We start from the raw sequence: 72,089 nt of genomic DNA, 5'->3' as shown, positions 1-72,089 counted from the left end.
CTAAAAAGGAAAATATCAAATACTGTTGCTGGGGAGGGTAATGCCTCCCATCTTCTTTTTCCCAAGAATTGCTTTAGCTATTTGTGGGTGTTTGTTGTTCCATATGAATCTCAGGAGTGTTTGATCCATTTCTTTGAAGAATTTCATGTGTATCTTTATAGGGATCGCATTGAATCTGTATAATGCTTTGGGGAGTATTGCCATTTTGACAATGTTAATTCTCCCAATCCATGAGCAGGGGATATGTTTCCAAGTCCTTGATAAAGACCAGGAGGATTGCTCCATGGCTTGGAAGCCAGCCTCACATGCTGGGGGAAAAGACAGCTCAGATAGTGAAGGGACCACCAAGTAAAGGGTGCTAGGAGGGCCCACTCGGGATGGGAGATGCGCACTGAAAGTAGACTGTAGACCGAACATGAGAGCCACTTAATACCTCTATTACAAACCACAACACTCAAAAGGAGAGAGAGAGAGAGCAAAAGGGAATGCCTTGACAAGGGTGGGGTGGAGGGGATGGGGTAGGGGTGGTGGGAGGGATGCTGGGAACATTGGTGGTGGACAACGGGCATTGGTGGAGGGATGGGTACTTGATCATTGTATGACTGAATCATAAGCACGAAAGTTTGTAACTGTACCTCATGGTGATTCATTTAAAAAATTTAAATATTAAAAAATAAATAATTTTTAATTAAAGAAAATATAATACACATACTCTATTGGTTAAGGAAAAAAAGAAAATATCAGATACTGTTTCTAGGGGGAGTTATCTCCACTTTACAAATTAACTGAAAGCAGATTGTATGAGATTGGGCCATAGAAATGGTTTAGTAATCTAGAGTTTATGCTATACACTCAGAAGGCTCGGGTTTAGTTGGGGTTTTTTTGGGGGGGAGGGTGGATTTCTTTTGGGAGGGTCACATCCTGCAATGCTCAGGGGTTATTCCTGGTTGTGCACTCAGGGATCGCTCCAAGAGGTGCTCAGGGGACTATATGGGATATGAGGGATTGAACCCAGGTCGACTGGCCTAGTGCAAGGCAAATGGCCTACCCGCTGCACTAGTACTCTGGCCCCAAGACTCAGGTTTGATCCCCAGCACCATCTGGTCCCTTGAACACTACCAGGAGTTCTCCGTGAGCACTGTACCAAGAGTGACCCTGAATGCTGCTGAGTGTGGCCTAAATTCCACCCCTTCATCCAAAGAAAGAAAATTGCAAGAGTTACAGAAAAATAGCTTCATCCAAACAGCTACTTCAAAACCAGGAATCATGGTGTTTTGATCTTCCTTCTTTGTGCTTAATCTTCCTTCCCAAATTTAAGTGTTCACAATCAAGATACAAAGGTCTCTGGAAAAGGTGATATTGTAGCTCAACAGTGGGGAACATTGAAAGGTTAGTAGTCTACTTTATTAACACCTAAGCAGGGGTTAGTAGCAATGGTTGTTTCACTATTTTTCCTCAGGTTGGTACACTACAGTTATAACTTTAAGAAAAGCAATGCATATAGCTATTTGAATTTCAACTTTTTTATTTACCAAAATTCAGAATTTCTTTTCTATTAAAATATAAAGTTAACTAGGGGCTGGAGGATAGCACAGCGGGTAGGGCTTTTGCCTTGCACGCGGCCGAGCAGGTTCGATTCCCATATGGTCCCCTGAGCACCGCCTGGAGTAATTCCTGTGTATTGCCAGGTGTGACCCAAAAACCTAAATAAATAAATAGATAAATAAATAAATAAAGTTAACTAAATGTTAATATTTTCAACACAATGGTCAATTATCTCAAAATACCCCAAGAATAGGTTTATATTGTCATTAGGGTAAATGGGGAACCAACGAAGGGAAGAAGAAGCCACCACAGAAAGAGGGTGCCACAACTGTCAAAACTTGTAGATAAAGTATCCCAGGGATTTATAAAAGTCTGCCTAAGCTCCTCAGCACACTTTTAACCCCTCTCAGGCTGCCATCAAGCTGCACTTGAGACTCGTTTGATCTGCAAAGCACAGGAGCTGGTCATCCCACTGAATGTATGCAGTGTCCTGGCTCCCAGGCTGAGGTGAGTTTATGCCCTTCACAGGAAATAAAAGAATCCTGACCTCCACCAGGTTTCCTAGGTTCTTTATCAATTCTTGAAGAAGAGCATTGCGGGTGAAGACAATGAAACAAACATGGTCTTATTTAGAAAATGGGAGAAAAGAGAAGACTCCATAAAGTAAAGGAATCACAGGGATATAGGTAACTCTTGAGAAGCACCAGTGTGCTCTGCCTACCCCATTTAACTTTGCAAAGCTTGTTTTACAGGTCTTTTAAAAGATGCTTGCACGTGAGCCTGTTCGCCGACCTTGCCGGCACCCGGGCCGCGTACCTAATCCCCACAGAAACAGCCTCTGCCCGGCGTTTGCCCGCCAGGCCTGCGTGTTAGTCGGGGCGGGGAGGAAAAAAAACCTTCACCCTCCCGATCTCCCCTGCAAGCATCTCCGACAGAAGTGCCCAAGACCGCGCTCGGGTTAGACGGAGATAAGGATGGTAGAGGGAAAGAGGAATTCCCGTTGCTCTTGAACACACGGTCTCGCCTGGGAGAGCGGTGGCCTTGCGGCACCCACAATTCCCGGGGTGCCGTGGCGTGTTTCCGGTCTCTGGCTGGGGGCGCCCGGGACCAGATCCGTCCCGCCGTGCAGCCCTGTGCCCGCCCTGCTTCACTCAAGCGAAGCCTGTTTCCATTCACGGATTCATCGCTGCTTGTATTTCCCTCCTGGTTTTTAGAAATGCTATTCCAGGCCGGGGAGATACAGTACAACGGGCCGACGCTTGTCCTGCATGCAGCAGACCCGGGTTCCATTCCCAGCACCCAAAGGGTCATCTATGCACCGACAGAAGTGATCCCCGCGCCTCCAGCACAGAGGCAGGACTAAGCCTGGATCACTCCTGGGTGTGTTCCCTCCCTCCCCAAAAGCCTACCCCCAATGAAACTGTCCAGTAGGAAATACATAAATATATATAAACGAACGTTAAACACCCACAATCTTGTTATCCAGGAACAGTTACTAACATTGTATATAGTGTTCATGTACAAACTTAAGTTGCATGTGTAGTAAAGAGCAAACACAACCAAAAATAAAACTGGGTTGCAACTCCTAGTGGGGTCGCATTAAAAAAAAAGATGCTTGCACTTGAGACTTTAGGGTACCGGGAAGAGTCTGCTGTAGGGTGTTGTCAAGGAAAAGGAATTGTGACTTCAGTTGGTCTTCATTCAGTGTATCAAGCCTTTTGTTTCTGCTGCATGATCTCTTGAGTATTTTGATCTGTCCCGGATTTTAATCCACTTCCTAGAAAATTTCAATGATTGCTTGCAAACCTGGGGGGAAAGTTGAATGCTCAATATGAGAAAAATAAACTTAGCTTCTATAGAGCAAAAAAAACACCAATAGGAACATTTTAAAAAGCCTTTAGCTTCTATAAAGCAGAAGTATTTTTGCTCTTTTTAGAAAAAGGTATAGTCACTGGGCTATCTTGTGTTGTACCTGCTCCTCTCAATAAATAAACATTTCCTCTAAGCTCAGATTTTAGCGCCTTCTTTCCTTTTTTCCTTTTTATTTTTTATTGAGTCACCATGAGAAATAGTTATAAAGCTTTCATGTTTGAGTTTCAGTCATACCATGATCGAACACCCGTCCCTCCACCTGTGCACATTTTCCACCACCAGTGTCCCCAGTATCCCCCCTTCCTAGCCCTCCCTCTGCCTCTATGGAAATTTCCGCCATATTCTCCTTCTAGTTTTGGGCATTATGGTTTGCAATATAGATATTGAGAGGCTATCACATTTGGTCCTTTATCTATTTTCAGCACATATCTCCCATCCAGAACGATTCCTCAAAACCGTCATTGACTTAGTGATCCCTTATCTATTCCAGCTGCCTTCTCCCCCAGCTCATGAGGCAAGCTTCCAACTGTGGAGCAATATTCCTGGCCCTTGTGTCTATTGTCCTTGAGTGTCAGTCTCATATTATGCTATTTTATATTCCAAAAAAGATTGCAGTCATTCTATGTCTGTCCCTTTTTCTGACTCATTTCACTTAGCATGATACTCTCCATGACCATCCACTGATAAGCAAATTTCATGACTTCATCTATCCTAACAGCTGCATATTATTCCATGGCATAGGTCTACCAAAGTTTCTTTAACCAATCATCTGTTCTCAGGAACTCAGGTTGTTTCCAGATTCTGTCTATTGTGAACAATGCTGCAATGAACATACAGGTGCAGATGTCATTTCTACTGTGCATTTTTATACCTTCAGGATATGTTCCCAGAAGTGGTATTAACTGCCTCCTCTCTATAGATCAATCATCTCACCTGTTATTCAAAACTCTGTTAAAGACACCATAAATTTATTAGGAATATAAGGGAAGTTTTTGAGTCAAATGCTACAAATTTTCTATGAATCTTATTTGCAAGAGGTGAGATAGTTGTTGACTCATTACAGGGTAAAATAACATAATGATGTAGGGACAACACTTCAAAAGGAGATCTATTGCTCACTTTACACTTTCCCATAGCCAAAAAATGAGTTGTAGTCCTCAGTCTGGAGATGGCTGGTGGTGGTAAGAACTCCTGGTCACATCTTGGTTTTATTACTTTTGAAGTTTCACATCCAGAGGTTCTCACTGCCTGTATTCCTGCCTCAATATAACCAACCAAGAAACTTCCAAGTAGCTATTTTAGTAAATGCTATTCAAGCTTTTAGTTACAATTATTCATTATATCTAAGACTATGCTCTCAATCTTTATTTATATCCTAAATTAAAACCTATCCATTTACTCCTTATATGTTTCTCACATATACAATAACCTGGTTGTAATTTATTAAATTAAACTGAATTCACAATATCCAAATATTTCTAAATAGACAGGTTTTTTTTTCTTTCAAGAGGAAATAAAATGGGCTTAGCATGTCTGACTCAACAAAAGTTTGGTGAGATGTGAATCTAGTAGTAAAGATAAAAATCAATAAATTCCTAACTTATCTAAAAAGCCATGATGATCACACTATGCCATGTGATCAGACTTTCAGAAAGTGTTTTAGATGATATTTCCAAAAGCTCACTCAGAAATTTCTTGGACTTTGCACATTTCCATTATTGGAAAGCTGACAGCATCAACAAATGAATAGAAATGAATCATGCGTAAGAGTTGTATCACTTGTAGCCCCTGGAGTCAAATGTTGTTTTACATCTTCATTATTGATTCAGAACAACTAAGAAAACTGCAACGTCAACTGATAATAGAGAAGTGTCCTAAATCTCGCAGGGAAGAAAATCAAGAAATTCAGGTATAAAGATGTTAAATGGTCAAGCATTGAAAAACCCAAATGACTGGAAAGTGTTGAGGAAAATTGACAAGAAATCTGGAGCTAGAAGCAGTTAGTATTAAAAAGAACATATTCAAAAAATTGGGTCAACATAATTCAACAAAAAAAAGAAAGTTGAGAATGCATTTGCAGAATTTTTTAGAAATAAATAGGCCAGTGTTATTTGGTGTGACATGCAGTACAAAACTGAGAGACACAAATAAATTTTATATACCACTCAAATGGGATAATTGACCATTTTCAATCCCCTAAAGAAGTTTAGAACAAGTTGGAAAGATCAATAGTGAGAGGAAAGATTAGAGGCTACTGAAAAAACGGTATGTGACTCAAGAAAAATAGAAAAATGACTTACAATGGCAATATAATTTGGGAGAAAAATAGAAGGTCTGAGTCCATAAACCCAAAATATGTACCAATTGTTCGCTCTCTGCTGCATTCTCATGGTGAGAGGTGCTCAGAAAAAGCAATTTATAGCACTTTTGGAAGTAAAGAGTGAATTTCATTACTCCACCTATGAGAACTGCAAGAAAGAGAAAGAAATACTCGATGGTATAAATCAGAATTTCTGAATTTTTGCTGTGAGATCCTTTCTTTAGAGATCTTTGTAGTGACCTTGTGGTATGGATGCGTACAGTACCTCTGAGGACAGGAATCTGTCCCCACCACACTGCTTCCAACTTTCTGTGCTCGCTGGAAAAATGCAAAAGCATTCATATGTGAAAAAGTGTGTGTGTGTGTATATATATATATATATACATATATATACACACATATATACACATATACATATATGGGACTAGAGTGATAGCACAGCTGGTAGGGCTGACCTGGGTTCCTCCACTCCTCTCAGAGAGCCCAGAAAGCTACCCACCCACACGGCAGAAGCTGACAAGCTACCATGGCTTATTCCGTATGCCAAAAACAGTAACAAGTCTCACAATGGAGACGTTACTGGTGCCCGCTCAATCAAATCAATGAACAACGGGATGGCAGTGCTACACTGCTATATATATAAATATATATATATATAGAATATACCATGGGTAGCTTGCCAGGCTCTGCTGTGGCATATAAAAAGTGGTATATAAAAAGGGAATCCTCTCAGAATCCACCCTTTGACCCCATTAGGATAAAGCTAGCCTCTTGTTTAGAGGACAGATCCTTAAATATTTGAAGAGCTCTCTCTTGTTCCCTGAGGGCTCTCATGGTCAGAACAAAAATAAAACAGACAATCTCCAGTTCCTTCCACTGTTCTTCGGATGACACAGTTACAGTTGTGTTGGGGACTATGGATGATATTTCAATAGGTCTCTATCTCTCCTGGACACTGCATGCAACTAATTCAGAATTAGACCCAGCTTTTCAGCTGCAGTCTTATGATGGCACAGAAAAAATCAAACATTTATCCTCCCTTTATGCAACCTTGAGTCACGTGCACTCTCTCAGCAGCCACCCCCCACCATATCACAAGCATCGAATGTTCTCACACGTGAAGTGAACTATTTCTTCTCAGAAGCTCTTCATCTCTCTTCTGATTAGACCCTGGGATCCCACTCCTTCGTGATCTACTGATCGGAAAGTCCTGGGTGTTCATGCTGCAATAAACTTCAGAAGCTAACAATAGCCACAGCGAAGAAGTTCTTCACGGTGCCATCTTCCCTGACTCAGACCCCACATAACCTCCTCCACAGAGTGATCCAAAAGCAGTTTCAGTGTCAACAGATCCATCAGGGATGACTAATTTACTTAGATAGCCCATGTTTTATTGGCCATTCCCATGCATTCTTTTCTTTGGAGGGTGTTGACCTGAAGAAATACTTCGTAATTTCACAACTATAGGAGAAAGAAAAAAAACTAGAAAAAATTCCACATTCTATTCTTAATGTGTGTTTACAAAATCATAATATGTTTAACTGATTCTCTTTAAGGTGTTATTGTATATTTCTTTTGGAATCTTCTTCCTGAGCACAGTTATTACACAATGTACACAATTTGCACACAATGTACCTGCTGCTTCTAAAACAGAGAAGGGAAATTCTGAGGTACTTGCTCCAAAACATCAAAAGAAGGAATTTTCTATCTCAAACATGAAAAGCTTCTCATTACAAAATCTAACCCATAATGACATCAATTTTCTAGAAAGCAAATTGGTGTTCTGAGTTTCCTGGACCTCAATGTTGGTTTCTCTTGTTGAAAGGTATAATTTGCAAGTCATGGGCTATTTGGCAAGTTGCTTATCTTCTATGAATTTCTTGCTTAGTAGAGTGAATAGATATTACAATCATGTAACCAATAAAAGTTTACTTCTTTCTTCCTTCCTGCTGCCTAGAATTTTCTCTCCATGCAGTTCAACCAAGTAATGTACATATATCATTAGAGTATCCACGACCTAAAAGTGCTACAATACATTATGTGTGTTTCCATCGCAGACCCTCTGCAGCTTCTCCTGATGACATTAGGGATGTAGAGTATGGGCAAGTACTACCACTTCAGAGGGTCAGTCTTCAGGACTGCTCATTTTTTCCAGGTCAATGATGTTGCTTTACCAAAACATTGACTGGGCCTTCCATTCAGTCTTTTATGCTGAGTAGCATTGGACTAGAGCAATAGCACAGCGGGTAGGGTGTTTACCTTGCACACAGCCGAACCAGGTTCTATTCCTCTGCCCCTCTCGGAGAACCCGGCAAGCTACCAAGAGTATCTCGCCCGCAAGGCAGAGCCTGGCAAGCTCCCCATGGCGTATTTGATATGCCAAAAACAGTAACAGCAAGTCTCACAATGGAGATGTTACTGGTGCCTGCTCAAGCAAATCGATGAGCAATGGGATGACAGTGGTACAGTGATACTCAGTATTTACTAAATTGAGCAGCTTCTATATGCCAGGTTTTTGGATTAACACTGGAGAGATGAAAACTGCCAAAAGAGGCATACCTTATACCTTTAAACAAGAGAGACCAACATAGTTTGGAAAAGTGTTAAAGTAAAAATACATTGGTTGAAGTCTGTTTTAAGAATGGAAGCTCACGAAGCAAAGAATGTTTGATTTTATAAAAGTAGAGGTGGGAAGCAGAAACAATAAAGACCTTATTGAAACTGCTTCTGGACTAGACCTTACACTCAGAGTTACCATTTTCCTTCTTTGTTATTACTCTTCCTAGCGTCTAGCAGAGAGCAATTCAAGTCCCGAAGGCAATTGAGACCAGAATCTGTCTTCAGTTCCAGGCCAATTATGAGAATAGAGAAAAAAGGGCTTGCTGCAAGTGCAGATTTATGATTCTCCTCAAAGGCAGTTGGGAATAGGAACTGCAGTCTAGGGTTAATAAGGATAAACCCTATTGCCTGTGGCATTGATCCCACCCTCATCCCCCACTTCTCCCCTCAACTCTTCGCACCTCATCCCCACCTCCCAGAGGGCTACCTCTAGAGCAAAGGTTTTCTTTAGTGAGCTTAGATTTGAAATGTAAGAAAATGGTATGACTAAAGGATTGTTTTGTTAGAATATGACAGAATCCGGTGGGTCATCATTTGTCACTTATGGTAAAGCAAATTCTAGGCTGGTCATCAGCAAGATTCTGCATGTGGCTTAATGATGAGAAGTGGGATAGAAAAAAAGATCCTTTCATGTGTGGATATTAAAGAACCAATAGCTCAAGGTGAAGACTGCTTCACTTATGTGGATTTTACAGTTACCCTAAATGATGAAAGATGAGATAGAATATAAAAAGTCAAGAGTGAAAGTTTTCAGGGAGGAAAAAGCCAGAAGTCCAGAAACCAACAGCAAGCATAAAGTAACAATAGTATAGTTGCTGCTCTGAGATTCAAAGAAGCTAGGTTTTTGCTTCTTTGTATTTTATTTGTCTATTTTTTTTTGATACTGGAAAGAAGAGACATGTCCTGGAAGCAACAATTAAATCTTAGATATATCCACACAATGTTGTGGTTTGGGGCTTTGTAACATGTGAGAGAAATAAAGTCTCCACTACAAAGAACCAGGAAAGAACCCCATCATCATGAAAGAGGCATGTCAAAGAAAAAGCCAGGATGTAGAGGGAATTGAGCTATGTAAAGACACAGAGATAAGCATCCCGTCCATAATAGATGACAGGGAAAGTACATATGTGACATGTGTGTGCATTTCCCAGATCACTTCAACTTGCTGAGTCTGACTTACTTGGGAAATCATTTGGAACACACAATTGTGTGTATATATTTATATATATTATATAAATAATATCTTTTATAATATATATTTAGATATATTTATATTTATATCATATATTATAGAATTTATATAATATATAATAATGCAATTATTATATATGATATAATACATTATATGATATATATGATATAAATATATTTATATTCTATAATATTTATATAGTATATATATGTATATATTGTATGAAGTATATAATAATTTGTGTTGCATGCGGCCAAACTGGGTTTGATTCCCAGCATCCCATATGGTCCCCTGAGCAATGCCAGAAGTAATTCCTGAGTGCGGAGCCAGGAGTAACCCCTGAGCATCACCGGATGTGACCCAAAAAAGAAAAAAAAAGAGTACTTAAGGCTTTGTACTGGAGTAATGATTCAGAGGGTGAGGCATTTGCCTGCATGTGATTGACTACGGTTTGACCCCTGGCATCTTGTATTGTCCCTTGAGCACCATAAGCAGTAATTCCTGAGTACAGAGCCACCCTTGAGCATCACTAGGTGTGACCCAAAAAACAAACTAAAAACTTTACTACTTGTATAACAAAAATCAAACAAAAAACGTTACTATTTGCATTAAAACCCAACAAATATATGTGTATATATACGTACACATATATACGCCAAATACAGTAACAATAACAGGTCTTATTCCCCTGACCCTCAAAAGAACCTCCAATCATTGGGAAAAACAAGTAAGGAGGGGCTACTAAAATCTCACGGCTGGGATGAACAATGGGATGATAGTGACAGTGATACAGTGATATAATAATTATATAATATCTATATAATAGAATATATGATATATATTCTACAGACATAGTTGTAAACAAGTCAAGGAAAGTACTGGGAAATATTTATGTCCTTGAGCCCAGGAAAAGTGGCATCAAAATAAATATGAATATATGTCAGTGATCAAAATCTAAGCAAGTTTAATGTTAAGACTGAGTCATGTGTCTGTCAAATGTCCCCAAACCAACCATTAAAAAAGAGTAGCAGCATCTTCTTAATATCTCCTGTGTGAGGGATCCTGTGTGAGGTGGTAACTAATAAGGGCCTGGAAAATGGAATGCAAATAGTAAAGAGAGGGGTTGGACTGATAGCACAGTGGGTAAGGCATTTGCCTTGCATGCGGCCAACTTGGATTCAATTCCCAGCATCCCATATGGTCCCCTGAGCACCCCCGGGAGTAATTCCTGAGTGCATGACCCAGGAGTAACCCCTATGAATCCAATACACATACGTGCACGCGCATACACACACACATATCTACATATGTATATGTATATGTATATGTATATATATATATGTATGTAAAGCAAAGAGAGAAAGAGGAGAGAACACTGCAGGTATACTAATCTCCACATGTCCACATTTCTTTGTCACTCCCCTGTAACAAATAGTGCTAACCTGTCAGGTTGCTCTGACACATGGTTCTTTCCTAGGACTAGCATGTAATTATATTCTTTTCTATCATCCCCACTGAAGGGAAAGGAGCTCTAACTCTGGCCCCATTGAGTTCAAACCATCGGCTAGAAAAAAATTGACCAGGAGAGTATGATGGTCTGGGTGAGAGCCAAGCAAATTTATAAAGAAAAGGAAAAAAGTCCAATCTTCAGGCTGACACAATGGAGGCCAACAGAAAAAAAAAAAACTCTGGTCAAGCATTCTTGGGGAAGCTTTTTATTGTATGTCTCTGGGATGTGTAGGCAGGAAGTTTCTGCTTCCTAGAGACTAGTAAATTCTGGGAGGTGTGTGAGAAAGAGATATGTAGCCAATTCTCAGAAGAGAGGGAGTTGGTTGTAAAATGCTTTGAACCAGTTGTGAAGAGAGTGCGATGTATCTAAAATAATTTGAGCCTGTCCTAGGGAACAAGTAGTGGCACTGATTCTAGGAATTCGAGTGAGAGATGCATAGACTATTTTTCTGGACTGACTCTCAGGCAGAGATGTCCAAAAGGCTACTTGGGCAGAATGGAGTGACCATCGGGACCTCAAGAGTCTCCCGAGCGCAGTTGATTATTTGAACAGGGACAACACAGCTGATTATGTTAGCAGGGATGGTTTCAGCCTGCCAGGCATTTCTTATATAGAAACTATTTATTGATTTGATTTTGGGGGGCACACCTGTCTGTGCTCAAGGGTTATTCTTGCCTCTGTCCTCAGGGATCACTCCTGGTGGGGCTCAGGGAACTGTGTGTGATGCTAGGAACCGAATCCAGGTAAACTGCAACCAGGGAAAGGCCTTATCTGTTGTACTATCTCTTTGGAACTAGAAATGGAAAATAAACTTCTTGTGTTTTCAGGGGGCTTATGCTAGACCACTTCACCCACCTTATTTTTGGCTCTCATACCTAGATCTAAATAAGTTTATTGCCAAAAAGGTGATTTTTTTCTGAGCTCTTTTAGGATAAACATCCTAATCTTTATCAGGAAAGTTCCCACTGATACATCAGTTTTCAATTCATATCACCTTTCCATTTATTTTCATTTAAATATCATCATCATCATCATCATCATCATCATCATCATCATCATCATCCTGTTGATCATCGATTTTCTCGAGTGATCTCAGTAACTTCTCCATTCGTTCTATCCCTGAGATTTTAGAAGCCTCTTTTTACTCGTCCTTCCCAACGATGCCTCGTTGGAGGCTCTTTCAGGACCAGGGGAATGAGACCCAACTTGTTACTGGCTTTGGCATATGAATACACCATGGGAAGCTTGCGAGGCTCTCCCATGTGGGCAGGAAACTCTCAGTAGCTTGCCAGTTTCTACCAGAATTTTCATTTAAATATACATTTAAAAATACATTTTCTGTTAATTTGTAATAGATTTTGATGCTGCAGGTTGACTTTAAGTTGGCCTTGAGAAGAGCCTGGCAAGCTATAGAGAGTATCCCTCCCGCATGGGCAGAGCCTGGCAAGTTATTAGATATGCCAAAAACAGTAACAATAGGTCTCATTCCCCTGACCCTGAAAGAGCCTCCAATTGTTGGGAAAGACAAGTAAGGAGAGGCTGCTAAAATCTCAGGGCTGGGAGGAATAGAGACGCTACTGGTGCCCGCTTGAGTAAATCAACAAACAACAGGATGACAGTTATACAGTGACAGTGATATTTTGATGCTGTACTTATTAGATAAAGACTTCTAGTTTCACTTGTAAAACAATCAGTAACTATTAAGGCAGAAGACAATCTTCAAATATTTTTTTTGAATTGGGGGGAAGGAGTGTTACTTCCAGTGTTACTCAAAGCACTGTACCCATGTATCATTTTTGGCAGAGCTCAAAGGACCAAAAGGGGTGTCAGGGATCCAACCCAGGTGAGATGCTGGAAAACATGCATCTTGCTCACTATATTGTCTCTCCAGCCCCCAAATGTTTTTTTTAAAGCTTCTGAGTCTTTCTTTCTCTGCATCTTATTATTAAATTAAGCAGAATTCTCTCCTGTTTAGAGATTACTATGGGCCAACAATGAAGCAAAATGCTTTTCACATCTCATTCTATCTTCACAAATATAACATGGGATAAATGTAAGTCCTATGCTCACTTTCTTTTTCTGTTTAAGAAAGTTAACTTCAAAAAGTAATTTGCCTAGGCAGCCGTGCACAACACAGACCCTCTGCTCCTTAAAGACTATGATCCAGGAGGTCTACTAACCCATTTTGGCACCCAGAGACTTGTAGAAATGCATCTAGACTGTAAACTGAGCTAAAACAACAGAAATCCAAAACCATGTGGCTGCTATCGCAGCCGTGTGAGCTCCTATAATCTTCATTCTCAGCAATGGAAAACTATCAAATGATTCCTTTTCAGCAGGTTTGATTGTTGGGGGAAAATTCCAAATAATAATAGTCAGTTCTCTTTTGAAATATTGAATGTATCCAAAGTATAGAGAGAATAAAGTGAAGATCATTGGCCACTCAGGTGCGGGGTGGGGGAGAGGGGAGTATATTGGGGTTCTTGGTGGGGGAACAGGTGCACTGGTGAAGGGATGGGGGGTTGATCATTATATGACTGAGACTTAAACTTGAAAGCTTTGTAACTTTTATCACGGTGATTCAATAAAATAAATTTTTTTAAAAAAAGTAATTTGCCTAAAGTCACACAGCTGGGAGAGGATGCAGCAAGGCCAAGTCTATTATTTAAATCACTCTATAGCATTGCAGAGTCAATAACAATAACAATTGTAAGAATGTAAACCCATTGACTCACATCATTGAGTTAAAGTGAAATATTTCATATTTCTATACCCACTTTGAACAAAGACAATTTTCCAGACGTTTTTATGTAATTGAATCACCATGAGATACAGTTATAAAGTTGCTCACAATTTGGTTTCAGTCACACAATGTTCTAACACCTGTTCCTTCACCAGTATGCATTTCCCAGCACCAATGTCCCCAGTTTCCCTCCCGCCACCCGCTCCCCTCCCCAGCCTGCTTCTATGGCAGACACTTTCTCTCTCTCTCTCTCTCTCACTCGCTCACACACACACATACACACGCTCGCACACACACTCTCTCACGCACACACACATACATACACACATGCACATACATACACACACACATACACGCTCATACACACTCGCTTTCTGTCTGTCTCTCTCTCTTCTCTTTCTTTTTAGCTTTTCTTTGGGGCATTATGGTTTGCAATATAGGTACTGAAAGGTTATCATGTTTATCCCTTTACCTACTTTCAGTACTCAGTTCTTGTCTAGAGTGATCATTTCCAGTGATCACTGTCATAGTGAACTTTTCCAGTTCTTTTGGCTAAACACGAGGTCATAAGAATGACTAAATTGGCCAAAGGGATAGTTAAGGAAAGTCTATGAGGGATGTTTGAACTTTGTAGCTCATGCTGTACAATAGCACTTAATTGCCCCCAATATAAAATAGACTATAGACCGAACATGATGGCCACTCAATACCTCTATTGCAAACTACAACACCCAAAAGGAGAGAGAACAAAAGGGAATGCCCTGCCACAGAGGCAGGGTGGGGTGGTGGGGGATGGGGTGGGGGTGGTGAGAGGGATACTGGGATCATTGGTGGAGGTGAATGGGCACTGGTGGAGGGATGGGTAAACGATCACTGTATGAGTAAAATGCAAACACAAAAGTTCATAAGTTCGTAACTGTACATCACAGTGATTCTCTAATTAAAAAAATTTAAAAAGAGTGTACACTTAATTTTTGATCATTCTAAGATATTCTGAGGCAGAGAGTAACAATTAAAATAAAATGAGCAAAAAAAGATCAAGAAGGAGTACTTTTGCTCTGCATCTAGAATTGTAAACGAAAGCACTGCTATTCTAGCATCTAGATCATTCTTATTAGTAGGGGAAGAAGAGTGAAATCTAGTCATGATAGCCCTGAAACTTTTGGATCTTCTATCTGGCAAGAAATGTTGCTTTCTTAAGCATTTTGATAAGTTAACTTTGCTTTCCTGCCAAAAAGGTCCTGCTGAGAACACCCAGTTACTAATACAAATCTAAGGAGCTATCACACTGTCCTATTTTTCAATTGAATTTGACCTTGAAGAATTATTAAGTGTAACTTGTTTGGGGTGGGGGGGGATTACTTCATTCTTCTGCCTCTCTCAGCTCTTCTTAATCAGAGGGATTTACACCAAGAAGAACCTGTGACATAATGAATTGCTAAAGTGTGAAATCCTTCAGAGGAGGTGTGTTGCAGCTTTACAGTAGGGTTGAAAATGTACTGCTGTAAATAGACTTTCCTAAGACATCGCCAGTCATTTCACCTAGTGAGATGAAGTAATTTCCTCATCATCGAGTCTTTAGATTGAACCTAGGAAGAGAGAGAAAATGATTGTAACTTTTCATAAAATGATTATAATTTGCATTGTATGTCACCTTCAATTTGATCTTCAAATTATATGAGTTCCATATTATCCACACTTTAAAACAAAGCAAGAAAATGGCAATACAATTTACCATGAATAGTTCTGGGTGTATATATATATATATGTATATATATACACACACATAGTATATATACATATGTGTGTAGATATATACAATATTTTCATTTAGAATTTCTCCATGTCTGTCAAGTTTCCCTCCATAGAGAACTAACCTTTTTATAATATTTTGGGGTTTCTCATTTTATACACATCAGTTTTACTTCAACTTCACAATTTGGGTGCGGGGTAGCGGAGGTGTTGTTTTGCTTTGGCACCAAGGTCAGTACCCCAGAGTCAAGAACTCTATTCTCTCTTGGCCCCCTGTATATTTTTCAGTATATTCCTATGAACCCTTTCAATTACATTTTCTCAAGTACCATTCTTAAATAATTGCACCCTGGACACACCTAAAAATACTGAAGCTGGGTCCCACCCTCAAAGAATTATTCTGATATAATAATTGTCATGGTTGTGGTCAGTCCCTCAATCATGCTATCAGAAATATTTTTAAAATATGGAATATGGTAAATCCTCTCAGTTTCTGTATTGAAACCATAATACCCAACAGTAGAGAGAGAGTAGGGGGGAAATTGTCTGCCACAGAGGCAAGGGGAGGGTTGGTAAGAGGGGGGATACTAGGGACATTGGTGGTGGAAAGTGTGCACTGGCGGAGGGATGGGTGTTCAATCATTGTATGACTGAAACTCAAACATGAAAGCTTTGTAACTGTATCTCACGGTGATTCAATTAAAAAAATTAAATAAAAATACACTAAAGTTTAAAAGGTCTCCAAGTGGTTTACATAAGAAGGAAATTGTGAGAATCTTGCCTCCTCTATGGTGAGTTTCATATAAAGGAAATCTAACATTCTACACCTTTAGTATTTGGACATTATTATCAATTCTTGAGGAAAGGAAACTGCCATTTTTGTTTGTTCTGGATTTTTTTTCCACACTTACAGCCTGGCTCAATCAAGATTTACAGCAGGTACACAGTACAACTTTTCTAAATAAACAAATAGTATAAGTAAATGTACTGTCTGATGATTACTTGAAATGCTAGGGCTCACCAGTATTCTGTCCCTTTGTATCTATTGGAAGTTGAGGGTAGACCTGCTGCCAAAGAGTTTAGCTCATAGTCTCTAGAACCTATGTGAAAACAATCCTGAATTGTTTGCTGGGCCCTGCATAATCAGTCACAAACTGAGTAAATGGTAAAGTAAACCAGAAGGGCCAGTACTTAGAGTGATGTCATCTTTAATAAGACTGAACCATTAATGGGTGATTTTGAAGGTGGAGAAAGAGGTTCATGGGCCAAGGATGATGGTTAATCTCTAGAAGTTGGAAAAGGCAAGAAAATGAATTCTTCTCTACAGCATCTACAGCACTGTCCTCCCATTGTTCATCGATTTGTTCAAGTGGGCACCAGTAACATCTCCATTGTGAGACTTGTTGCACCACAGGTAGCTTGCCAGGCTCTCCAAGAGGGATGGAGGAATCAAACCCAGGTCGGCCGAGTGCAAGGCAAATGCCCTACCCGCTGTGCTATTGCTCCAGTCCAAGGAAGGAAACCCTATCTATACCTGATTTCCAGCCAGCCAACACCCCCCAGCCCATTTCAGACTGTTGACCTGAAGAACTATATGGTAATAATCTGTGTTGGTTTAAGACACTGAGTCTCTGGCACTTAGCTATGGAAGAATCAAATGCAGTCTTCTAACAAGTGCTCATCTTGACTTGAGTTCTCATGTAAAAATGTTTAGCAGACTAGTCCTGAGCAATATTTCTAATTTATGTGGAGTATGTGAGGGCTATCTGGCAGCCACAACTGTCACCCTATTGATCGCCAGGGTTGATTCGGCTGATCTGACTGGCTAGGCAGGTGTCCCCTTCATCCCTCACCGCTCCATGTGCGTCCGTCCCCACACTGTGCGCTTGGCCCAAGAGCACAGCCTTCCCCGAATAGACACGGAGCCATCTTCGGTAGAAGGTATAGGAGTAACTGTGGCTCCCCTGCTAGAATCTCCAAAGAAGTTCTAATGGATGTGGAGTATGTGTGTGTGTGCATGCATGTTTGTTGGCCTTGAAGATAACACATATCAGGGGCATCATAGAAGGTTTTTCAAAATCCGCCATGGTTAAACAAGACAGTGTTGGACTTTATTGAAGAATACCTTAAGGATATTTTTCATAATATACCAATTTTCCCTATACACACACACACATACACACACACACACACACACACATATACACACCATGAAAGACTATTACTCCAGACGAGAAGTTTCCAAATTGGCCCCCTTTTAGAAAACAGTCAACCACTCAGAGCCTCCTAGAAATCTCCCTACCTTAACCCTACAAACAGAGAGCACCCCTAATTATACTTGAGGCTGCTACTACCCCAGGTCATGCCAGTGCTACTGTGGGAAACACACACTTTGGCAAGCACTTCTTTAGATATTCAGCTAGACAATTTTCTCATCTGACAGGAGAACGTGTACCAAAGTTCCCTAACTTAGAAGACTATGTGGGGATGAAGGCCAACCAAAATCAGGATGGGAGAGAAAACTGCCCTGTCTCTAGGACTGAGATGGGGTGAAATAGAGGTGAGCTTAACTGTCAGAAACTTCTTTGAAAAAATTGTGAGAGGCCAGAGTGATAAAACTGCAGGTATGACATTTGCCTTGCCTCTAGCTGTCCTGGTTTTAATTCCTGGCACCCCATGTAATTCCCCAAATCAGTCAGGTATGACCCAATTTTTTTAAAAATGAGAAATAACAAAAATTTTGAATATGCAAGATAATGTATTTTTTATTTTAGCCAGCAACCCTCTACCAACAAAATATTTTTGTAAAGAAACAATAAAAGTTATCAACATTAATGGCAGTTCTTAAAGTCTTCTGTCTGTGGCTAAGGAGATAGTACAGGAATACACCTGATTCAGGTACCAAATGGTCTGTTGAGCATTACCAGATTCGCCCTTGAGACCCCAAACATCTCTGCATCCTTTGGCCCTAGCACTGACCCGTCTCCTGTGTTGGTTTAATATCCCTCAAAGTAGCCCCTAGACCCTCATACACTGCTTGGCAGGCCCCTGAAACAATCAAATATTCTGTCAGTTTTGAACTGGTTGTGGCCCTTAGGGATGCCTGAATCCAAATCACTCATCTTGTAGGTGAGAAAATCAAGGTTAAAACAGGGAACTTGCCCTAGACTCATATGCTTATGCTACTGACAATTCTAACTCCAGGTTTAAGTCTTTTTTCCCAGTACTCTGTTTATAATCCGTGGTGGGGGCACTGTGATCAGCCTCACCTACAGAAGCAGAGGAATCCTGAGGCACCGGTAGAGAGATCTGTGTAAGAGCTCTGCAACTATAAAACAACTTCAGTATGATTGTAAATGATGACACTCAATTTTAGAAATATTTTTTCATGAACAAATTCCAAATTTTAAAGGCAGGGGTTTGGGCCACACAGTGTCCACATGGGGCCACTCAGGCAGGGCTTGGGGGACCATATAGGGTGCTGGGGATGAAAGCCAGGTTGTGGGCAAGCAAGGAAGATTCCCTGCCTATTGTACTATCTTTCCAGACCCCAACTTTCAAACTTTTTAAAGTATATTATTTTGATCACTAAAACATGCCTGAAATTTGTTTCCAATTACTGAGAATCCACACGCAACTCCGGGAAGAACACTGTCGGTAGCTGCCATTTTCAATTGGGTAGTAGACGACAAAGGGACACCAATGAAAAGAATTCCTATAGGGCGCATTGAGAGGCGATGGAAACTGGATAGTAAAGGACTCCTACCAATAAAAAGAACTAAAAGCTACCAGATTGTTAATAAAGTTTTCCCACTGCTTCATCAGGGAAGCCTCAAAGGTCCTGCCAAGTTTGGATTTCTGAAGTGCTATGGCTTTGTGGTGTCATCTGACCCATCCATAATGGTTCTAAATTAGGGTTTTCATTAGTTGTGACCTAGTTCTTACTTCTATTTGTGGGGGTGATAGCAAGGGTGATCACTAAACCACAGAAACCTCACCCACGCCTGAGAGAGATGATTTTGTAACCTAGAACTCTGGGGCTTTTCAAGTGCACTAAACATATTGGGATCATTCTGGTTAAACTTGGAGACAGATGGTGAAGTATATGTGAAAAAAAGGAAGCAAATAGGTATATGGATGCAGAAAGATGAGTTGCTGCAGAGATTAGTATTATCTTTTGTACTCACTGCTATCATTACGAGCCAAGTTTTAGCCACAGGGGAATATACTCTGTTCCCAAGAGAATAAATATCACTTTTCTTAAATTTTGTTAAAATATATGTCTTTCTAAAAATTACATTTGTTTTAAATAGATGGAAAACAAATCTATTTTACGTAGTATCATGTTTTACATGTAAATCATGTTTTCATGTAAGTAAATTCTGGCTAACAAATTATCAAAACAACTCTATGTAGGACTTGCAAGATGTCTCCTTAAAATAATGGGCATGCTCTTTTCTCCTTTGGAAATGATGGGAGAAGGAGGAGCAGAAATCTTGGTCATTAAGATGGACACAAAACATGGACAAAACAAGAGAGGGAGGCTGGGTTCTTCATGAGTGAGAATCTATGTCATTACAGCAACAGAAATCCTATTAGAGAAATAACATTTCAACTATTTATAGGGGCTGGAGCAATGGCACACAGGGTATGGTGTTTGCCTTGCACGCGGCTGAACCGGGTTTGATCCCTCCGTCCCTCTGAAAGAGCCTGGCAAGGTACTGAGAGTATCTCATCTACATGGCAGAGCCTTGCAAGCTACCCGTGGCATATTTGATATGCCAAAAGCAGTAACAACAAGTCTCACAATGGAGACGTTACTGGTGCCCGCTTGAGCAAATCAATGAGCAACGGGATGACAGTGACAATGACAGTATAAAGAGTTGGGGGGGAGGGCTGGAGTGATAGCACAGTGGATAGAGCATTTGCCTCGCACAAAGCTAACCCGGGTTTGATTCCCAGCATCCCATATGGTCCCCTGAGCATCACCAGGAGTAATCCCTGTGCATTGCAGGGGTTGACCCAAAAAGAAAAAAAAAAAAGAGTTGTGGGTAGGGCGTTTGCCTTTCACATGGCTGACAAGGTTTCGATCCCTCTGTCCCTCTCAGAGAGCCCGGTAAGCTACCGAGAGTATCCCACCCGCACGCAGAACCTGGCAAGCTCCCCGTGGCGTATTTGATGTGCCAAAAACAGTAACAAGTCTCACAATGGAGACGTTACTGGTCCCACTCGAGCAAATCAATGAGCAATGGGATGACAGTGCTACAGTACTGCAGTATTAGGAGTTGACATCTATCTAGACTAGTGACAACAAATATAACAACCACCACCCCTTTGTGGCATGTGTTCAAAAAAATCATCTCCTCTGAGGCTCACAGGAACACTTACTCTTTCCCATCTGTTGCCCTTGGGTTGGGCTATATGACTTTGTCTGGTCAATGTAGAATGGATGGAAGCAGTGTTGCTTTGGGGCAAGCTCCATAAATAAAAAAAATCTCATAATTGACCTCCACTCTCACTTCCTTCTTTTGCAGGGCTTGGAGGCTGCATGTTTGTTGTCAATGGAGGAGATATAATAAAATGGAAGCAGTTCAACCCTGAACTTCTTAGGGTACAAAGTTGCTCTGCCACACTGATACTTCATTGTGAATGCAATGAGCAGTCAATTTTCATTGGGTTATATCAAGAGATTAGGAAGGCTGTTTGGTGTTGGGGGAGGAATAGGGGAGGGAGGGGAGGCATTTTACATGTGTGGCATTAGTGGGAGACTTTGTTTTAATAAAACAACATTTGAAACATTTTTAAAATGTACCTGACACTGAATAGAGTTTCCATCTGTCTATGTTCATGTCATTTGTATATAAGGTCTCTCCCATACACACACACACACACACACACACACACACACACACACACACACATACACACTCACTCTCATACATTACTTTGTTTTTTTACATATTTTTTCAATATTTGTTTCCTTCTTAGATGGTCATAATTCACTGTATCACTGTCGTCCCATTGTTCATCGATTTACTCAAGCGGGCACCAGTAATGTCTCCACTTGTCCCAGCCCTGAAATTTTAGCAGCCTCTCCTTACTCATCTTTCCCAAGGATTGGAGGCTTCTTTCAGGGTCAGGGGAATGAGACCTGTTATTGTTACTGTTCTGGGCATATCAAATACACCACGGGGAGATTGCCAGGCTCTGCTGTGGAGGTGCGATACTCTCGGTAGCTTTCGGGCTCTCCAAGATGCATATATATTTATTTCCCTCTATGGTGATGGGTTGTGTGGTCCAGGAATATGTTCACTCATGTGTGAGGCTTGCCCCGAGCATGTGGAAAGCGGCCTGGAGCATGGTGGCAGTTGGGTAGTGGAGGTCGGCTGCTGGGGCTGGGTCCCTTGGGGTGGGGAGGGCTCTCAGCTCCCCAAAAGGTCATAATGCAAGACAAAAATATTTGTTATGGTATTGAATTATTAGATAATGTCTCCCAAATTTGAGGAGACACCTGATGCAATTACACTGAAAACTCTAGTTATAGTCAGTGGGAAAACTCCCTTTTCAAAATAGGAAATGTTGTTTCCTAAGATAAAGACATAAAGGTTATAACATGTATTGGTGGTTCCAATTTTTATAGGAAGACCTTGTGGAATCTGCTTTTGTTTAATAGAGGAAATGAGTGATATAACTCCCAGGGATATACAAAGTTGACTGGAAAACTGCCAGTGATACCAAATGTTAAGAAATATTCCTAACCAGTAAGCATTTTTACTTATACCTTGTGGTTTTAGAGAAGTTCATACAAATCACCATAATGGGTAAACAGAGAGTTACTGAATTGTGCAATTTGGCCGGGCCCTTTTATGTAAGGTACCCTGAATATTAGTTCTGTCAAAACCTCTCATTTATTACCTACCCACTGTGCTACTGAATCTTTAGATTTTAAAATAAACAATACCTACAAAACAAAAATAAGTCAAAATGTCAGTGCAGTCTATTTTCTTTATTGAAAAAATACACTTGAATAACACAGCTGTGAATTGAAAAGAAAAGAGAAAAAATTGTATTAAATGTGCAGATAGAGAAACTGACGGATGAAAGGAACAAATCCATTTTCCCCAGTGCAGCAGCCAAATGTGCCCTTCAGTTCAATATACAACTGAGATAGCGATAATGAATCAGAAATGAAAACGTCTTCTGAATATTCTCATAGAGAGTACTTACAGCTTTGTACAAGTGGACTTGGCAGATTATGCTTCTAGAAGTTTCCCAGATAATATTAAGAATTCTAACCATCTATAGAAAGAAATAATTGTGATTTCAAAGACATTTTTTACAATACCAAGTGCATCGAGATGCTCAGTTGTATCACAATGAATAAAATGCTTAAACCACTCATTGCATTCCCATTGGAATGTTCTTTCCATCATGGGTTATTATTTTTAATCATCCATGAAGAGTGTTTAACAACATATGGTACATACTGATAATGAAACTTCATCAACACTTCAGCTGGCATTGACTATGTGTTTTCCCAAGCTTAAAAATAATTACCAAAACATGGCAACTTTTTCCCAAATTTTCAAAAGCATATTTAAAACTCAAAAAATATATATATTTTGAACAAATACTGGGTTTATTGGCATGAGAATATAGCTTGTATTTTTTGCTATAGTCACTATTATTTCCATGAATCCTTCCATTCAAATCACACATACTAGTTCATTTTACCTACTTTATATAATGAATAATATTTTAAGATAAAATATTTCCATTGATATGGGCATTTATTCAACAGTTTTTCATAACTTTTCATGAATATGGATTATCTACTATTTCTAAGCCATACTCAACTGGACCAGACTTTCATTATCAATTTATTTACATATTATAGCAATGGTTACTAAGATGGAAATGTAACACTGTTTGCTTATTTTTTTTACAAAACAGATAGTTTAAAATTCATGTCAACATCACAGAGATCCTAAGCATGTAAACCCAAAGGGAATGTAAAACTTCCAAGAATACTATCCAGACTCAATTGAACTTACAACTAGCACAGCCTATTTTATAGTGCCCCACTTAAAGTGTATAAATTTTCTAAGCTAAGAAATTACTGCTAAGATATAGGTAAATAAAATTATTTGTCACAAAAGTGAGAAATATGTAATTTTCCCATTTCAGTGGACTCCAGAAAAAAGTTCAGTTACTCACAAGTCTTTACCAAAAAATCTGAATGAGCTATAGGTATATTATATTCAGGCATATATATCTACATATATTTGTATACAGAGATGCATACACATGCTCATGTATGATTATTTAGATGGGTATATGAGGTGCATAGGATGGTAGGTAAATGATACATACATACATACATACATACATTACATAGATAGAAGGTTTACTCTTCATATTCTCCTGCAGCATGGGCAGACATATCTATAATAACATTTGCTATCTTACAATTTGGATGACACACTATAACTCAAAATCCCAAAGAGAAACCAGGGCATAGTGGAATTATGCTTCACTGAATTTGAATTAAAGTTTTATCACCCCATGAGAAAACTTTCATTGCAACATTTTCCTGCATTATATTAATTAGACAGAGGTAGCTACATGTCTGGGATCTAGACTGCTACTGGTCTCTGGGTTATTCTATGAAAATAAACACCTGTTCCAGATCTCTTTTCCTTACCACCCCACATAATGCAAGTGACACACCACAAATATGTAAGTTCAAGATTCATCCTATTGCATATTTCACTTGTTCCTCTACATTTAGATCACTGGATTCATTGGCTATCTTTAAAGATCAGGACTATGTCTCTTTGACTTGATTTGTACCATATAATCCTGCAAACAAAGATGCAGGTTAAATAAACTATAGAATAAGAACTTTCCTGTAGATAGGTGAGAGTAACGGATTGGCAGATGAGCTTGGTTAAGAAAATGGAGGATAAGGTTTGAGACAAGAGATCTTACTGGTAAGCATTAAAGATTCTTCTCAAGTCCAATGTTTGAGAAATAAATTATGGTAGGCCTGCTTCTCTTGGTGCCTTTTTTTTTTGATCTCTAAATAACTCTAGTCCCCACTTCAATCTAGCTTTTTCTATGTTAAATTCAAACCAAAAATATAATTTAACCAGTGGAGGATGGAAGGTAGTTAAGATAGAGGAAGGTCCATTATAACAATACTAGTTGAAATGATCACACTAGACAAGAACTGAGTGTTGAAAGTAGGTAAAGGTATATACATGATAACCTTTCAGCATCTGTACTGAAAACCATAATGTCTAAAATGAGGGAGAGAGAGAGAGAGAGAATAGAGGTGCCTGCTATAGAGGCAGGTGGAGGTGGAAGGGTGGCTTTAAGGGGTGGTAGGGAAACTGGGGACACTGGTGCTGGCAAATTACACTGGTGGAGGGATGGGTGTGTGAACATTGTATAAGTAAAACACAATTATGAACAGCTTTGTAATGTTCTAGCTCATTGTGATTCAAATATGTGTGTATATATATCAAAAAAAGAGAAGACAATTCAAGCTATCTCTGATCTCACTGAAAAAGCTCAAGCACTTTGATTCTCTATTTTTTCTAAGATTTTGCCTCTTTATGTACCAAAAACAAACAACAAAAAAGATTTTTGCCCTTTTATAAATGTTTTTTTTCTTTCCTGTTTGAACAAGGATACGTATCACAGCACTAAAAGAGAAATAATATTGGAAGGAGAGTCATTATGTTCACTTTTATAGTTCACTGAATATTACCATTCTAATTATTCCAATGAGATCACATTACTATTTTAAATTTGTATTATGGGTAAATAATTACAATGCTGAGATCCTGAAATTTATGTTATAGGACAATATTCCCTCAGTAGAACTATTCATTTTAAATAAATGAAAACAACAAAAGAAATGTTTGAAAACTTTTCTTAGCATTTCCATACATCTTACCACCTTTACTCTCTTTCAAATGAACTAAAATCTGTGTACATTTTCTCTCATTTTCACATTTATAAAAGGCAAAGTTAACTACAAAGGAAAAATTTTACCCAACAATTCAACTTGTCATTCAAAATATTTGTAACCTTGCTCACAAGACTTGCTCTGAAAAATAACAGGCTGCAGCAATGGATAATCGCTGATGACAAATTCACCCTGGATAGCATGAAGATAACAAAAGACAGTAATTGGTGTCTCAGAGAGACCTTTTGTGAGTGACTCTGACAAAACGTGTTTTGCTATAACTTTGTACCCTTGTCATTTTCATTGATTAAAAACTTTGGTGAAAGCAGGGCTTCTTGGGAGCAAAGAATAAGGATCCCTCTTTCTGTATTATCACAACCTAATTAAACCAACCAGGAAAAAAACATAAGGCTTATATTCTCATACACTATTATCATTGTCTGCCATTACATATTGGTAAGGGAATCAGCTGACCAGACCAGAAATAGAACAGTATCATAGTATCACAGATGCCAAATCCATACTTAACTGCTTCTCCTATGCTGGAAACTTTGAGTGATTTGCATTTTCCCCTCTCCGGCTCAACACTCCTGTACTTCTGATCTTCCTGACTTGGTTTATTGCTCCTGGTTTTTATTGGTGTTTTTTTTTGGGGGGGGAGTTGTTTATTTACTTTTTGGGTCATATCTAAAAGTGCTCAGGACTTACTTACTCCTAGTTCTGTACTTCAAGATCACTCCTGGCAGGGTTCAGGGGAGCAGATGGGATCAAAAGCCCCTCTTCTGAATTTTGTTTTGTTTTTTGTTTGGGAGTCACACACATCAGTGCTCAGGGGTTAGTCCCAGCTCTGCACTCAGGAATTACTCTATATGGAATGCCTGAGATCAAACCCAGGTCAGCCACATTCAAGGCAAGTGTCCTACCTGCTATATTATCTATTTAGTAATATCACACACACACACACACACACACACACACAACTTTTAAAGAATCTATTTTTAAATGAGTAGATAAACCTCAAAGAAATAGGATGATTTTCCCAAGAATGTATCCAAATTGTAAGAATTTAAAAAATAAATTAATTAATATACCTGGACCCCCCATAAGCTAGTTGTTTAACCCAAGAAAGATAAATGTTCTTTTGGTTACAATCAAGACGCCTCCACATTTTAAATTAGTTTTAAAGTAACAGCTTCCTTAATTATAAGAGGGAATATAATAAATAGTGTAATTATGGGGTTTTATTTTGTATCTATTCTTTCTTAATCTGTTTGAGACATGCATTTTAATTATCCATAATGAATGACTTCATTATATAATTTTATGGTTTAGCTATATACAAAACTAAAAGCCACCGAATTAACCTTAGTGACGATGGCTTGTGAGCAAAAATCCTATCACATTTGCTCATCTTGACCTATCTTAATGAAGGGGTAATGTTATTACTAGCAACATATTCAAACGTTCTAAATGTGACTGAGCTATAATAAGTACCCAATTGATCAGAGGTGTTTTAGTTTGCCTTGGTAGAACCCTAATAACATTGGTACTTAATTTGGTGTAAGTGTTACACAACTGCTCTGCTTTCTGTGATACATTGCTCAATTTTTCAAATATTTTAAATACTTTTCTTTTCAGGGGAGGACATGCCAAACATATTCCTTTGAAGGTAGTGCCTTGACCTTGTCTAGAAATGTGAAAGTTCTGTCTTCTAACTCCATTCATGCCCTTTCCTGCTATGTCACGGACACCTCCACATAAACCTCTCCCTTCACTGACAGGAATGTATCAGACCTCTCCTAACAACATGATATTTGAGGGTGGAAAGGAATCTTAGAGAGTGCTGTCAGACTTTCCTGGTCTAAAACAACAAAGCAATATTATGATAGGTGTAAGTTGTTATAATAATAGCTGCAGAGAACGGAAAATGGCGGTGGCAACAATATCCACGTGGTGAGAGCCACCTTCTAAGACTCCTAACCCCGAGGTTTACGGTTTTTACAGTTTGGGGCTCATAGGCAATCATGGGAAGTAGGTGTTACCGGCACGCCCTCAGCCCAGATAAATCCAGAGCTGCTGAGCGTGAAACGGACCCTCTGCTCCTAAAGACTTTGATTCCAGAGGTCTTCTAACCCATTCTGGCATCCAGAGCAGCTTCTTACAGCAATGCACTGGGACTGTGAGCTGGGCTATGCAATTTCTGGCAGAATTTTCCCTGGACTTTATACAGAAATCCAAAACCGCTTGGCCACTACTTAACATCTCTTAATTGTCAGCAATGTGAAACGGTTCCTTTTTAGCAGGTCTGACTTTAGGGGGGAAACTCCAAACAATAACAGTGAGTTTTTTGTTGAAATATTGACGGTAATCAAAGTAGCAGCCATTTCTCTAGACTGTGAACTAAGCAATAGCCCCACGCCGGCCGAGAAGAGGAAATATCCCTCTTTCCCGGTTGTTTCCCATTTTCAGGGAGAAACGCGGCGTGGCATTCACCATACTATGAGGCGCGGGAAGGGGGATGAGGAAAAAAAAAGAGGAAAAGGAAAAAGAAAAAAAAGAGTTATGTACTTGGAGCCGTGGGGCTACATATCTCCTCATTCTCAGCAATGGAAAACTAATTATCAAATGCTTCCTTGGTAGTAGGGCTGTCTTTCTTGGGGTGAAACTCCAACAACTATAGTGAGTTTTGTGTTGAATTATGTAATGTAATCAAGGTAAAGAGAAAATGAAGTGAAATTCATCAGTTATGCAGTTGGGGGGGGGCGGGGGCGGGAAGTATACTGGGGTTTTTGGTGGTGGAATATGGGCACTGGTGAAGGGATGGGTGTTTGAATATTGTATAACTGAGACATAAGCCTGAGAACTTTGTAACTTTCCACATGGTGATTCAATAAAATAAAAATAAATAATAGTTGCAGAGGTAGTCCAGTGTGTAGGGCACTTGTCTTATATGCTGCCAACCTGGATTCAACCTGACTACCACCCCTGCCACCCCATCTGGTCTCTTGAGCCCTGTCTGGAGTGATACCAGAGAGCAGAGCTAGGAGTATTCCCTAAAAACTGCCAGGCCATGACCCTAAAACCAAACCACAAATAAGCAAAAACAAAACTAGAATCTTTAGATTTCTTCTGCCCTACTCGAAAAAAATTTTAAGTATGTTCTAGATACCAAAAAAAGTGCACAAAATCTTTAAAATACTTTGAGAAAGTAAAACCACTATCAGACTCTTCTCTATCAAGTAATTCTGGAAAAAGGCTACCTAACCCCTACTTTTTCTTCCTTTGCTTCCTCAGTTCACATCTTCCAGAACTAGTCAGGAGACAGAGGTACACTTTATTCATCATTGTGGTATTCATCCGAAAGTTAATAGAAAATGCTCTGAGTATAATTATCTATGTCTTAATTTGAATTCCATAACTAATTTGTGACCTCGGGCAAGATATGTGTCTTCTTTGTGCATTATTGGATGATTGCAATAATGCTGATCCTTTAATTTCACAAGGCATAAAGGAAAGAAAGAAAGAAAGAAAGAAAGAAAGAAAGAAAGAAAGAAAGAAAGAAAGAAAGAAAGAAAGAAAGAAAGAAAGAAAGAAAGAGAGAAAGAGAGAAAAAGAAAAGAAAGAAAGAAAGAAAGAAAGAAAGAAAGAAAGAAAGAAAGAAAGAAAGAAAGAAAGAAAGAAAGAAAGAAAGAGAGAGAAAGAGAGAAAAAGAAAAGAAAGAAAGAAAGAAAGAAAGAAAGAAAGAAAGAAAGAAAGAAAGAAAGAAAGAAAGAAAGAAAGAAAGAAAGAAAGAAAGAAAGAAAGGAGAGAGAGAAAGAGGAGAGAGAGAAAGAGAAGAAGAGAGTAGGAAGGAAGGAAGGAAGGAAGGAAGGAAGGAAGGAAGGAAGGAAGGAAGGAAGGAAGGAAGGAAGGAAGGAAGGAAGGAAGGAAGGAAGAAGGGAGGGACGGAGGGAGGGAGGAAGGAAGGTCGGTTGTGAGAATAATCTAAGGGTACAGCACTATGTAAATAATGAAAATTTTATTTCAAAACAGATATCGTTAGGGTAGAGATTCTGACCAGGTGTGTTTTGTTCTGCTTTGATTTCCCTTGTCACTAAAAGAAATCAGGAGTTTAACAGAGTTCCAAAAAATGTCAACAGTGGCTGAAATCCTCTTCAAATATGTAGGTTGAGACCATAGGTACCAAGGGTCAAAAGGAAATCCTTTTGATTTATATCCTTCCACTTCTGTAACATGCTGTCTGATTTGTGTTTTTATTTTATATTCCTGAGCTCCAATTTCTTCAACTAAAATGGGATAATACACTCATTTTTAAAATCATCTAAAAGGATCATTATAAGGATCAAATAAATTAATGTGTATAAAAACATTTTATAGAAAACATTTTACAGAAGGAAGAAAGGAAGGAAGAAAGGAAGGAAGGAAGGAAGGAAGGAAGGAAGGAAGGAAGGAAGGAAGGAAGGAAGGAAGGAAGGAAGGAAGGAAGGAAGGAAGGAAGGAAGGAAGGAAGGAAGGCACAAAATTAATGCATAATAAATGTACACATGAAATGTGTTTTCCACATAATGTAAATAGAATCTGCTAGACATACAAGGTTCCAGACTCAATTGAGTTTGGAAAATTTTGAGGCTTAATTTTTGTTTGTTTGTTTGTTTAATTTTAATTGTTTGTTTTTAATTTGAGGCTTCACCTAGCAGTGCTCAGGGCTTATTTCTGGCTCTGTGCTCAGGGATTACTCCTGAAAAGTCCCAGAAGATCATATGGGATGCCAGTGATAGAACCCCCTCTGGATAGGAAGAGTGAAAGATAAATGCCCTACCCACTGTTCTATTGCTCCAGACCCTGGGGAAAATAAAGGTGTAAAAAGCAAGTTCCCAGGAACTTTTAACATGCTAATAATGTCAGACAACTCTTTCAAAGGAAGGATGATATTAATCATTTGCCTAAGGTGTATGTAATTAGACCCCTTTATTTTTGTAGGACATTATTTCATGGATTATATTTTTTGAAATCTAGTACTTACAGATCATACATTTGTAAAACTATGGTGAAATCCCAAAATGCTATTTACGTCAAAATAGTCAGGGAGAAAGGCAAGATGGCACAGTGAGTAAGAGTATACAGGAAACAAAATAAACTATTACTGATGGTTGTTGAATCTGGATAATTGATTCATAGGAGTTTATTAGACTATTTTTATCATTTGATATGCTTGGAAGATTTTGTAGGGTTTTTTTAAATAACAACAAATAAACCTGGAAGATATGTATATATAAATATATAAGAAAATTAAATAATTAAGGTACTGTGGTTCATTAGCCATTCAATCCAAGGTAAATTATTTGCTTCTCTCACTAATTTGAAAGACATTAATAAAGAAGAAAGAAGGGCTTTCACAAGCAAATAAGAATCCAAAGAAGTCACCTATGGTCAAAACAAAGCCCAGTAATCCAAACATTTTATCTCATGTGCTATTATATATACAACTATGATGAAAATTGACCAGAAGTTTGCCAAGTAGAAAAGATAATTAGCCTCTGGATAACAGAGAGCCAAATATATCAAACTTCACTTGACCAGATTTATTAAACAGGTTGACTAAAGTTATCTGTGGGGATACCAAAGTTTCCAGTGGTAAAGGAACCCCAGGGGTACTTGCAGTTGGCCTAGAATCTTTTATTCTTACCAAAGTGATAAATTTATTATCTCTACTGATAATAATAAAATCGTCAAGTTTCTATCACTTTATGGCTTCTTAAATGAATTCTTCCTAATTGTTTTTTGGTTGTAAATGTCATTATTTTAAACATACCTCATTATTTTTAATTATGTCCAATTAAGGGTACTTGACTATTTACATCATGATTTAAACTCACTTTACGCATTAACAAAATCCTATTGTTGTTCATTTAACCTTTAGAAAGTTCACAAATAGCTAACGGAACCTGTCAAAAAGATTGGTGTTCATGCATTAGTCATTTCCCAGTTAGACCATTTCACAATCTCCAAAGAGTTCCCTTCATTCATCTCTTCTGTGTTTGTAATTCACTCAGATTTTATAAGTTATGTAACCCTGTTTCCATCTAATAAATATTCTTTTTTTCATCTCCCCTCTTGTCAATATACTCTCCTTCACCTAAAAGATACCTTTAAAACCAAAGTTGGCTCTTCTTACATAGTTTATATTGTATAGTTCTAAAAACAAAAAGAAAGAAAAAAAATATTCTGTATAGGAATAATGGCTCTCCATTGTCTCTTATATAAATAAAAATTGATTTCATTTCCCTGGTTTGACATCTACTAAGAAGTATCCCCAATGTCCTTATACAGAGAAAAAAAAAAAGAAGAAATAATTCAATTGTAAGAATTGGACATTTTCTGTCTGTATGAAACATTCCTTAGGGAACTCATAGGTCGCATTGGACAATAATCTGTACTTTAGTTGTGATGAGTTAATTTCAGCATGGAGAACCTAAACTCTCCTGAAATAGGAGTTGGGGTATAAAAAAAAAGAAATTCAGAAAAGTGTTCAGATATTGTAATAAAGAAATCAGGAATAGACTCTGATTCCCTAATTTAATGACCATTCCTATTAGTAGAATTTCCTAATTTAATGGCCATTCTTAACACCATTGCTAAAACTGCATTGATTTGTCAGTAATTAAAAAAAAAATCATACATTTACCTACCCAAAATCACTTCTGCCACGCATCCTATCTTCATGAAAACAAGTCAAATTTCCTACTTGCGTAAAGTTGTCCCAGAAGAATTCAGTTTGATGTCCTTTAATCAGCACTGTGTAGTGAGCAGCTTTCCCAGACTCAGTCAGTAGAAAGCAAAGCCCTTACTCACTAGCTTAGGGTATAAAAACTCAGTTCCAACACTCTGCTATTTGTAACTTTGCCAGGAAATGAGATTAAGATGACCCAGCTATTTGATTTCATTATTCCTCTGATGTGTCATCACTTTGATATTCCTTATTTACTACTTGTTTTTCTGACAGGGTTAACAAGGCCAAGGAAAAATCAGAGGACTAACAACTAACATGTAAACTAACTCCACTGTATGTGACAGACACTATGTGAGAGCTTTGACTCTTTTTTCATAACGACCAAGTTTGTGATTTCTCTAGGCAGAGAAGAAAACAATGAAGTTTCAGACCAAAGTGTACCATCGGTACATGAAAAGAATAAAAAAATAAATCAAAACCTCAGTCACACCCCCCCTTAAGTGTTCCTCCCTCCCCCAAGGACAGGAATTAGACAAAGATTGTCATCAAAGGATTCCTTCTCTATGAACTCCTGATTTTCCTAGCCCACAGTATTGAATATGCAAGTGATTCAACATTCAATATTCAAGAATATTCTAGGTTATCTCATCCTATCCCTTACCTGATGGTCTATTCTAGTTCTGGCTTAGCTTCTATTACATCTACAGTCTCCCAACTCCTTTGTCTTACTCCAATACAATGTCTAGAAGAAAATCCAGCCCCCTAAAATTAACCTGTAAGGTCCTCTAGAATCTGCTCCCTACTCATCTATACAACCGAATTTTCTCCTATATACCCTTTAACCTGTCACTGTCATCCCGTTGTTCATTGATTTGTTCAAGCGGGCACCAGTAATGTCTCTCAATGTGAGACTTATTGTTACTGTTTTTGGCATATCCAATATGCCACGGGTAGCTTGCCAGGCTCTGCTGTGAGGGTGAGATACTCTCAGTAGCTTGCCGGGCTCTCTGAGAGGGGCGGAGGAATCACAGGTCCACTGCGTGAAAGGTGAATGCCCTACCGCTGTGCTATTGTTCCAGCCCACCCTCTAACCTATTTTATATAACTAGTCTTTGGCTTTTAAACATGCTTCCACAGGGACTAACCTCTCTACCTCTTCCTATGCTCAGAATTTCTATTTCCTCCTTGAAACCAAACTCCTCTCTATTCATCTCCTGACACTGATTTTCTGTTAGAAAATATGCAACTTGAGAGCTATTTAAACTATTACCCAACCACATACGGAGGCCAAGGTTATACAACTAATCAGAGGCAGCACCCAGTTCTGTAAGTCCGTTAGCAATGTTTGTTTCCAAATAAGAATGTCATTTGGGCCTTTTATGGAACCAAGAAAGGGCTATTATCCTGTGCTATAATCCTGTGCTATTAAGAACAACCAAAGTAAACTGTGGCTTCAAAGTTGTCTCCTTCAAACATATGGGAAGGACTTCTCATCCCACTTCTGGATTCTCTCTGACAGATGAGCATGTAGACTTTGGGAAGTCTGAGGATTTGGAGGATTTAATCAACAGAAGTGTGAGATGATAAAAAACTATTAACCAAATAACGTTTTCTTATAGAAAAAAAAAGTGATGATGCTGGCTCATAGTTCTCACTCTTTATTAGCTCTCTAGTGGCCAATCTGTCACAAAACTGACTTCTAAATTAGCTTAATTGACCTTCTGGCCTGGGCCCATATCCCTACATGTAGCACAGGATGTTTATATTACACAACAAGATCCTCATTTCAATGCACATTTCAACCAACCATTCTGAACATAATAATATTACAGACCATTGAACTGTGTATGTTTTCAGAACAAACAGGTAAGTTATTGAGCAAACAGAGAGGAATCTACAACCCATATCTGATTAATAAACAATTCTGGTCAGGTTTTTAATTCCAAATTACTTCTAAAGTCTATCACTTCCTCTGAAGCCCAATGCCTCAGTCAGACATTCATCAGAACTTAACTAGATTATTTTATTCCTGCTTCTTTGTCAATGCTTCCCAAACTACAGAGTATATAAGTGTCACCTGGGATGCTTATTTATAAGAAGATTTAAATAAACACCACTAGATTTAAACACCACATGGATCTAAAAAGTTACCATGCCAATAAAAGTCTGGGGTAGGAGGTATGGAGGAAGGCTAAATGAATCATACTTTATATTCTGGATACAGGTGCTCCAATTGGCACATTTTCATGAGACTTAAAAATGTATGGTCCAAATAAAAATCTGATGACAAACCTTGTCATAAAAATGCATAGTTCCTCACACCAACTGGAAACTAAGGAAGCAATTATCCATTATCATGATATTCAAAGACATTCATAAATGTCTTTGAGGACCTCCTTCTCCTACCCAATTTCTTGGATACTCTGTAATGCACAGTGCCATGAAATAATATTATGATCCTCTTCACAAAGATCTCTTTGGTTGAAAACCATCCCAGAGGTTTCAACTAACCAAATCCTAGCAAGGATTCCCTCTTCTAGAAATACGCCCAGATCTACTCTGCGCCCCAAAACTCTAGTTTATGAGAGCATGCCTAGGCTTTACCAGCTTCCTGTGTAGCCCTCTCTACAACTTATTAAAATAATTTATTTCTCTTCTTCTTTTTATTTGGACCACGACCTATTTTTACATTGGGCTTTGTCTACCCCACATTTAAAAGTGTTTCTTCCCTCCCACTGCTGAAAAAAACAAATTAAAATTAAAATGTTTTCTTGAATTCACTCTTCCCTGCTATTACCTCAACTCACCCAAAAAATTAGTTCCCTTATAATACAAAGGATAAGGCAGCTGTCAGGTACTTCCTGATTCCATTAAGGGGAGTACAAATCAGTTCTTAAGCCCCCATTTCACTTCACCGATCAAGCAAGGAAGTAGAATGATTGCCAGAAAGGTGGAGTAGGATTTTTAAAGCAACAGGGAAAGAGCAAACCTAAATACAGAATAAAATTTTGCCAATCAATACAGCAGTAAAAAAGTATAGGTTCTGGAAACAGCCTGAAAGAGATGGAATCCTAGCTCCTTCGTTAAAGGTGAAATGACTTTGAGCAGGTTGCATAAATTCTCTGCTGTACCAGTTTCCTAACTGAGGAAAAAAAAATGTCCTCTAGAGTAGTTAAGACTGTTAAACAGCATGTAGAGGTGGAAAACTTTCTTTTGTAAAGTACTCTAAGAGATATCAGTTTTGGCTTTAGACAGTTTCTTTCTGTGTCTCACCTAAAGAAAGGGAAAATAGTCGTCAACAATATTAAGATAAATGAGTTCCAATGAAGCTTTATTTATAAAAGCAGACAGTTGGCCAAATTTGACCCAGGAGCTGTAATTTTCTGACCTCTACACTAGACTAACACTTGGTTTTTAGTAAGCCTAATCATTTTGTCCAGTCACTGTCACTGTCATCCCGTTGCTCATCGATTTGTTTGAGCGGGCACCAGTAATGTCACTCATTGAGAGACTTATTGTTACTGTTTTTGGCATATCCAATACGCACGGGTAGCTTGCCAGGCTCTGCCGCGCGGGCTCCATACTCTCGGTAGCTTGCCGGGCTCTCCGAGAGGGGCGGAGGGATCGAACTCCAGTTGGCCCTGAAAGGCAGACGCCCACTGCTGTGCTGTCACTCCAGCAATCATTTTGTAGTTATCTTAATAATTTTTCTGGTAGGAATGTACTTCCTGGCAAATAAGTCAGGTTTTTTTCTTTTATACACACTTTAATCATGCAGGCCCTACTACATTGAGAATACATTTTACCTATTTGTATTAACTGGAAGCAATTAATTGGAAGAACCCAAACAAGCTTCTATTTCAGACTCAGTCTCTGATGATTTTTCACCTCTCCTCATTGATATTGATCATTAGAAATAAAACCAATCGAGTATGTTCTGGAATAACAGAATTTCCTCTGTAATACTAACCATTCTGAAACATAAAACTTAATGTTCAAAAGCCTTATGAGTTACTCTAGTAGGATTTCTGACTGATGTGAATGACTTTATTAATTTGAAATAATTATTATTAATTGATAAATTATATTAAATAATTGTACTACGTTAAATAAACACAATGTGAAATGAAATCAGTATACTAAAGGGCTAAATACAGAAATCATTCCCTTTCTTCTCTCCAGTATTTCTGTACTTATAGCTCCAGTAACGTGTATAGATACAGATATAAACATAGACATATATAATCTTCAGACTTATCTGACAAGCACTTCTGATGAGAAAGTCACGGTATCAATAAGAAATTTAGAAGGACTAGGATTTGGCCAAGCACGGTTGTAATAGTGGTACTTGTACTGCAATATTGTGAGCACAGTGATTCATCTACTTCTGAGCTTGTCTCCAGGAGGTAAAAATAAGTATTTTTAAATGAATTTTTAAAAGTCACACTTGCCTCCTTTTCATGTGAACTTTTGCAAGAAAATTTTTTTCCTGAAGTTTACCTAGAATTATTGCTTCCTTCTGCCCACCTGTCCCCAGTTTGTTAGATCTTCTCAGTGGCTGTGTCTACCTATTAGTGGACCCACAATGAGATGCAACATTTCCTTTTCATCCACTCCCAGTGTCCTCTTCTTCCCCTTGTCTCATGTTCCTTAGTCTCTCAATCCATTCTACTAGAGTGGCTTGACTGCAGTCATAAGCAATTATGAGCTGGTTGCTGCTGGCTTACTTGTTTTCCTGGGTCCCAGATTAACAGGACTACTGGCTTCTGGGACTGTTGTACTACCATTCTTGTCTTCCACTGCAGGCTCTTTCCTGATCTTTCCCCAGTTAATGAAACTGGAATAGCCTCAGAAGAAATAAAAAGGGTGCTCTCGCTCTCTCTCTCTCTCTCTCTCTCTCTCTCTCTCTCTCTCTCTCTCTCTCTCTCTCTCTCTCTGTCTCTCTGTCTCTGTCTCTCTTCTCTGTCTCTCTGTGTCTGTCTATCTCTGTCTCTCTGTCTGTCTGTCTATCTGTCTGTCTGTCTCCTCTCCTTCCTTCTGGTCCTAGGCTTATCATCATGGTTTCATTTCTGCCATGAGACCCACACTCAGGTTCAAATGAAGAATTAGATTATCATTTATGTGAGACCAGGCCAATTCCTTACTGGCAGTGAGTGCCAACAAAATACCCGCTTGGAAGTATTTCTACAATTTTTGGGCCTGGCCCTGTGTTTTGAGAATGGTGCCAGTTTCTCCACTCTCTGGGAGTGTTGAGAGCCACTTACTGCTGGAAAGCTATTATTCTTTACTTTCAATGCTTTTAAACTTTTTATCAGTCTGGACTCATACAGGAATCTGCTTCCACATGGATGGAATATCAAAATTCATAGATTCAAATATAAATCTGGGCAGTTTGGATAAATCCCACATGCTTGCTGCCAAATTTGGCTCGTTTTTTCAAAAGGATCAGATGCTTTTCTTTTCCTCTCACAAAATTAGATTTTGTTCATTTGGGTGTGTGTGTATGTGGGAAGGGTGGGAGTTGCAAGTGGATGCCACTCTCAAAATAGAAAATACTTACAAAAGTGTAACTCTTTGTACTAAAGAAAAATACCCTTCTCTCCGAACAAGTTCAATGTAAGTAGTCAAGCTCAGCTAAGTTCAGCTGCACGTGAGTAAATGCTGACTCACCTCTCAGGACAAGGCCCTGCCCTTTGGTTCCTGGGGAAAATGGACCCTGGTTCTTAGCCTTCTACAAGAGGTGATTGTCTCAGACTTCTCCTGAAGCACCTATGAGTGTGGAGCACAGCTTAGAGTGTCATTCGCACAATAGCTTCATGTCCCCAGTCAATAGGGGCATTTTGAGACCCCAATTTTCTGGCTTTTATATCTACTATTCATTGGATGAGGTTCTATTTTTACCACCTCCAATGGCGAATGACTCATAATCATATAAATCTTAACAAAACCACCAATTGAACCAACTTCAAGGGGCTGGGAAATCCCCGTTTGAAATTGCAGGTTCTAATTCGTCAGAGTTGGCACCCAAATTCTGTATATCTAACTCGCTCCCAAGAAATGCCCAGCTCTGGGTTTGAAGATTGCACTCTGACTGCATACTAGGCAATATCATATAGTAGAAACTAGGAGGTTAAAAAATCCTAGACAAGCCTTCAAAATGGAGTCCGCTAAACTTGATATAATCCTGCCAGCTAGGATCCAGCTGGTCAAATAATTATTAGAGCAATTTCTGTGAGCTAACTGGTGACCCAAAGAAAGTTTCTGATTTTCTGAGTGCAATATGGCACACAGAGCCTGACTGCAAATTACAAAATTCTTACCTCACTGAAGTGCCTACAAAAGCCCTCGTCATTTTGAACCTTCCATTAGAGGTGATCTAATTAGATTTGCGCATGAAATTAAGGCTTATCTTGTCCTCCTGAAGGATGATTCCTATTCAAATAAAGCAAACAGCTACTCTCTCTGTTTATAAGTACTATTTGCCATTCCCCAGCCATGGCAAAAACAACCAAGCATCTCAGGGCCTCAGTTCCTAAGACCTTCAGTGAGGAGCGGTAGAGCTATTGGTGGCCATACCACAGGAGTCTTGATACCCTATTTGCCATTGTCAGAAATAGCTTGACTATCTTCTACATCTAAGGTAAATGGGCTCCTTGAAGAATGCTCTCCTACTACCTTTAGGCAACAAATACAATTACAGAACCCACTGGGAATATGATTGTCCTCTTATTGTTAGTAACAAGAGCTTCTGTTCATCATGTGCTTTTAATATACAATGGGCCAGAACTAAGAGCTTTACAAAATGCATGCAAATTACTGACAACAAAGCCTGATAAGGTAAGACTGTCTCCATTTCACAGCCAACCTAACTGAGGACACCTTCATGATCAAAAAATTTATCTATACCTGTGTAGCACTGTAGCATTCTCATCCTGTGGACCATCCATTTGCTCTAACAGGCACCAGTAACGCCTCATTGTGAGACTTATTGTTACTGTTTTTGGTATATCAAATACACCACAGGTAGCTTGCCAGGCTCTTCCATGTGGGTGGGATACTTTCAGTAGCTTGCCGGTCTCTCTGAGAGGTACAGAGGAATCAAACCTGGGTCAGCTACGTGCAAGGCAAACACCCTCCCCACTATACTATCGCTCCAGTCCCAGCCCATAAAAGAAACTATCTGAGGTGGAGATCTGTCTGGCAAACTCTGAAATTGTTTTCTGTAGTCCTATACCATGCTGTTTCTCTGATGTCTTAGCATGTGGAAAGAAATTTGTAATTTTCAGGGCATCAAATCACCTGGCCAGCCCAATTTTGTTATCCTGATTGGGAGAGGGTAGAAGGGAAGAGAGAGAGAGAGAGAGAGAGAGAGAGAGAGAGAGAGAGAGCAGATCTATGCACTTTCCCTCTGTGTAAATTTAGAATTCAAACATCCAGATATTGCAGAACAATTTGTGTTCTCCCTGACAATGAATGAATTCAGCTCAGAGAACTTGAGTGCATGCACCATACTTCCTTCTCAACTGAGGAAAACTCAACTCCTGATACTTTGCAGTTTCTCAAAATATTCCATCAAATATGGACACCAAATCCTATTGCTGTCCTTTGTATTCCATCCAAAAATTATTACAATTACTTAAAATTGAGAGGTCAAGATTTTACCCCCAAGAAATCCCAAATTCTTAAATAACTCTCTTTTTTTGTACCTTCTGAAAATCTGTGGACAGTATATAGATAGTATTAGTAAAAGTGTCACATTAATATTAGAATTCCAAATAAGTGAATGCAATATTAATTCACATTGATTTGGCCAGTGTCCAATAAATAAATAAAAGAAGTTTTTTAAAAGTTCCTTTGCACTTTGAAATATTGGCTCTCATATTTTTATCTAAAGTGTGTAATGTATGCATGTCTAATACATATAGCACGTCATACATATGAAGATATATCTATAGTAAGTTTTGACATATAAGTACCATACTTATGTAGTCAATATTTATTGTCCACATAAAGGTCCTGATCAAAGTCAGAAGGTGCCTATATCCAATTTCTATAGTGTTTCTTACCTGTCTGGCACAGTTGGGTTTTGTTTGTTTGTTTTTAAAAAAAAGTTCAAAGTAACAATAATTTCTTTTACTCAAAATGGCTAGAAAGCCAAGGTTGGTTTTGGTTTCAATCTCTTGAAAAACAATTCTTTTCAGAATATATTCCATACATTTCTATAATCTGCTGAATATAATATAATAAAAGTCAGAGCGGATAGGGTGCTTGCCTTGCACGTGGCCAAGCCGGGTTCGATTCCTCAGCCTCTCTTGGAGAGCCTGGCAAGCTGCCAAAAGTATCTCACCCACATGGCAGAGCCTGGCAAGCTACCCATGGCGTACTCGCTATGCCAAAAACAGTAACAAGTCTCACAATGGAGATGTTACCGGTGCCCGCTCGAGCAAATCGATGAGCAACGGGCTGACAGTGACAGTGACAGTGACAGTGACAGTGATCTGTTTTCATAGACTTCCATACAAGGTCAATGTTAAGGTCTGCCTAGTACTAGACAAGTCTACCCTGATGCATATGATTATTTCCACTGTTTTCCTCCAGTTTACTTCTATAATCATTTACTCAAAAATAAAACAAAGTTAAAATGTTCTCTTTTGAATATTTTCCAGATCTTTTGAAATCAACTATTTTTAACTTTCCTTTCCCCTTGTTTCCCTCCAAAAGCATAAAATCCCAATATTATCAGTATGCAGTCTATCACTTTAATTATGGGGGCTGGAGCGATAGCACAGCTGGTAGGCATTTGCCTTACAGGCGGCTGACCCGGGTTTGATTTCTCCGCCTATCTGGAGGAGCCTGGCAAGTTCCCCAAGGCATATTCAATATGCCAAAAGTTACAAGTCTCACAATGGAGACGTTAGCAAATCGATGAGCAACGGGGTGACAGTGATACAGCAATTATCAGTATGACTTTCAACTATTTTAATAACCTATTTTTGCTAGCTTTTCCTCTACTGTGAGAAATTTGCCTATGTGGTGCTCACAACACAAAAAATATATAACTTATTACCTGTCCCTCACCCTACTCCCCTACGTGCAATTTTCCTTCTATAGAAACCAGTATCCTCACTTTTACTCCGTATCATTAAATGCCTCATCTATTAAGTCGATTATCAAAATCTCCTGTATGTTAAAATATTTCAAACTGTATATTCCCATCTTCATGTTTGTTTTTTAAAAATGGAGTCATATTCAGCAATGCTCATGAGGGCATACAGTGGATGACTTCAAACTCAGAACCTCATTCTGCTAGTCACTTCTTCACTTGAATTATCTTCCACCCCCTCATGCCCATTTTTATTTCTGATTTGGTACCTCACAAATTGTTATTTTTTTTATGGTGCTGACTGGTCTCCTACCTTCAAATTTTTGATCCTGCTTCTAATCAGGAGAGCTGAACTTCTATGTTGCTATCAGATTGATCTGATTAAAACTTATAAACTTCGTTACTTCATCTTAAACCTAAAGTTAGTGTCTCCTCACCATTTTCAATGTTATTGAGTCTGCTATGCCACTTGCCTGACTACCATCCCCAAACCTGCATGATCACGAAAACTGTCTTAATAATTATAGTAACTCTAAGACATAGGGTTGCCTCTTCTACTAATAGTCATGGTGCTGGGGCTGGAGCAATAGCACAGAGGGTAGAGCATTTGCCATGCACACGGCTGACCTGAGTTTGATTCCCAGCATCCCATATGGTCCCCCAAGCACTGCCAAGAGTAATTCCTGAGTGCATGAGCCAGGAGTGACCCCTGTGCATCGCCGGGTGTGACCCAAAAAGAAAAAAAAATCAGTCATGGTGCTAAGTGACTGAAGCATATGGTTGACCCAAATGTTTAATGTTTGAAACAGGCCTTCCTAAGAAGTGTCAGTCTGGCATGTGCATTATTTTAAACTATGAATGTAAAAGCAATGTGTAAATAACTATTTACATCATTGTTATATGCTGTCAGTGCAATGAAGTTCTTGACATTTTAGAAGGACTTTTTACCATTTCCTTAGCTAATTAGCGGGATAAAAATTGAGAATATTACCCATAACTTGAATTTTTCCAGAAATTAATTTTTCTATCTGAAAAAACTTCCTCTATGGTAGGAATAATTCATTACTGAACACCTAATCTTTGTCATATGAGTTATTCTCTCCTCATCCTACTCCTTTAACTTTGAGACCTTCAGCCCCTACCCTGTTCTTTATTCTCCACACCCATGCAATTCAGTTTGTTCTTTTCTTTCCTCTATCTTGTCTGATGTTTATTTCATTGCCTGACCAGTTTGAGCAGAACCCAGAAGTGCAGAAATTTTCTCTCTGCCCTTACATGACTCAAATAAATATTTTCTCACCTAAATCTCACAGTGTCCCTATGAGAGAATGTTGTTACTATCCCCATTTTATAAGCTCAGCAAAGGACATCAGGCAGTCTCATCCCACTCCAAACCTATGTTCCCATCCACCTGTGAGGCCATGCACTTTCACACATTGATTCTTTACCTTCAGCTGCCTACCAGATAGACTCTTGACTGTTTTCTATTACCAGGTTTTCCCTCTGACTTTGTAAGCAGCCCCAAGTCCCAGTAGACTTATTACTCCCTTTGCTCTAAAGAAAGATATGGGGGCTGGAGCGATAGCACAGTGGGTTAGGGCATTTGCCTTGCACGTGGCAGACCCGGGTTCAATTCCCAGCATCTCATATGGTCCCCTGAGCACCACCAGGAGCAATTCCTGAGCATGAACCAGGAGTAACCCCTCTGCATTGCCAGGTGTGACCCAATAAAGCAAATAAATAAATAAAGAAATAAAGGTATATGTTTAATAAATAAATAAATACAAAATAGACTATGGCTTTCTACATTTTAGTATTTACCTAAAATCATCACTCACTCATTTCTCCAACTCTGGAGAAAAGAAAATATGGACACCAAAGATGAGCCTTAGTCAGAGGGGAGGGTCTGATTCTTTGTAAATCCTGAAAAAGAAGAAGATGGAAGAGTCTTGAGGGCACCAACAAGATCTCTGTCTCTCTTTCCTCACTTCTCTCCAGTTAGAATCTCCATTCGTGCTGATTCTCCTATGCAACTCAATTTTTTCTTTTCATTCATTGCCTGGCCAGCTGCTATCAGAAAGGTGAGATCAGAACCAGTGGTGAGAACTTGAGGACACAGGGAAGGAAAAGATAAAGGGACAAGGGGTCATGGCAGACACTTGAATCAAGTATGAATGAAAATAATTGCAATGGAGACGATTCATGAGATTAGAAGAGAAGACTCAATGGACAGTGAATTGAAAGTCAATCCCAGCCTAGTATTTTCACGCCTGCCCCCTTCAATAGCTCTGTGGGGGTCTGCCTTTGAAAATTATTCCATCTCATTTGTCTCTGCGTCTGTCTCTTAACCATTAGACCTCACAAAGCTTTGTTAGAACAAAAGAAAAAGAACTAAGTGAACAAAGAACAAATTTAAAAGAACAACACTCAAATATGGCTGTTTTCATCAAATTTGTCTCCAATAATATAACGAGTAATGCCCTGTTACATTCACTACAGTGGTAAGTAGATCTTAATGAGAAAAACTCAGGTGGGTAAAATTATCATCATTGGAAAGTTTTTGTCCTCCAATTCTGAGACACACAAGAGTTTTCCATTTAGGGATTTAAGGCAAAATTGATTTCCCTAGAGGACTACTTTGTGGGATTGCTACCCCTGGAGTATTGAGAAGAAAGTGGTTTCAGACGCATCAACCAATTAAAGAGCCATGATCCCATATACTGCCTGCATGATCTCCTACCTACATGAGCTCAGGCTGCCATATCCCTGTATTATATTAAGAAACAATCATGACAATGTACAAAAATAATAGCCTAATAACTAAAATTTGAATAACATAATAGTCCAGACAAAATATGCTATTTGGCATGACAGTGGGTTTTCAGTATAAATCCAAAGAATATTCCAGGGAGGCACATCCTAGTAACACTTCTTATAGTAGTAGCCTATAATTGGATTTCCATTTGGTCATTTTAATTTCCCAGAAAATTCTGACTCAAGGAAAAAGAGAGAAGGTGTACAAAATATAAAAAATAGAATATAAAGAGAAAAGTGTGATCACAATCAAACATTCAGAGCAGGGAAGAGGCAAATAAGTGACTAAAATTTTGTCCATGAGAGATGCTGTGTCCATCTTCATACCTCTTGATGAATTTCCAGTACAGCAGAAGACTTCCTGACTGTGGTCACAGTGTGCAGCCTAAACACAGAAGAAAACTAATTAACACCTATATATGTATGTACATATATACATATATATAATGCATATCCATACATACTCATATTTACATATAAACCTCAAACTTAACTAACATAAACATTTAAAATAATAACTTAGTTTATAATATTTAAATTCAAAAAATCCCTCAGGTAGAATATTCTAAAGCTCAAGCCATGGGATTGTGCCCTGGTGAGTTCGCTGTTGTTCAAGGACAGAACTCATTGCATGCGTACCTCCCATTCAGTTGGGCTCTGTGTCTCAGTTACTAAAAGGTTGCTCTTGGACAAAACAACATTCAAACAAGGACACTTGTGGGAAATTCAGTGACAGTAGCACTGCCAAGTTCGGAACTCTGTTCTTTGTTCTCTATCTTTACTAAAATATAAGAAATGTGCAATGCTTCCATTGTCTAACACACACACACACACACACACACACACACACACACACACACACACACACACACACACACACACCATACCTTTTGAACGCCAATAGCTGATCTGAGGTTGGTCTAATTGGTCTAGTGGTCTAGCATCTGATATCCGGTTCCCCTGTCCCTCAATGTAGATGTGTAAAGATTATAAATGCCTGAGCTGCACTGCCCACCCTTTCTCTTCTCAGGCACTAAAGAATTTCAGCAGCCACTGTAGAAGAAAGTCATCTGGGAGAACTCATAAACTTCACAAACAGCTAAAGCTCAAGACCACTTGAGTCCAACCACAGCATGGGTGCCGTCTGGGCAACAATATTTTTTTCAAAGCTCACTGGAGCCCCTATTACATTGCCAGGGGAGAGAAGCACTGTTTACAAAATCCAGGAGTGTGCATCTGGACAGCCAGGTGTGATGAATAATAACATTTCTAAAAGGACTCTTGGCCACATTTTTTTTCTCCTTGACTCATCTGTAGCTACCAAAATCTCAGGGGATTCACTTCAGGGGATAAAGATAAGTTAACATTTAATGAACTGTTAAAATTACTGAGCATTTATTCCCACAATCTCATATTCATTACATTAGCGTTTTTTATTTGAACTCAAAACATTTCCCAGGAGCGGCTTCCATAATGAGCAAATACATAATACATTTCAGATCTTGGAAAGAAAAGAACAATCAGATAAACAAATCCAGTTTCATTTATTTGGATTATTCTAGAAACACATTACTAGCTTCATATCTCCTTACCTCATTCTTTGGGCCTCCATATTACTCATTTTCCTAGCATCTTAACAACAGGGATAAATCAGACAAGGTGGGGGATCCTTTGAAAAGTTAAAAAGAAATCTCCAACAACTCACCACACCTCCTTAGCATTCCTTCCTGAAGATATGTCAACCACTGGAATCTAAGAACTCCTCCAAGATTTAGCTTTTATGGTGAGAAGCTCAAATGTTAGGAAATAGCCCTTATCTTCCTCTTGCAAAAGTAATCACTATATATATATACATATATATATATATATGTATATATATACATATATATATACTGCTTTTTTGGGTTACAGTTGGCAATGCACAGGGGTTACTCCTGGCTCATGCACTCAGGAATTACTACTGGTGGTGCTCGAGGGACCATATGTGATGCTGGGAATTGAACCTGGGTTAGCCGTGCACAAGGCAAACGCCCTACCCACTGTGCTATTGCTCCAGCCCCAGTAATCACAAACAGCTTAAAGAAGCAGGCAAACTGATCTGTCTCTTGGCTGACTGATTTTTTTTTAAAGGGTGGTGACTTTAAGTCACTCTCTTCCAAATAAATTTCCCTCTATTGTTGTTGGATGTTGATGTGCTCCTCACATTTGTAAGCTAATGTACAGAATCCAGAGTCAGTCTAAAGCAAAATTATGAGGTAAGCATAATCTGCCTTCACCCATTCCTGTCAAATTCCCATCCTCACCAGATGAAGAAGTGGCTCATTATTTTCTCCCTTAGCAACTCTAGTAAAAGTTTTCTCTCCACCTGCACTGATCACGAGATATTAGTATTTTATAAGGTCAAGGTGTTATTACTTTCTAAATAGATGGATTTTAGCATTTGAATTTAAATACTCAATTCAGTGGAAATGTATTAATCACCCACAATGATTAAAAAAACCTCATTAATAGTTGCCACCTAGAGTGTCTTCACTCTCTGGCTTTCTGTGTGTGTGTGTGTGTGTGTGTGTGTGTGTGTGTGTGTGTGTGTGTGTGTCTGATGTGTGACACACACTGTTTGATCCTTACAACTTTGTTAGATACCACTGGAATGGCTTCACAATCAGCTCATCCTAATCTCTAATTTGCCCAAAGATAGAGAGTTATTAACAATAGCAGGATCTATAGTAAAAAATGGTCTCCAGACTCCACTCACAGCATGATCTTTTACTTCTGTCTTATTTTTTTTTTCATTTCATTCTTTGAGGACACCAAGGGTCAAAAGACTTGTCACTAGGCTGGGCATATGACTTAGTAGTAGAGTACATGTCTTGCATGTCTGAGGCCCTGGGTTGGATCCCCTGCACCATGTGGTTCCTTAGCACGACCACTACCACTACTATAACAAGAACTGTATTTTATTTGCCACGTGGTAAGGTAAAATAGCAGACAACAGAAGAGACCTGGTAGAAATGATAGGGGTGAGGAAGAGCAGGTATGCTACTTACATCCAAAAATGGTGCTTATCTTTCCATTGGTTTTGCCTTTAAGAATCATTTGCCCAAATTCAATAAAAGAACATGGCAAAAAAATAAACTTCTTATATCTAGTCTTAACTTTTTATCTACATTCCTTATTTACTTTGGGAAATTATTATTGAAAAATACCAAAATACCTAGACCCCAGTGCAAAAAATTAAGAGGGTTCAGTGAGCCTGGAGCTTGCTCAGAGTGTTCACATAATCCTATGGATTCAGGTAACTCCATATTCTTCTTAAATTTGTGGTCCACAATAAACAGAAGATCGCCAGGACTCCTCAACTTTTTTACCTACTCTGAGTCTTAATCATTGTCAGGGAAAATGCTCCTGAATTCTCAGACTCACTTGTTCATTTGGGTATCAGAAATAGCTTGAAAGAGCATGAGTTTTAAAATTCAACAGATCTAAATTTAAATTCCTACTCTACTACTTCACTGTGAAAACCTGGACAGCTTCCAGAATCTTAACCTAACTTGAATCTCAGTTTCCTTAGATGACAAATAAAAAGTTAATGCGAGACTCTTAATAATAAAGAACCTAGAAGAGAGTAAAATGTTATCTCCCTGCTTACTTTTCACCTCTTAGCCAATGACATAAATGTCCCCAAACAGATACATTTTTTGTTTATGAATTTAATTTTGGAATATTAGCAAGAAGACTGATATTCAGAGGGAATTTGGTTCCAGATAAGGAAAAGTGATGAATAACAGCTGCTCGAATGTGCATACCTCCGTATTCCATTCACTCTAAAATTGGGGACTGGGGACATTTTCCCACTGTCTACCCATGTATCCAACCCCAACTGTAGGATAACATTGCCTCAGGCAGTTTAGGTTTATTGGGTTACTCCCATCACAGTGCTCCCATTCCTCTGTATTTATTTGTAACTTCTTTCTTTGTGTTCTGCTGACTTGTAAACATTGTTTTTCTCTTCTCCTTGAGTCGCTTGCATAGTTTATTCTGAGCCATGTCTTTTTTGTATGGGCACATGAACATTGTAGCAAATGCTATGCTTTGTAACCTGGGAGTCATTTGACTCTACATGATATTTTCCTCCTGAGCATCTGTTCTCTCTCATCATAAGCCTCAGCTGCCCTTACTTCCTAGCACCCCCAAAAGCAGGGTCCCGATGAGACACGGGACGAACTCAGGGCAAGCGGTGAGTTGTGTGCTACCCTGGCATTGAGATGGGCCTGGCCAAAGTGCCTAATGCTTAACTATAAGTTAAGAGCTTGGTCATGGACAAATGCTGTCATGATCCAAAAAGTAATAAATAGTTTGGACCCTGTTAGGGTTAGGAATGATTAATCTGACCTGAGCACTGTAGTCTGAGTCTGTTGCAAGATATTGCCAGGAGAGCTACCCTATAAGCCTCAATGTATCTCTTACTGTGTCCATACAAAAATAACTAGTATTAAGATGTTAATGGAGTTTTTGGACTGAGGAAAAGAGAAAAATACCTTAAGAGATATTTTGCCTGGGTGCCCTCAGGAAGGGCTTTGGAATGCCCCTAGGTGGTGTTTCCTTTGAACCTGGTGGGCCCTCAGGAAGGGCTTTCTTATGTTGATTTTGCTACCAGATTGTGTGTAGCCCAGAGGGCAAGGTGGAGAGAGACAAGTAGGGAGAGACTAGTGAAGAGGAGAATCCTGAGAGCGGGAATGAGGAGTGAGGAGTGAGGAAGGAAGACTGCTGGGAGAGAGAGAGGAGAGAGGAGAAATGGGGAGCTCAGAGAGACTGGAACAGGAGCGTGGAGAGAATGGAATAAATAGCAACTGATCAACCAACCGGCCTGGCCCTCGTTTCCTCTTTCGTCTGCGCCATGGGCCAGACCGCTCCAGCTGGGCGAGTGGCCTGGGACTGATCCCCAGAACGGGGGCGGGGGGGGGGGGGAGGATACGGGGGAGGGAGGGGAGGCCAACCCGGGGGTGGCCCACGGAGAGAGCCGCTGGGGCTTTCCCCCTGTCGCCTCCTGGCAGAAGTTTTTTACACCCAACCTATCTAATTATTGGCTTTTAGTACTTTTTATGAACATATAATAAAGCCTTGTAATGTCTCCATTGTGAGACGTGTTGTCAACGGAGATGTTACTGGTGCCCGCTCGAGCAATTTGATGAGCAATGGGAAGATAGTGCTATAATAAAGTCTGCGCTAGCCTAGCTAGGAAGACAGCATATTAGCTAAATTGAGCCCTACAGATTTTTAAATAAAATGAATCTATATTGTTTATTAACAACTTCTGAAATGTTACCTGAAGTCGTCCAAAGATTTCTTCTTGGTTGCCCTCAGACCACCAGATTGACAACAGGCAAATCTGTAATCGATGACCTGGTAAATGATTGGATTGTACATTGCTGCTGACTTTGCAAGGAGGGTTGGCACCACAGAGAGTTGAATGGGGATGGAGTTGGGCCTCCCAAAAGCTGACCAGACAGAGACCACTGCGTAGGGAATCCAGGCAATCAGGAAGCCAGCACAAATCAACATTGCCACCTGGCGAGGTAAAGCAGCAGAGAATAGAATCAAGAGACCTGGTGGAAATGACAGAAATGGGGAAGAGCAGGTATCCTACTTACAGTCAAGAATGGCTCTTATCTTTCCATTTATCTTGCCTGTAGGAATCATTTCATATGGACTTCTGAGACAGTCAACCAGAATAAGTTATTACAATTCTTTATCCCATTTACCACTTCCTATTCATTCATCACTCTAAAATCTGAATACCCAAAACCCTGATGTTTAACTCTATGCAAATTATCAAGAGTTACACTAAGGAAGAAACCATGCTTTAAAAACTTTACTGTTCATGACATTTTCATCCTTCTCAACTTATATCCCCTTAAAAAATCAATGGAAAATGAATCCACTTTGATGAAATTTTAAATCAGCCATATTTGCCCCAGAAAAAGTGTGCCCTTATTTGAAATTCTAATGTAAATTTTGTTTAGGTATTTTTATTAAGCATAATTTCTTTGGGCTCTAGTTGTTCTCAAGTTTGAGTGGAAATGTTCAAAGCAGAAAGTAAAATAGAATCATCAAGCTTTAACCAACAAAAGTTTTATAAAACAAGTTTCCCAGGAAGAAATTTCTTCTCACAAATTTAAAATTAAGGGTCTCTCAACTTTTGGCCCAAAGAATTTAAAGTAACTTTATTGGGTTCTCATAATCTGAAATTCAGTTTCTTTAGTAATACCATCCTAATGAACTCCCTGTGAATATCCATCCCTACAAGTCATCTCCCTTTAATTCAAGAAACCCTTCTTAATAGTCTTTTGTGCAGGACATTATCCCAAGTGCATGAAGGCACCATTGCACATACCTTAGTTCCTGGCTGGTGTCGCCTTAGAATAGAAATAACTACAGTACAAGGCAGAATAGGATTTAAGTGCCAGCTCAGAGGAGGACAATATTACATCCTATAGGGGAAAATTAAGAACAGTTTCATGGAGAATGTGGTATTTAAACACATATTGGTAAGTAAATAAAAGAACAGTAGTGAAGACCAGCATGAGCAACAGTGTAGACAAGTATGTGTGAGGCTTGTTTGAGAACTAGGGAACAATTCATTTTGTCCTATGAAAAAACAACCAAGGAAGTTGTGGTGGAAAGAAAGAAAACAACAGAGTACTCAGGGTTTGGTTAACATATTAGTGGGCTTGCATTTAATTTCATCTGCTTTGAGGTATTCAGAGACTGTTGAGCATGAGTGCTGTGCTTAGGAAGTTCTCATGCAAAATCAAATACAGTAGAAAGAAATAGAAGGCAGAAGGATATTGTTCAATCATTCAATAAAAAAATGGTTTTAATGAATGTATTCATTGAAAGGCAGATAAATCAATGAACAAAGACGATGCATACCCAGCCAGCTTATTAGCAGGTTTAGGCAACAGTCTGAGAAATAAAAGGGGTCTTAATTAGAGTATTGTCACTGGCAAATAAAAATCCATGCTTTAGGCTTTATTTAAATTTGAGCTATCTTATGTCCTAGTTAAGAGAAGTTGAACTAAGTTCACTGTCAATATACTTACACTAGAGTATTTGTTCTGTAAGATAAACAATAAAACTACAATCAGATTAATTCTCTGTGTAATGAATGCCTGTTTTTTTGTTTGTTTGTATTTATTTTTCTTTTCCCACTATAGTTTCTAACTTAGTTTTGCCAGTGTTTCTTACAAGAGGTTTTATGGTGTTGGCATGGGAGGTATCATAAGACCCAGACTAAGCAGAAAATGTTATACCTCTGACTACAGCAGAACAGAATTGACTTTTTTTGTACTTTTTTGTTCCTAAAACTTCAAAAGATGTTTGAGTTGTGTTTATGTGTCTTGGAGGCAATGAGAGTTGTGTATGCTTTTGTATTTGAGTCATTTAATTGGAAATCTTTTTATTCATAACACGGTCATTTATGCACCTGTATATTTCACTATGGTCTCATGGAAACAGCACTATCAAAGGTAAGAGAACGGCTTTATACCCCCACATGATTTTTATAACCACCCCTCAATAGGGTGTGTTTACCCTGGGAGCCTCACAGTTGTGAGGTAGGTCAAGAAAGAAGTATAGAAAATCCACTCTAAAGTCTCAGGTTCCAAACGTACAGCCCCAAATGTCAAGGTTCATCTCTAAAAATGAACTGTAGCCCAGAAGCATCTCACAGTCCCCACTTTGTATTTTGTGATTCTAAGTCCCCAAGAGATGAATTGAGTGAACCCAGACCTCCGGCATATCATAAACCCTGTGCTAGAGCACTGAAGCCTTGTGTTCAAATCCTGAACCAGCTGATACTTGCTTCACAGTCATAAATAAAGCCTAATTCCCCCACCTCTCCGGTTTTTCATCTTCCTGCAGAAGCTTACCCAGGAAAGCTAGTATTTGGTTTGGTTTCTGTGACTTTCATTTGTAAATGCAATGACTACCTCCAAGCTCACTGGGAGCATCCCTTTTTTTTTTCTTTTCTAAATCCCCAAATAAACAATAACTATATAAATAAAACTTGCTTTAGCAGATGTCTGGGAACTTAACATAGCTGCATCCTTTCTCCTTTGGTGAGTCATATGATGATTTCACAGTATCTCAAAAGCTGTTTTCTGTGTTGCTGCCAAAGTCATTGACAAAAAATAGATTAGCACTTAGTCCATAATATTTTCTACATCTTACAATTCTTTTACTTTAATGGGAGTGTGCAAGGGGGTACAGGAAGGAGGACTTAAAACATTTGCATTATGGTATCCTTTTAAGAAGGACATAGGAGAATTAAGTAAACCAGGGTTTAAATACCTAGCAAATGAATCATTGTGGTTTTACTGAGATTAGAATAAAGTTAAATACTTTAAATGGAACGACTTGAAATCAAGTTCAAAATAACAATAAAACCCTAAGTCTAAGAGGCACTAAGCATGTTACTTACATTTTTGAAATGTATACAACATTAGTATATGAAACATTTTCTATAGCATTTTATGTAAAATATATACTCCACAACATATTAAACATTAATATATTAAATATTAAAGCTAAAACATGCTAGACAAAACTTTTAAAAACTTTGAGTTACACTTAGTTTTCCCAGCACTTCCTACTCAATTTGGAATGTATTTCATCTTTCCCCAATGTGCTTCTAGATTTCTTCGCTTCTTCTGTTTTTGAATATTTCTGCCTCAGATAACCTTAAATCAAGTCTAAAACATTTCTTTATCCATAAACATTTCTTACGTTGTTTGTTTTTAAATTGCTTCACTTTTATCACTGTCTTCCGGTTAACTGGAAAAACAGTGGAACTTTAAATTCTTAAATTAGACATTTTTGTGGGAGGACATTCACAGAATACATGTTTAGCATCTACAAAAGAATCACACATCTGCAGCCCAGTTCATTTTAAATATATCTTTCTGCATAGGACCCAGGAATATCAGTATATTCCAGCTACAGTTCAAGTTGGCATTAGTGTTACAAAAGCAAAAGAGTCTGCATTCTTATCGATTCCACCAAAATAGTTAACTAAATTAATAATAGAAAACAGGGATTATGAGTAAATGTTTTATATTATATAAGGGTCTTTGGGCCCAGTATCTAAAAATTGTTCCAACAATGGTTCCAAATGAAGCAGGCCCAGTCCTCTCTTGGAGTCGAGAGATGGGGGAAGTTATAGAGGAAAAGAACTTCTAATTCACTAAGAACCACTATTCCCAGACCAACAAAACTCCTCCATCATTTTCCTTGATAACACCTTAGCAAAGTCTCAGCCTATACAAAGAGCCTAGACATAGGCAAAATGGAACATGCCTATAAAGTAAATCCTTACCCCCAAGCTATTCATGACACTATAGTCTCTCTGGGGAATCCTGTTGTCTCTCGGAAGCATTTATTTTTCCTCATTTCTTTTAATAAAACTATTTTACTTCAAACAAGCAAAACCCCAAAAGAGCATTTTACTCCCTTCCACAAGCTTCAGTGCCCAGATAAGGGGAAGATTTTGAACTTACTTGAAGCTGCATACTACTTTGAATAATAAAAGAAATGAGAAAAAGGCATAGAATTGATGTGTAAATTGAGGCTTAAGAGAAGAGGCAGAGACTATCAAATTACCAAAGCAATCTACAGATTCAATACAATCATTATCAAAGCACCAGCATCATGTTTCAAGGAAATAGACCAAATAATTCTAAAACTTTTATAGAGCTAAAAAAAAACCTTCATTGGGGCTGGAGTAATAGCGCAGTGGGTAAGGCATTTGCCTTGCACAAGGCCGACCCGGGTTAGATTCCCAGCATCCCAGGGCACCGCCAGGGGTAATTCCTGAGTGCAGACCCAGGATTGACCCCTGTGTGACCCAAAAAGAAAAAAAAAAAAACAATAACAAAAAACACCTTCATTACCCAAAGAAATTCTAAGGGAAAAGAAGAAAAATGAAAGCATTCCTTGACTTTACATGCATTATGAAGAAATAGCTATTAAAATCAAGTGAATTTGGAACCCAAAACAGGCATAGAAACCAATGCAACAAAATTTAGAGACCAGAAATAAACACACACTTAAACATCTAATCTAAGGAAGGGATGTCAAGATCATAGGATGGAAAAGAAAAAAAAGCCAACTCTTCCACTAAGTAGTATTGGGAAAACTGGGATTTCAGGTAAAAAAAAAAAACCAAACTAAAAACCAAAAAAACAAACCAAACAAATAGATCACTAGATAAGTATGTATACATATATATTAAAATGAAGCAATGTAACAATAAACTTCAATTATGCAACTTCAATCCTCCATATTCTTCCTGCCTCCACATAGGAAGCCTCTTATTTAGTGGTACTACCAATAGCAAGAGGGAAGGTGGGGAATTGAACAACTATGAACTATCTCCAATGCCCTCACATATATTAAAATGGGGGGGGGGGGCATTTGCCTTATACTCAGTCCACTCAGGTTCAGTCCTCAGCACCATAGATGACCCCCAACCCCACTAGGAATGATCCCTGAGCATCGAGTTAGGAGTTAGCCCTTAGTTCCGCTAATTGTGGCCCAAAACACAAACAATAATAATAAGGTATAATAAGCTTTGGTAACTTTCAAAATATTTAGTCATATGTCAGCTCTAAGCACGTGTGATTTGATTTTCTTCCATTTCGTTGACAGAATGACAGCTAAAGCCAACTGCCCCAGACCCTCTTTCAAACACTTACAAATAAAAAATTTGAAGTCTGCTGTATTCTACCCTGATTATGATCTTAGTAGAAAATACTAACATGCTTTTTTTCAAAAGTAAAAGAAGAATTTTGCACTTCCCTATTGCATTTTTTTTTCAAATCTTAAAATACAACTATTCTAAACAAGCAAATGCTATGATTGAAAGGAGATGGTGTACATGAGGTCACACCACTCTCTACATCTACACCGATGTACTTTGGTGTTTTGATCAAAAACTGACCCCAAGAGTCCCCAGTTAGTATAATATTGTATACTTATATATCATTTCCTCTTCAAAGATCAGGAAATGGTGTGTAAGTATACAATTAAAAATAAAACAAAGGAGACTTTACCATTCATTACAGGTGAACCAAGACTTTGTGGTAGGGATTCATCTATTCAGAAGGTATTCCCAAAGACCTTTAAACAATCCAACCAATCTAGCCATTTTCATTGACTCCTGGAAATTTAGAAAATAAGTTAGATCATTTAGTTCTTCCCTTCACTGAGGTGAAATAAAAAATCCAGTGAAGCTGATTTCTTGCCCAGAATAAGCAAGTCAGATACTGAGTTATAAAGCCACAGAAATTGACTTTGACTAACTTATGCAGAATGTGTTAGTTACTAAAGCATCACTGAAGATGCTAGATTTAGACCTGACGACCAAAATTATACTCCCAGGCTGCTGTGACCTGAACTGGCTCTGATGCAGAAACCGCTGCTTTTAGAGCCATTTTCTCTGAAGAGAGCTCTCTATTCCTTCACTTGATGTCACTACTTCTTCAGACAGGCGGATAGAGCTGGTACCTAGCTAAAGTCCAGCTGCAAAGGGAATTTTGGAGAATAAATGATCCTTTAGGTATCTTCTAAATTAAAAGTTGGTCTTTGCACAGTCACATTGTTTCTCCCCCACAGAACTCCCTTGCAAGACACAAAATGTTGGAAATTCCTTAAAACAGAAATTCCGGATGCAGAAAGGAGTTCAGCCACAAGCAGCAAAAATAAATAACAAATCTTAGTAAGAATTCTCAGAGGCTGTCCCCAGTTTCAAATTCTTTCCATCAACAAATATGTAACAGATCCTCAGATAATAATTTTGTTTGGCATCGATGAGAGAAAAAATACATCCTGGCCAACAAACAAAAAAATATTATGTGAGGACATGCGTTCATTATGCACTGTTTTGCTTGAAGTTAAAGTTTCCAAGAACCCATGCAGAACCTTGTGTTGTATGGACAATAGTCAGACTACAGAACTAAGATCATCAAGAGGTACGAGTAGAGAGGTGAATGGTCAAGAGGTACAAGTAGAGAGGTGAATGGCAGGGGACCTTGGGACATGGTGAAGAGAAGTGGGTAGTGGGGTAGGGTGTGGTGTTTGAACATTACATGCCTGAAACTATCATTAATAGCATTGTAAAACTTAGTGCCTTGATAAAAATTAGAAAGATAAAGGAATTGTGCTAGTCCTGGGGACACTAAGTGAAGAAAAAGATACAGTGCTTAACCTCATGGACCTTATGAAGATGAACATTGAACAAAAATAAGTATGTCACTGGCATACACAAGAGTAAGTATTTCACTGATGATGAATTCTAATTCATGATGAGTTTAAAGAAATATAAAAAAAGATAGCAATGGAATATTATCATATAGGGACTTGAATGTAATATGGGCATGTTTCCCTGGGATGTGACATTTAAGCTATGAACAACTAGAATGAACAGAAAAATGGAGTTAATTATTTGGATTTTTAAGAAAGCAATACAGTTCAGTTTCCCACAAACTGTCCTAAGAGTCCATATTGGTGAATATCTCTGAATTGGAACCCACAATGAAAAATAACATCCTATAAGCCATAAAAGAGGAGAGTATTTGAGAAATGGCTACCTAGGAGGTTTAGAAAGGCTTCATAATCAATGTGGAAGAACAAAGGAAAATAAATGTCTCCTCAGATACAAAACAAACCAAAGCACTCAAGTCAGGAGGGACTGCTTAGCACTCATCCAAGTAGTTATATTAAAGTATAGATCATATTCAACAACCGACCATGATTATTCTAGTCATACTGATTAAGTATTAGCAGGAATGAGGCAGGGTGGTGAGGGGACAGGGAGCTTGTGGCTGGGAAAAGATTGAAAACAACAAGAAATTAAGCACTTGTTTTCTATAGCAAAGAGTGACTAGCACCATTTGGTAAAAGACAGTTCCAAGTGCTCTGATAGCCAAGAGGGTTTGGGAAGGTGTTCTAGGAGAAATAATGGAATAGAAGAGAAACCCAGATACTAAGTATAGGCCTGAGATACTAATGGTGATCTACAAGAACTAGATAAATGAATGAGAAGTGCCAATTATATGCCATAGTCGTATTTGGAAAAATTGATCTTTGCTTCTGTCTTTATCTTCCTGTCACCCTCATCATCTCCCTCATTAAAGGAGCAGTAAGAGTGTTCATGGTACTGTGTGCAGGCTTTTATAATGCAGAAATACCTGAAGAAGTAAAATACAGTTAAAGTAATAATAAGAATTCTCGAAGCAATCTCCTACCACTTTGTGACAAGCACATTTCCTCATTATTTTACACTGAGGTATAGAACTTTATAATTAGTTTCAGGTATACAGCATAAGATGTTTAATTGATCCATACACCCCACTATAAGCTAATAATACTGCAGTTACCTTGGTCAGTTTCATTTCCAGCACGTGGCTGCTATGAATCCGACTGTCGAAATGAGCTACTTCTTTGGAGGAGGACTTAACCTTGGCAATGATCTTCACATAGGAGAATACGATCACAGCCGTTGGCAGCAAGAGGCAGAAGAAGAGGATGTTCAGGATGAAAATCTGGCCCCCTACTGAGGCCTGGGCCAGCCACCAGTCCAGAGTGCAGGAGGTTCCAAAGGGCTCAGGTGCGTAGTCCCCCAGACCTACCAAAGGCATGGTGGTCCAGAAGGAAGCATAGGCCCAGATGACTACCAGGCAGATGTAGGCGTGCTTTCTTTTCAGCCAAACCCCTGGAGGTGAAGAAAAGCATTACCAGGATGTAATCTGCCTACACCCGAATACCTCCCCTTGATATGTCAAATTCCACATCCACAGAGTTATTCCATTGGATTCTGGGAGAAAAGGCAAGATAACTGAAGTCTGAGGGAGAGTGGAATAAAGGGAGAAAGTTCCAGAGCATGGACCCTTTTTTCTAAGAAAGTAACATGGAGAGTGAATTCACAGGAAACGTTTTCTTTAGGCACATGGGAGCCTGGGGAGGGGAAAGTGACAAAAGCTAGGGAAAGGTGACAGTAAAGAGATGAGGGGATCCTGCAGACCAGGGACAGAATTGGGAGAGCAAATGAAAGGGACTTGGCCATTCTAATCAACACAAGATGTCAACAGAATAGAAGGACCCAGCCTAGGACATATGTGCATGGGTCATTCAAGGTAAAGTCCTTTGGGGGAGGTGAGAACAGATACAATATTGCTCGCAGTTCTAGCTTTCTTGCTAAGAGGCTCTGTGTCTCTTGTCTTGTTTTGTTTTCCTAAGCACTTGTCAAGTGGGGTTGATGGGCCGTGATCATGACTGTTTGGTGTGATGTTAGCTGCTAGCATGGCTGGGCCAGCTCAGGGAGAGCAGATTTTAACTCTTCAGCCATTATTAACACCAGCATCACACTCGCACAACCAACGCAGGAGAGGGAAAGTCTAGAGGGAGTGTCTCATGTTCTCCCAAAGTAATTATGTGAACATATTTCCAGGAAAACAAAAATGAGCTCCACTATTCAGGGCTGGTTTCCGTTAACCAAAAGAGAACTTCAAGAGAAAGATACAGTGCTGTTTTCTAAGACAAGCTGTAGGCAATACTGATTGTTGTTGTTGTTCCCCAAATTCAACATAACCACCAAAGACATGTCAGCCTGCTCTACGTCTGCTGCCTGCACAGGAAATTCCCTCCACACCCCACTTATCACCTCCTACTAAAAGAGTCCAAGAAGGGACTCACTCCTAATGTCTTGATTTTGTACAAGCAGAGAAGAAATATCAGAACATATTCAATAAAATCTGAATGATTGATTTCTTTCACATCAACTAAAAACGTGCCTCTACTTAGTGCCACGTGAGGTTTGGGAAGTCAGAAGGTCTAATTCTTCTCATTCCTAGATTTACTTCTTCAAGTATCCTTTCTAGATGGCGGTGTACTTAGCAACAAAATGAAAGAATAACAATCTATTGCTTACATGTCTTACTAAGACAAACTGAAATCATGTAAGTTCCACTTTCCAAACTATGACGATCTACCTTTGTATCATAAAATACAAATTTCTTGAGTCCATTCAGGTAGGGGTAACAATCATGTAGCCGCAATATTTTCAGCTCTTATTCATCCCTTAAAATGGCTAAGACATTGGTATGGGCAGTCACATATATCTATAGGAGTTGCATAGGCATAGGGATAAGCATTTATGGTTAAAGTTCTCGGTGAGGTGTTTTATACTTACATTCGAGTGTGGTGAAAGGCTGGCAAGTACAGGAGGGAGTAGATTAGTAGATTGGTTCTGTGTTGCTCCAGGAGTCAGAACTAGGACCAATGGGTGGAGGTTACTGGGAGGCAGTTTTGTCTCAATATAAGGAATAACATTGTAACAGTGAGAGCAGACCCACCGGAGAATGGGCTGCCTTGTGCAATAGTAAGCTCCTGGTCACTGGTCATTGGAAATATTCAAGAAGAGGCCAAGTGGCTGTCTGTTAGGGATGTCTTAAAACAGTTCATCACATAACATGGGAGAAGAGTCTACATGCCCCCCAGCGACCTTCCTATTCCAACATTTTAAGACACTGTGTGAGGGTTGGAAAGTGCGTCCGATCGAATGATGGAACCATAGTACTGAGAACCAACCTTAGATGGAGCTGGAAATATACATATGCAGTTCCCCATTTCCCATAAAGCATTATGCTCTGCCACGATTCCAAGGGTAGGAGGTAACATCTCTTTTAAAGACCCACAGTCTAAATTCAAGAAAGTATTTTACAAGAACACCCATCCTAACTTGATGAAAATAAAATTAAAAAATTTAAAAAAGAAAGAAAACCCATCCTGCAAATATTTCCAGAAAGTTGAGTGCTTGACCTTCTCTTTGCTGAATCTAAAGTTATATTTAAAATGTTTGTAGGACCAATAATAAGTTTACAAAGAGTAAAAATGGAATCTAAAAGTATCCCAAGTACGTATAATTGTCTACATCTGTTACCTTAGAAATTTGGATTCAAGCTATTTTTATAGGTGAATTTAAATTATTTAGAGAAAGGAGATACATTATTTTAATGTGTGGGATTTTAAAGAAAATGATTCATAAGCCTACCATCCCTTGGGAGTGATTTTCTTAAAGTTTGGGGCTTTGAACTATCAAAATATAAAAGAAAGGTAATGGCGAGATTATATAAGGGGTAAATCAGGTGCTTAACTTGCAAACAAAGATAGCAGTTAGAATCCCCAAGACTTTATATGGTCCCTCAAGCACCAGCAGGGATCACTACTGAACACAGAGCCCAGAATATTCTTTGAGCACTGACTGCTGTGTTTAGCCCAAAAGTCTGCTTCCCCCAGTTTCTTTTTTTTTGCTTTTTTCTTTTCTTTTTTTTTGCTTTTTGGGTCACACCCAGGGGTTCCTCCTGGCTCTGCACTTCAGGAATTACCCCTGGTGGTGCTCAGGGGACCATATGGGATGCTGGGAATTGAACCCGGGTCAGTCGCGTGCCAGGCAAATGCCCTACCCATTGTGCTATTGTTCCAGCCCCTCCCCCACTTCTTTTGACTTACAAAATTGGTTTATTTATAATTCGGTATTTTAAAATTGTTATTAGGATTTTAATTTTTATGTATTTCCCTGGCAGGCATCCTTTGTTTTCTTAAATCAGGAGGCAAAGTATAGGAAACCTCAGCTAAGTCTGAATTTAAGAGATTTACCTGCTGCTACAATCAGTAGAAGTTAACTTTTAACCACTGAGAATTAGAGGAGTCCAAAACACTCTGATGCATTCAAATGATATCAACTTAATTTAAAAATTAGTAATTTTTAAAAGATTAATAATTTTAAAATCAAATTAGTCAAATATAAAGGGGAAAAATTAATAAATAAATGTAAAGGAAAATTCCACCCTATTAAGTGTGTCAACCACGTGAAATTTCCCACTTTACATTCCAGGCCATGTTTTGTCACATGGCCACACCTACTTTGACAAAATAAGCAAGGCCACTTTATCTAGAGAACATCAAAATTGTGCTTGGTTCTCAATACTAACGTTTTAGGGAGATTAAATAAATTTTCAGAACTTAAAAGAAGCAAACATAAATAAGAGTCTAACTTTTAGTATATAGAATCAGCTATTTATTTTTAAATAATATAAATGTATTGTCTGAGATCTCACTTATCATTTGCTGAACCCCTCACTAATTCTTTCATCTTTCTACCTACCAACATCATAAAAAAATGCTGAGTGATGTTTCTGCTCCCATGACTTTTCCTGCAGGCAGAACTCCACAGCTCAGGAATCTCACATCCTTGAGTTCACAGTGAGCCTGAATATATTAGAAAACACTCAGAAAACCTTTTTTTATCTTTACCCTTACACTAAACATCATGAACCCAGCATCCTTTCATTGTACTTGATGTCTTCTGTGTGATGCCAAAATGTGGTAGAAGCTCACGTACACACTCATACAAGGAAACTCATCTGAAAGTACCAGAGCCAGACACCAGGCATTGCTATAAAAGTTACACATTCAAGAAACCTACGTGGGCACAAGCTCAAATCTTCAAACATAGGTTAGAACAAGACAAGGCTATACGTAGAAACACTCTTGGCATGTCTGTGATTATTAGTAACTATTGTCAATTCCCTGTGGGCAAAATATGTGCAGCTCTGACACTCAATTCACCTAACTTTTGCCAATCACAGAGGGAGGAACCTTCATACTTACCATAAGAGAGATAGCAGATTTTCAGGTATCGGTCCAGGCTGACAGCAGTCATAGTGATAAGACTTCCACAGCCAAAGAAAAATCCAGCCCATCCATACCATCGGCAACCCATCCAGCCAAACACCCAGCGGTGACAGAAGCAAGAGATGATTGTGAACGGTTTGCCTACAACTAGAGCACCAAGCAAAGTGTTATGGGAATGTCCCTCCGCAGGAAAAACTTACCCCTATCTTAATTAACTGGTGTCTTATATTTTATCCTGACAAGCGATTGCCATTTTGGTCTGATTTGGTTATAACCAGGCCCAGATTTCTAAGGTGTCAATGATTTCTTTTTTTTTTTTAGCTTTTTTTTTTTTAATTGAATCACCGTGAAAACAGTTACAAAGCTTTCAGGATTCAGTCTCAGTCATACAATGATCAAACACCCATCCCTTCATCAGTGCACATGTTCCACCACCAAGAACCCAGTTATAACCTTCCTCCCACTCCCCACCCTGCCCTGCCTGTGTGGCAGATGATTTTCACTTTACTCTCTCTTTACTTTGATTTTCAATCGATTTTCGACAGAGAACCCACTATTATTATTTGGAGTTTTTCCCCAACAATCAGACCTGTCGAAAGGACATCATTAGATCATATGTTTTCTATTGCTGATCCATTAGTGCTTTTTCTACAAAGCATGCTTGAACTATTACCATACCCTGCACCCACACTATTCATCATGGTCCTCCCAGAAGAGAATGGACTGAGTCTGGCTATCCAAACAGTTTTCTCCTTACAATAGGAAAACGAAGTGACTGATATTCATAGCCTCCAGGTACTAGACCTGGCCCAGTATTCCCTTCTTTGGTATGCAAATATTGATTATCCCCCTCCCCCCACACACATACACCCCTTCTACAATAATGACTCAGTACCTAGTAGGTAACAAGGACAACCTTATATTTAAAAGAACAAACAAAAGAACCAAATAGTTCATAATAGGGGACATCAATGATGGAATGATAGGGTAGTGATGAATGACAAAGGAAATACCAAAAAGAGAAAGTAGACAGAAACAGTGTCTCATTCATAGAAACTGGGAAGATAGCTCTGAGGGTGCATTATTTAGGGAAATGCCTGAATCTGCAGTTGAAAGTCAAGCAAATATTTAGAGAAAAAAATATTCCAGTAAAGATGATGGCAAACTCCAAGCCTAAGGTAAAGGTCTGCCAAACAGTGAGTGTAAATTCTTTGTGTTAGTTAGTGTGTCTATTACTGTCAATGATATCAACTTATCAGCTAACATTCTTCTGGGTGAGGAGACCCATTAGCAAAAGTTATTTTAAGCTTTCTTCTGGAGATTTTGATGAACCTTTGAAATGCCATCCACAAATGTAAAGTAACAGTATAGGAGACTAACACCCAGGGATAACAGAGATAAGGGCCAGGAGGATTGCTTCAGGGCTTGAAAGCCAGCCTGACATGCTAGGGAAAGATGTAGCTGGGATGGAGAAAGGGAACACTAAGTGAATGATGCTTGGAGAACTCACTCGGGTTGGGAGATGCATGCTGTAAGTAGACGGACCATGGACCGAACATAACGGCCACTTACTACCTGTATTGCAAACCATAACACCCAAAAGGTAAGAGAGAGTAAAAGGGGCTGTGCCTGCCACAGAGGGGGACGGAGTGGGGGTGGAGGGAGGGTTACTGGGTGGAGAATGGGCACTGGTTGAGGGATGGGTACTCGATCATTATATGACTGAAACGTAAGCATGAAAGTTTTTAAGTCTGTAACTGTCTCACAGTGATTCATTTAAAAACATATTTTTAATTAAAAATAAATCAATAAATGAAATGCCATCCACAATGTCTCTCCCTTCTTGATTAGTGAAATGGTGTTGAACCCAGTGAACACAAGAATATTGGTTTGCTTTTTTTTTTTTTTGCTTCGCTTTGCTTTGCTTTATTTTAAAGAATAATCTGGGTTATAATTCTAGCTTAATCTCTCTGGAGTAAACCTACACACCTCCCAGGTGATTTTAATGCATATACAGAATTTAAAAAGCCACTGTTAATTTAAAAACAAATTTAGCTATATAGATAAAATATATCTGCTTCTTAGAGTATAAATCGACCCGGAGGAGGGTGGCAAGATGGGGTGATGTGGGTAAAAATTCGTCAAAGTGAATTGGAAGGGAAAGTGTGAAAGAAATAGAAATACTCAGAGGTTGAAGAGTGATCAAGGTTTATCAGAGAAAACTACTGTCTGGAAGAAAACACTTGATGGTGAATTGCTCTAAAGCTGAGTAAATGAGATGGTTTGTGCAATTCTAAGGCAAATTCTGTTTGGTTGAAAGCATTCTCAATGTGTCCAGCCCATTAAAGGCATTTTATTCAAGCCTAGTGTGAATCCAATTACTATTCACTGCTGAGGGGTGTAGCTGAAATGACAGCTTTCATTCAAATATTTCATGTTCCGAACTGGGGAAGAGAACTTTCAGAGTTCAGCTGGGCGAGCTGACCAGGAAGCAAAACATTCATGTTGCGACATCGCCATCGCGTGGTAATAGTCAAAATAGCAGTCACTCGTCATTTTCAAAATTTCCCTGTTTAGCCTTGACAACTCTCACAGAAAATATGTGATGCTCCTCTTCCTGTATTTTTCCACTAGAGCTCAAGACTTTTAAGTCTGTGTACACTGAGAAAAACCTTCCCAAATGAAACACCAATCTCAATGAGGACAATGAGCTCTGTGATAGCGACTCAAAAGAAGGGGGCTAGTTATGGAAGCCTTGTATTTAGACACTATTAGTAATGGCAGAAAAATATATATATATATATATTTATGAAAACATTTTGAAAAAAATATTTTGACTTTTTGGGTCATATCTGGCGCTGTTACTCCTGGCCCTGCATTCATGAATTACTCCTGGCTGTGCTCAGGGGACCATAAAGGGTGCTGCGGATGGAACCCAGGGTGGCCATGTGTAAGGCAAAGCTCTACCCGCGTCCCATCACTCCAGCACCCTAGAAAATACTTTTAAAGGGGAACTTTAGATAGCAAACGCTGAAAGTTTTCCAGCAGAAAGAGCTACTGAAAGCTTCAGATTCAATCTCCCCCTTTCTTGTAATAAATAATAGAATGTTGTTATTTGAAGATATGTTTTAGTGGATTTAGGCAGTTTTGAAATTTTCCTAGAACAAAGCAACAGGAGGGCCTCACACCGTAATGGTCATATTTGTAGAAATAAAACACAGTGAGAACTTTCATTCCAACTCCTTGCTGCATTGCCAGAAAGGTCAAAAGAACCTGACAAGAATCAGCGGTTTATAATTTGGACTACATACTGAACTTTAATTATCCTGATGACAGTAATATTTCCAGCCATTTAAATCAAAATGTTAATCTGGTTGAATACCCAGCACCACTTACGCTTCCCCCAGCACTAATGGGAATGATTTCTGGTCACAGAGCCAGGAGTAAGTCCTGAGCATCCCTGGATATGGCCACAAACAACAGTTTAAAAAATCAAAGTCTTGGGGCTGGAGCGATAGCACAGCAGGTAGGGCGTTTGCTTTGCATGAGACCGACCTGGGTTCGATTCCCAGCATCCCATATGGTCCCCTGAGCACCGCCAGGAGTAATTCCTGAGTGCAGAGCCCTGAGCATCGCCGGGTGTGACCCAAAAAGAAAAAAAATCAAAGTCTTGGGCTATGAAATGCATATGTGGGTTTTCTTTTTGTAAGTTTCCCCAATCACTCTTTGTCGGGTGGGGGGGGGGACGGGCTGAGGGAACCAAGTTTGAAAAGCACTGACTGTGTTAAGCTGCATTTAACTTGCTCCTTCTTGATATTTATTTTAGCAAATTTCCGTTAGGTCCAAAGGAGAGTTAAAAACAACCCCTTTGTTTTTTTTAACCTGTCCATTGTGATTTTCAAATCATTTCTACCACTAGACTTAAAGTGTCTAATTACACATCTGGGGCCCTGTATTATTCCAGATTTTATACTCTGCCCCTAACCTGTCTGCTACATAAAAAAGAAACAATAGATGTTCTTTTAATGTTCTTCAGCCTGAACAGCACTATGGTGATAGTACTTCAAACTCTGAGAAAGATGATTTGTGAAGGGTGGAATTAGAGGGTTTGGCCACATGGGGTGGTCTCTGCTAAAATAGGGAAAGGTTCAAAGGCCCCAAACAAAAGAGCATGACTCTGTTACCTGAAATGCCCAGATCACAGACTGCTAAATTGATAGTCATTATTTCAGCAGGTCTCAGCTTCTTCTTTCGTCTAGAAGACATATAAAGGACATACCCATTTCCAAATGTGGACAGAATCCCTACAAGGAAAAAAATATAAATTCCCATCGTTAAAATGAGGAGATACGCATTCATGTATTAAGAAACACTTTTCAATTTCAAAAAAATGGACACCATAGATTTAGAGGGTGGTGAGAGGACTCTAAATAAAAATCTAAATTAAGAAGATGAAATAAAGAGCATGAGTTGTGAGTGAGTGACAGGTGAGGGTTGGGTTACCCCCAAAGGGAAAGGAGTTGGGGGGTTATAAGACTGAACTTACCCAGAAAAAGGAACCACTAACTTCCCACTGAAGCTCAGGAGGGTGTGGGAACCCCAATGGTCAGTTCTTGTACTGGCCCCCAGGGTGGAGTATTTCCTTAGCCATTTTTTTTATGGAGTATTGATTGGCTTTATAGAACTCCCTCCCTCTGATTGGTAGGGTTAATAAATTCTGAAGATGAAGAGACCCAAACCCAGCGGAGTGTTTTCACTAGCCCTGTGGACTCCCATGGAAGCATCAATATTCACAAGAGGCACAGGCCGAAAAGGCAGGCCCAGCATCCTGCAGGGAAAGGATCGTCTCCTGGAAACATATCCCAGGCCCTTTGGCCTCCGAGGACAACCTGGACTCTGGATATCTGCAGCTGCAACTGGACTAGGTATCAGGGGGAAGTAGGTGACATTGATAATATGGGTTCTCCCCCTCCCACCAGAGGGAGGGAAAGTGACCCTCAACCCAGCAACCTCCTAGCAATAGTATAAGTCTTTATATCCTTTTATTAACTATTTGACTTGGCATTACAATGAAACTGTTCAAAAGTTCTTTTAAACCCAGTTTAAATCCAAAAAAGACCCAATCACTACTGACTTTATTTAAGAAAAGAATACACCTACTTCCATAGCTTAACATGTAGAGTAGATTTCTTCAGGAATTCTTGCTTCATAGTGTGGCTGTGTATAAATGAGAATCTGGTACAGCTGCCTTTAGTAGTAAGGAATAAGGAGAGTATTAACAGGAGAAACCCAGATTTTTCTAATTTAATTTCTACTTCTCCACCACAATTCATTGGGGGCAGGGGGGCAAGGAAAAAAATGTGTGTTCCAGTTGATGGTATGAAACCACCAGGAACTAACTGCATTGTGCTCTTAGGGAATTCAGAGTCTCTGGAGTCAGTGATGCTTAGTGAGTGGTCCGTTAAAACCTCTTTTAACTTTCTTAAGGGAGAAGAGGAAAAAAATAGAAAAGATTATGGAGTTCTAGAACAAACCAACTAAAATAAAACTTACGTTAGTTTAAAGGAAACCCGCTAACAAGGCACACTGGAAAATTAAAAATGTGAAAGCATGGCTTGAAAGGTATAAATAAATGCCATCTACTTTGCATCCAAGAAGACTAACAATAATAGGTAGACATATGCATTTGGTACACAAAGTTTGCTGAAACACCTTTGTTTTTCTATATTTTGTCTGACATTTAATTGCTTACTTTTTCTTATATTGGCATGAATTCTGTTTCCTAAGGTTTATCTGAGTGCTTCCAATATTATCCAAAAAAAAAAAAGTTTACTCTCTGAGCAGCATATAGATTATTTCCAAAGGTAATCTTATCTATAGGGAAGATTTAGAGAATGCTTTCAGGAGACTTAAAGGAAAATAAGATTAAGAAGATAAAGATTAAAGGCAGAAATGTTCAGATGATCAAAATCCTGATTCTATGAATACAAAAAAGAAAACTCATATATAGACTCTTAATAAATTAAACATTTACACAGTGAAAGTGTAGAATGAAAACTGGTATGTATTTTGCTTCACTCCAAACTTAGTCCTCTCTTTCCACCTTCTGATTTTCCATAGGACTTCTCCCATCTAAAACCTCACCAAGAACCTTGGTTCTACTCACCCCCCACCAAAAAAAAAAAACCCATTCCATAAGGGACTGGAAACAGACAAAACCAAGTCCCAAGCTTGGCTCCAGTATAGAGCAAATCTCTCCTGCGCACTCTCCCCTCACACTTAAGGAATCTTCTAGCACACACTTCTGCCTCTACCCTCAGTGCCCTGAAATACCAGATACTACCTCTGAATATCTTCCTGGACCTCGTTTTATAGCTTCATGTCTCTGTGATGAATATGACAGTGGACTTTATTTCCAACCCCGTGTTCACTGAGTGAAAATTCTCCTAGATTCCACATCCAGCTCCACTGACTCCTCCATCCTGACTTCACATTCAGCCTATCTTCCTTTGCTCCATCTTGCCAGAGTGGGGAATGGATTGATCCATCCTCCTATTTTGTTTCATCTAGATAAATTTGCTAGGTAAAAGATGCTTTTTTCCCCCTTTTTGGGTCACATCTGAAAATACTCAGGGGTTACTTCTGGCTCTGCTCCTAGGAATCACTCCTGGCAGTGGTCAGGGGACCATATGGGATGCTGGGAATTGAATCTGGGTGCAAGGCAAACACCCTTGCAGCTAAACTATAGCTCCAGTCCCAAAGAAGCCCTTTTGAAATGTATTCTTTATAATAGATTGAGACAGATTCAACTCAATCAGTAAGATGCTTACTTTTCTGCCTTTCTAATCATTGAAAGTGCTTATTAAGTTTAATTTTTTTTAACTGTTGATTTTACTGCTGCCATATGTTCCCTGTACAAAGGAAGTTCGCTCCTTGTGGCTATTGCTATAATCCCAGCAACTTAAAGAATGGGCACTGAATATGCACTTGTGTTTCAAAGGACATGGGGTCCATTTTAGGAAATGTAATTTAATTAAGTATGGTAAAAGCTAATAATAAAGCCAAGAGAATTCCTTTGCAGTAGAATTTCTGTTTCATTCTCATTGGTTTCAAGCACTGACTATAAAGAGGTCTGCAGACTTTTCTAATGCATTTGACCAGTTTCAAGAGGTTAAATGAAATTCTTAGCCAGTAATAAACAGATGATAGAGAAACGGGAGAAAGGATAGAGGTGAGAGAATTAGAGAAAAAGAGAGAAGGCTTGACCCAACATCTGAAAAGATTAAAGGCAGACACACCTAAAGACATAACCCACCTGCATACTGGTTACCCAATTTAAAACAACTTTGAATTTAAGAGAAGTAGTGTGGTTAAATTCCGATTGCCTAGACTATTGCTGTCAAATAAAAATAAAATATAGCCAGAAATGTGAGTCACATATATGTTTGTTTTCTCATAGTCACATAAAATAGTAAAAATGTTCCTATGTAATATTTAAAATACATTTGTTAACCTGATATCTCTAGAATGCTATGGATTTGACAAGGAGTCAATTTTTACAAAATTATTGAGGTACTATATCTTATTTTTCTAATTTCAAATCTTCTATACCTAATATGTATTTATACTACTGTCTATCTCACCTTAACACAGCACAGTTCAAATACCTCATGAGGCCATCACGTTGGACAGCATAGTCTGGGGCAAATTTACCACATTGCAAATTATGCCCCAAGATGCATAATTTTTACCCTGAACTGGATTTCATTCACCATTACATTTCTCCAACTGGCTCCCAAATCACTAAGTGATATTACTGTGATGCAGCTTTAGAGGAAGTAAATTTACTATGTGCATTGTCAATGATAGCCCTGGGTCAGAGTTTCCTCCTTTTTGGAAGGAGGACCTTGAATTAGATTCTTCGAGATTTATGCTGAACTTATAGTCTCTTGGTTCTATCAAAAGCATATTTCACAAAATAAAAGCACTCTGATTAAATAAAATATCATTTGCATTAATTTTGTTATCCAGAAGACAGACCTAGTACCAAAGCAACCAAAAATAAAATGTCACCTCAAAATATATTATTTTGTTATTAAGAATGTCAAGGGATTATTATCCCTATCATATAGAGTGGTCATATCTAGAAGCATTGTTTGAACTCTGCAATACCTTCCTACTTTCTATTTTTCTCCCTCTCTTCACCTTGACTCAAAATATTCATTGAAGTATTAAAATCTCTGTACAAAGTTAGTGTTACCAACCCCATGAATTTTCTAGATGCAACCTTTGCACCAAAAAATTAAGGAAGCTTACCAATTATTGTCAGGTAAAAGCCAGCCACTAAATCCGCTTCCCAGGAAAGTTTGGAAGCAAAGGGGTCTCCATCTCGAAGGTAGTGAGGCAGGTTCTCATCCTGGGGTAGGGCTGTGTGGTTTAGCGCCATGCTGATCTCCAGCCACCAGGAGTCTGAAAAGCAGATTCGTAGGAATTCAGCGAATCTGAGTATGCCAACTTGAGCCCTCTCATAACTGACATCCCACAGTGTTTCTAGCAAAAGAAATTCTCAGGGTAACATTTGATTTGCTAATTAATTGGTGAACATTTTCCATGTTTCTTCAATGATTCCAGTATGTACTCATTTATTCAGCAGATTATCCAAACTATGTTTTCTCATTTCTTCATCACATGACTTTTTATGGTCCTTTCAACCCTCGCTAAGGTAAATAAGAGGTCGAAGGTCAAATTCTGACCACTTCATAAATATATATGTGTGATTTCTAGTCTATTGCCACCTGATACATGTCAACATAAATATACTATGTAATTATGTGTAAATAAATAATTGATAATAACCATAATATATGCTTATTATATAAATGCATAGAATTATATAATACTGAGACATATATCATAATTATATGTATGCTTATCAAAACGGAACACTGCACAAATATTTTAAATATATTATAACTATGATAGACTACAATTAAGACTGATGATTCTCAGATCATTTCAGATATGAAGATATGGGTTTCATTATTTATTGATTTTGTTTTATTGGACAGTCATAGGAGGGCTTTTTCGGGGGGATAACCCTAGTAACTCAAAAGATATTTAAAACTCTTAAGGGTAATAAGGAGTGGGGATTTTTCAGATAATTCCATAATAAACTGTTAAAAGAACAGTCTTTTAGAAACACTATGGTCAAAAGGACTACTTATTAGGATCTGTGAAAACAGTGTAATATTTTATTGCTTAAAGGATTATACTAATACAAATAATTGCCTTTATTTGCTACTAAAGGTTTAAATTATATCTTTGCACAGAATTATACAAAATCATAAATTCAGAAGGTTCTTAAGTCATTTATTTTATTTTCTACTTTTAGACTGGAATGATAGCACAGCAGGTAGGATATTTGCCTTGCACACGGCTGACCCAGGTTCGATTCCTCCATCCCTCTCGGAGAGCCCAGCAAGCTATCGAGAGTATCCCACCCGCATGGCAGAGCCTGGCAAGCTACCTGGGTTGTATTGGATCTGCCAAAAACAGTAACAAGTCTCACAATAGAAATGTTACTGTTGCCCTCTCGAGCAAATCAATGAACAACAGGAAGACAGTGCTACAGTGCTACTTTTAGACAGGATACTTCTTCCCCACCCCCTTCACACTTTCCTTGAAATTTAGTCTTCAAAGAGGCACTTCTAGGATTATGCAGTATTTCCACAGCAACCAAAAATGTTCTTTTTTCTATTTAAAATTGTTCCTCTTTTAAAATTCCCAGTCACAGAGGAGTTCTTTAAATTCTTGGTTCCTTAAAATAGTTTTAATAAACCAACTTTTTATTTCCTTGTATATACAGTACTAACTGAACCCTATTACTGGAAGAAAATTTCTGGGTTACAACATTTGGAAACTCTACATGCTATGGAACCTTCTTAAAAATTATCTTTCTCTAATTATCACAGCCTCTGGATGTTGTCTTCAGACTACAGTATAGAACAAAATAAGTAGGGAATCACCACTTAACATACAGAAAGGCAAAAATAAATACAGAGATTATTAGGATATACAGCTATCTGAGAATCATTGGTCTTAATTGTAGTCTATCATTGTTATATGAAAAAAGAATGGCAAAATGTGGGAAATATACTGAATT

General features: G+C 38.8%; 1 protein-coding gene across 1 annotated transcript; it reads right to left on the bottom strand.

Annotated features, from left to right (window-relative positions):
- Positions 1–44,497: 44,497 nt before the first annotated feature.
- Positions 44,498–70,373, bottom strand: OPN5 (opsin 5). The gene is made up of 6 exons (XM_055134070.1): positions 70,244–70,373; positions 66,112–66,231; positions 61,904–62,074; positions 57,613–57,947; positions 49,503–49,744; positions 44,498–44,561 (listed from the first exon to the last, which is right to left on the bottom strand). Exons 1-6 carry the CDS (start codon positions 70,371–70,373, stop codon positions 44,498–44,500), a joined length of 1,062 nt encoding a protein of 353 aa, XP_054990045.1.
- Positions 70,374–72,089: the final 1,716 nt, after the last annotated feature.

Source organism: Sorex araneus, chromosome 4, assembly GCF_027595985.1.
Source record: "Sorex araneus isolate mSorAra2 chromosome 4, mSorAra2.pri, whole genome shotgun sequence".
NCBI classification, from domain to species: Eukaryota; Metazoa; Chordata; class Mammalia; order Eulipotyphla; family Soricidae; genus Sorex; species Sorex araneus.
Note: the sequence above shows the minus strand (reverse complement) of the source record. Positions and strands in the feature narration are given on the sequence as shown.

Excerpts from the sequence above, each read along its gene's own strand:
- OPN5 (XM_055134070.1), bottom strand. The coding sequence starts at position 70,373 with ATGGCGCTAAACCACACAGCCCTACCCCAGGATGAGAACCTGCCTCAC. Across the intron at positions 62,075-66,111 it reads CTGTGATCTGGGCATTTCAG|TTGTAGGCAAACCGTTCACA; the intron begins GTAACAGAGTCA and ends TTGGTGCTCTAG. Across the intron at positions 57,948-61,903 it reads AATCTGCTATCTCTCTTATG|GGGTTTGGCTGAAAAGAAAG; the intron begins GTAAGTATGAAG and ends CTTCACCTCCAG.